Raw genomic sequence first — 72,089 nt, 5'->3', positions numbered from 1 at the left:
AGGAATTTTAAAAACCAATTTAAAACAGTATTTTTATTCAGTTCAAGCTGGACGAAATTCGCGTGGAATAACGTTTTATTACGCACATTTTAAGCATTTTTAAATACATTTTATTACTGTTATTGGACATTGCCATCATTTTTCATTAGTCATTTTTCATGAGCCGTCATTGGTTTAGTGGTTAGTACCCCTGACTGCGAAACCCCGGATGAGACAAACATCGATGTGATGAGCATTTTGGTGTTGTGCTTAGGTCTTAGGTGTTTAAATATGTATTTATATGTGTTAGGTCTATCTATGTATAATATGTATGTATATCCTTTGCCTAGTACCCATAACACAAGCTTCACCAGCTTTCAGCAATCGTAGTCATCGAGCGACTTTTCGACACATCTCCAAAAGTACTAGATCTAAATAAAAAGGTAATATATTAAACCAACAAAGCCTTATGATAGATAGAGTAGAATTATCTATGTGATCTGTCATTTCTGCCAAAGAAAAATCTTTTAACATTTAAAGGAACATAATGGAATTAATATCTTACTACCATTATATATATTTTAGATATAAAGTATTACCTAAATAATGTAAAAAAACATAAACAATCAATTATATTTGATAGCGTTTGTCTGAAACAGTTCAAAATTTAGTCGTATTTTACAGTAAGAATATATTTATTTTTCCTACTATAAGTGTTAATTTCGCACATTAGTGCACAACTTTCAAGAATCGGCGAAGCAGAACAATTTTCACTATTAGTTTCAATTTAAGACGAGCCACGCGATTTGTTTATTTATTAACACTTCGTTGTTAATGTAAAAAATGAACATAATTAAATAAAAAGGAAAACTCGGCCGTATCGCTTTCGAGCGATCTCTTCCAGGCACCACTGTGAGAAAAGAAAAGAATATTGTTAGGATTTACCTTATCTATGGTATGTATGATACGACATCGGATTCCGCGAAATATTCAATATGTTTTTGTAAATACAACGGGAAATTATTATCCAGGCTTTAGTAAATGATTTATATAAGTCGAATTTCGTTATAAAACGTCTAAATCAGAAAAAATATAAAAGGTCTCAAAAGCCTTTCATGCTATACAGAATTATAGACTCAGAAATCAACATCACCTTCTTATTCCGATCCCTTATCTGTGATTCAAATGACAGTATAAGTTTCCCTTTATGCAGTTTGTATTTTACCATTTTTTATCCAGCTGCCCTAACGATTACGTTGGAAAAGTAAAAATGTTAACTGAATAAAACGCCTTTAAAGTGGGACTTTTGTCTGTATTTTTCAAAATATGTGATAGAAATTTTCCACATTTTCAGCGTGTGAAAATATTTTTTCTATTCTCGTTAATTCATATATCGCACAAGCAAGTTTAAAGCGGCGTTAACGAACCCAGTGAGTAATAAATGGGACACATGCCGGCACTTTTTTCCCTCGCCCTAGAGAATTAATTAATTATCTTACCCGCATAATTTCACGTTTACGTGTCAAAAGTTCGCTTTCCTATCCCTTGTGAATTTGGTTGTTCATTTACTTAATTATTTATAAAAATTTAACGATTTAGTAGATTATACGATAACGAGAAGTAGATTATAGGCACATAATATATATTTTTATAAATTATTTATTTTCGTTCGTTTTTAAAGACTTGTTAGCAATTAGCAATACTTTTTGCAACACTATGTTCAAGAGGGACTGGTGACTTGTAATAACATGTTTTCCTAACCTTTTTCAAGCACCAGTCTCTCAGTATAATACATAGCTTTAAGCTTATTGTCAAGTTTATTATTATTCTTATTAATTAAGTTAAAGTTAATTAAAGTAAGTTTAAGTTAAAGTAAGTTTATCATAAAGCAATGTATGTATAAGATAAATAAATTCTCATTCTCTCATAATACAAAATGAGCCGTGTTTACATAAGCGTGCGATCTCAAGACAGGGTTCGTTCAAGGAAAAGTTCGCCGTTTGTTAAGAAAAGTAATGCCTATACGTCTGGAATCCATATTCATATTAGTGTATAAGAATAATGACCACTTATTGACGATTCAATAGCTTAAGCATTTGAAAGCCATTCTATAGTAAACTTAGCTAGAACAAAAATGTTTGCCGTGCCTCTAGAATATGAGTAATTTAAAACGACTTTGACGACTCATTGATCTAGTGGTTAGTACGCCTGACTGCGAATCCATGGGTCCCGGGTTCGATCCCTGGCTGAGACAAACATCGATGTGATGAGTATTTGGTATTGTGCTTAGGTCTTGGGTGTTTAAATATGTATTTATATGTCTATCTATCTATAATATGTATGTATATCCGTTGCCTAGTACCCATAACACAAGCTTCACCAGCTTAGCATGGTACTAGGTCAATTGGTGTGAATTGTCTTTATAAAAAAAAAAACTGAAATTTCAATCTTTAGCATAATACCCAGCTGTACCGGAAGTAGACCTGTCACAACTTGGTCCGTGCTCATCGCTATCCGTTTCCGCTTAAAATCCCGCCAGCCGCTATCTTCGCGACCGACGCCTTCGAACGCAGAATATAAAATATCCTTTGAATTTCCCAACTGAATTGTGATATGGGTTTGGGTTGGGTTAAAAATTTATTTTTATTCTCTCGTTTATATGTAATATTCACACAAGCACGTAATTGAGTTGTTAATTGGTGTTTTCGAATTCAGAGTATCAGGTTTACATACATTTCACGAATGTTTAGAAAATTAGATTGATTATAATATTTAATACTACTACATATGTTAAAAAGCTTTATGGATTTTATGACTAAACAGTTTTAAGGATTAGTGACACATGCCGTGTAGCAGGTTCGATAATGCGATGAGATAATTGTTATGAACTTGAAAGGACCAAGAGGAATAAGGAGAAGAGGGCGGATAGAAGATATAGAAGCATTAAGAAGCGAAGGGAAAAAGAAAGCCATAGATTCAGGTATTTGGAAAAAGCTGGAAGAGGCCTTTAGCCGTGAAGGGGTTCCGATCAATGGTACTGAAGGCAGTTTGAATATTAGGATAAATAGAAAGGAGAAATATACGGGCATTATTATTATTAATAGGCTTGAGTTTTCCCTTTAAGGCTTTATAAGGGACGGTAAGGGACCTTTAACGTGTGGAAATGTCTTTGTTATTTATATGTTCTATAATCGATGTCGTGTGAAATTTGTAACATCATATATTCTTGTATTTTTAGGCATACTGCTATAAATAAATAAAAGTGGAACAAGAAAGTACTAAACTGGTGCCCAAGTTACTACCCAAGATACTATAAACGAAAAAGAGGAACTTAGAAGATGAATAGACTATATTATGGAAACAGCAGGTGATACACAGCAGAGAGTGGCACAGTGACGAGATTTGGAGAGGTCTTTGCCAAAAAAGGCACACAGATACATAAAAAGAATGAGATAGAACTATAAATGTGTTTAAGTGGAAAATATCTGAAATAAAAGGCTATTGTAACATTTTTGTACAGTACTCGGCCATATATAAGTCGCATCGTGCTTTAGAAAGAGATACTCCTCTAGCTCCGGTTTCGTATAGCGCCGTCTCTGTCTCCTAATAGATATCGGACTTTTAGTGTTTCGTGTGACAGATATGACTCTCAACAAAGCGAGCATCTCTTTCTAAAGCACGATGCGACTTATAAATGGCCTGGTACTGTTCGTAGTCTTCTGTACCTTCCTAATGGTTTTTTCTTGTTACAATCATACTCTCAAAGATCTAAAATTTATAATTAAAATACAAGTCTTACCGTAGTATTCCATGAGCTGGTATCATCTTATCCTTTAACCTTTTGCCCTATTTAAAAATAGTTTCAAAAACAGTTTAAAAGCTTTTAACGACAGTTTGCGTGAACCCCAAGTAGACTTAAAAGTACTTTAGCCTTTAAAAGTTGGAAATTTTACATTATTGTTTCAAGAAATACAATTTCTGTATAAGACGGCAAGTTATTCTGAGGTTTCATCGCAGCGTTGAGATAACGGCGCCTACAATTGCCTATAAAAATGCTAATGATATGAAGGTGATGTTTGAAAAGAAAGGAAAATTTTGCGAACTCGTTATACTTACCTTTACGCAGGTAACCAACTGATATATCCTGATTAATCCTTTGACCCTGAGGTCATGAAGCTCTATCGACCATTACTATTACCGATTATTACCATGCCCATTAAACGCTTTTTACGAGAAAAGAAAACATTGATTGACATTTTAGACATAAAAGGCCTAAGGAATACAAAATACCATCCGTATCACCTGGAAGTCCGTCGTTCCACAACTGCCCTGCGATTCTGTAACTCACTTTTCGAACTCATACAGCGGTTTTCGCATCGGCGGTCGCTCTCAAATCAGTCGTGAAGCAGTCATTTTATGATTTGGCATTCTGATAAACAATAAACTACAAGCTCCCACCTTTTCGGAATGCCAAATCATAAATGACTGCTTCACGACTGATTTGAGAGTGACCGCCGATGCGAAAACCGCTGTGTGAGTTCGAAAAGTGAGTTACAGAATCGCAAGGCTGGGCGTTTCTTAAGGCAATTTCTGTACCGCACCACCATTATTTGGAACCAGCCCACTGTAGTGTTTCCGAACCAATTCGACTCAGGGTTTTCAAGAAAAGAGCGTAACAATTCTTAAAAGGCCGGCAACGCATTTGCGAGCCTGGCAGTGCGAGTGTCGATGGGCGGTTTCACCTAACATCCTCCTTTAACATTAAAAAAAGGCTTCTTGGATGGCTTATAAATGAAACAGATGACCCATCAAAGGTTTGTATAAAAAAATATCCGAGGGAAAATTACAACAAAGGTGGGAAAATTATTTTCAATTTTAAACGTACGTTGCCACAATATACGTAAACGGTTGGACGAAAATCCACATTGATTTCAGACAATAAAATAAATGGGTCGAAGCCAAGTTGAAGCGTTTAAAAAATCATTCAGAGTGAATTCAATTTGCGTAGCCAACTGGAAATGTGAGATAAGACGGAATTGTCACGCACCTCGTCGTGTAGTTCTACAAAGGGAATGCGAACTCGTTATAAAAGAATTCTTTGAGTATAATACTTTGAGGAAACGAAATCTGTATTAAATGCAATATAATTTATTACATTCTGGGTTCATACATACTAATTCTAATAAATGGTATCTTGTTTTGAGAGTAGACAACAGATTATTCTTAACTGATTTAACTTAAAGAAATAAAATAGTTAGATGAAATTATATATAATTTTAGCTGCCTCCGCGAACTTCGCTTCTCCTTAATATGATTTTACTTAGCCTAACTTTTTAAGTTTTTCAGTGATTTTTCGCTATATAAAGCTCAGAGGTAGGGGATTAGAAGAATAGGTAGAAGTAGAAAAATAGATAGAATAGGGATTGATCGTAGAGAGTATATGAAAATTAAGGGTTATATATGTATTTTTGTATGCTGTATCATAAAAAAATAAAAACAAACAATTTTGTCAAAAAAATAAAAAAAATTTTAGGGGTCCCTTATTTAAGGGTTTGAAGATAGAAAGTAGCCTATTCTCAGACTTACTGAACATGCATAAAAAATTAATAATATGAAATAATAATATGAAATATTGTATGACATTGGCAAACTCATGCTTGTATATGAACTATATATGTTTTAAAATACGAAACCAATGCTCAGTGTACTTCACTAGCGTAATCTCTCGTTGGAATGGTTCCATATAAAATATAAACAATACAAAGTAATAAACATTTCACAAACAATTACCCTCCGTCAGCACATTTGTTCCGTAAAGGACATAAACAGGTAAAATAATATTTTATATTTTCTGGGACAAAAAATTGTTCTACGAAAAATAAACACCGGCCCACTTCGTAGCTCATAACAATGATTAACTGGACTGTGTCAACAAAATAAAGGAAAATGTGATTTTTCAACAAACTTTCGTAGATGAACGGAACTTTTCTTACAATATTTTACTGGATGATATTCAGTGAATTGTCATACCATGGAGAGAATATTGAAAATTGCTGTTCACAGTGACTTTCTGTTTTGCTTACAGCTTAACGGTCTTCATACAGTGGAATGTTTTGTCCTCATCTATATATATAAAAATGAAACCCGTTTTTCGTTGTCACGACATAACATGAAAACGGCTTGACCGATTTGTCTGATTCTTTTTTTATAATATTCCTTGAAGTACGAGGATGGTTCTTACGGAGAAAAAAATTAAAAAAAAATGAGTGAAAAAGTCTAAAAACAACACTTTTCTATATTCCCATACAAAATATTCGTAATAATACTTAAAAGTCAATTTGAACTTTAATACCATATCATAAAGTTCAAGTGTTAGTGGAGGGGTTCCGGGAAGGTAATTTTTTATTTTTTTACATAATGTATTTGTTGTATTATCAACTTTCTTTTTTTTATCTTACTAGCTAGACCGGTGTCCCGAATAGCAGAATAAGTATTAAAAAAAATAAAGAATCGACTGTTAGGCGGTACGATGTTCGCCAGGCCAGCTAGTTACTTATAAATAAATAAACGTGACACAAACTCAAACTCAAAATATCTTTATTCATGTAGGTAAACAAGTTCACTTATGAATTGTCAGAAAGAAGTTAAATTAATTGTAAATTTACATTTACTACCAGTTCGCAAGTCAAGGGCGTAGAGCGGGTAAGAAGAACTGGCAAGAACTGGCAACAACTATATCTGTTTCCAGTATGACGAATAACATCGTTACACTATAATTAATATTTATTTTCGTATATTCTGTCAAATTATGATTACGCTGTGATAAAGGAAACTTCAGTTAAAACGGTACAATAATTTATTTGTTTAAAAAAGGTTTGCCAACGGACATTAGAGTAATAGCTTAAATTTGTAACACACAAAAACGAATTGTACAGTGTACACCCTCTAACACATTTAGGGTCTGTTTCACAATGTATGGATAAAGTACTAAATAGCTATGCAACACAAATTATTTTGAAGATAAATTGTGCTATTTGACACTTCATCGGACTCATAGCTTATGATGGACTTTATGTGACGAATAGCGCTATCTGACAGTCGTGAAACACAACAATAGTGTTTATCCTACCAATAAGAAATAAATAACTAATTTGGAACTTATGTAGAACCTATCCGTACATTGTGAAACAGACCCTTAAAGAAACACAATGATATTATAATATTTTGGTAAGGATACCAGTGAGTAAGAGAGGTGCAAGGGATCAATTTCGTGCGAAAATTTATTAAGTAATATAGCTTTAGAACCTAGGAAGGTTGTGCGGAATGGCAAAATGTTTAGTAGGAAAACGACGGAGAAATCATGGAATTCTTAAGTTTATTTTTGGGAACAAAAGATGGCTTCAATGTCGCTTTCGATTATTTTAAAGTGTCCAATCCTTTTTTGATAAGACCCTCTAAGCAGTGTAGGAGCTAAAATGTAATGTATAATGATCAGTAAGATACTATAAGAAATCAAAAAGTGTTAACATTTGTGCAGGAAGTTTTATCTCAACAACAATTAAAGATGTTAAAGAATAATTTTCACACCTTTCCATATATCTGTTATAAACAAATAAAACCAGTAGCGCTACAACCTTTTTAGGTATAGAAAATAGACGCGTTCAAGCTCTCAAAAATATATTGTTATGGTATACGAATACTAGACATATTATCGATTAAAAAAAAATCAGTGACGAATCAACCTTTTGAGGTCTAGGCCTTAGATTTCTGAAACAAATTTCATCATCATTGGTCAACCATTTAGGCAAGTAGGTGATCAGTCTCTTGTGCCTGACACACGCCGTCGATTTTTTGGGTCTAAGGAAAGCCGGTTTCCTCACGATGGTTTCCTTTACCGTTCGAGCGAATATTAAATGCGCAAATAAAAAGAAAGTCCATTGGTTCAGGTGGGGATCGAACCTACGACCTCTCGTATGAGAATCACGCAGCTAAAGCAACTAGGACTGTTATAGCCATTAATATACTAAAAAAACCTACATTTGAACAACTTATATCTAACACAAGTGCAAAAGTTTTCCACTTAAATATTCTGTCGCTTTATCAGAACAATTCACGCTAAAGAGTAATATGAAGTTCCATTCAGCTTATGCTAAACACAATATCTACTTCACCTGAAGTTGGCTGAAGATTGAAGTTGTTGCGATATACATTTATTTTGTCACGTTTAGGGAACTTATATAGTTTCAGAGAACAGGGCAAAAGTTGACAGAAAACTCAGTATTTACTTTGTTTCTCTCCAAGGCTTATCTAGCTTTTCCAAATTACACAATTGTTGTTCCCAAAGTTTAATAAAACTCGGTGAAGTTGTATTAAGTTTTCTAAGTGCAGACACATTTCTGCGTGTCATCGCTTATGTTTCTCTGTGTGTGATTAGTCATTTGGTTATTTAATAGTCGCACGAAGAAGACCTGCCGTGCGATTCTGTTAATCCGTGATTTCACCTCGCACTAACAGCGCTCCCTTCGTCACTCACGTCATTTTTGGAATCTCATGGTATTCTGTTTAGCAATTTCACATTACGTCTTGACAAGCGGAGGTAGCTTGTAGTTATTGTTTATCAGAATGCCAAATCGTAAAATGACTGCTTCACGACTGATTTGAGCGCGACCGCCGCTGCGAAAACCGATGTGAGAGTTCGACAAGTGAGTTACAGAATCACAAGGCAGTTTTAAGAAGAAAATAACCACGGTAAATATAATTATTGGCCTCGTTAATAGATGCGGACGGCGTGCATAAACACAATGATTAACACGTGCTATCTATAAGTATATATAGAAATGAAACTCGAAAAAGACACGAAACTGGCTGGACCGATTTGGCTAGTTTTGATCTTGAAATATTTGTGATTGTACAGGGAAGATTTGAATGATGAGAAACATGTATAAATATAATAATAAAAACAATAAAAGATACATGTTCCAATATAATTAGTTTCATGCTTCAAAACATTTGATGTCTTTTGTTCTTTTGTAAAGGTTCACTTGGTTGGTTGTATTTTTGGTTCGTACAAAAACTTGTCTGTGACATTAGCTATCGTATGAGGTCCGAACCCTTTAATCTGTTTTGAAAGCAGAATTTTGACGTTACATCGTGTACGTCAAACTTTTACAGAAATATAAGTATAATATGTAGCTGATACGAAGTTCACCCGGTCATCTAGTAATATAATAATTTTATAATTTTTAATTTTATTACTGCTCATTGGTCTAGTGGTTCGATCCCCGGCTGAGACAAACATCGATGTGATGAGCATTTGGTGTTGTGCTTAGGTTTTGGGTGTTTAAATATGTATTTATATGTCTATCTATCTATAATATGTATGTATATCCGTTGCCTAGTACCCATAACACAAGCTTCACCAGCTTAGCAACTAGGTCAATTGGTGTGAATTGTCCAATAAAAAAAAATATAAACGAAAATTTTCAAAAAATAGCAATATAAGTTTATGCGTTAAACCCTAGGTTACCATAGGTTAGGTAATAAAAAATATCTCTCAAGAAATGTTTAATTAAGTAAGTAAGAGTCCAGCGTATGGTGCTTAAAACTTTTCAAATTTTGGACTAATAAGCTCAACAGTTTTCTTTTACCGCGCGAGTAATATTAATTGCTCATAGATAAATCCATTTGTGCACAGCAGGCTTCAAACTCATGACCTTCAGGTTTGGAATTCTACGCTTAACATTGCTAACGTAGCTTGTTAGTTAATACCTTCTTAGAAATATATCACCCTATTTCGGATTTAAGGTATTAAAACATCTTTAGAGAGAAAACCAAGACTCATGCCATAAAATATCTTCCACAACAAAGAAATGATTTATCAGCATCATAAAAATACAATCTTTCAGTGGTTTCGTATTATAGAGGTCGGATGAACCCAAAGGAGTGAAAATAAAATGAAGGATAATAAAAGAAGAACGTGTATCCTGAGACTTACAACATTTACTTGATGCTTGGGTACTTTATGAGTCATCATGAGTGGCTATATTTATCAGCGGAAATAAATATTTATTATCTGTGGCACAGACAATATCTGCATTTTAAATATCGAATTTACCACAGATACAAAAGTTGTTAGACGTGATCTGTGTAAAATTCGAGGCATAGATAGTCTGACGTAGTTATTAAGATTAATGAAGTATGATTCTTCATTGGGCGTCCAATTTGTTTCAATTGGGCAAGCTTTGGGAAAAGTTGTTTCAAACATTACTGCCTTTATTACATTTGTAATAGACAAGTCACCTTTCTGTACCTGTTAAGCTCAAACAGACAATTTTTCCGAGTACAACTCGGAAAAATAGCTTAAGCGAGCAATCAAATATATAGTGCTTTTCATGAAAGAAGTCCCGCGGTGATTTTTGGAACTAAATTTGACAGGTCGGCAATGTTGTCATTCGTCGATGTTATCAAGTTCGTTTGTTGTGGTAGATTTTTGTGAATTTTTAACTAGCTTAGTGAATTTTAAAGATTGTTGACAATGCCAAAAGTTGTAAAAAGTTCGGCTCGAGAAATTATATTGAAGGTGAAAGATCTCTGTGAAGCGGGACAAAAGAATCAAGGTGTTTTAATACCACTAAACAATGTTCAGAAGAGAGTCAGAGTAGCCGCCATAACAGGTACTTTTTAGAGTTGCCACATAATAATTTTTTGTTGTATTGATGGGACTTTTATGATATAAATTCGTTTTTGCGACAAAATTGAACAAATACATAACGTGATGAAACTAATAATTTCCTCATAAACGTAAAGTTACTATTATTTTTAACTGTTCATAATTTAATTGCAGGTGTGTCAAAGAAAACTGTAACAAGAATTACAAACGAAGGTATAACAGCGGCGTGTATTTCGAAAAAAAATTGCATTATGCATTAAAACTCTGAATAAAAATTGTATTGCTTTTCTTTACCCTATTTTCTCATCTTTTCCCTGTAAGTAGGTAGAACACCGCTAATATAAGTAAATAAAAATATAATTTTTACATAACATAAATATTGTTTCACCGAAGTATGCAGAAAATAGTATTATTTGATAAATTACATCTGCTAAATGTAAATAAAATAGGTAAATTTTTTACTCATAAATGGCAACATTACGTCGTGCGATTGCAGCGCCGCGTCTGGGGGACTTCTTTCATGAAAAGGACTATACAATAACTACATTTTTAAATATGGAATTCAGTACAGATAATATAAAGAATCACAAAACTAGGACAGGAAATCAAAGTGATATAGGAATGTTATAGAACATAAAATGACATCATCATAGCTATAATGTTCAATTGATTTTAGTTTTATTGCTGTTTCGGTTTAGTTGTGAAGTTTGGTAATGGCATGACATTGCCAAAACAATTTTTAATTGCGGAAATTAAAATTCAAAGAGAGCTTCGTATGAGATATTTTTTTTGGTAATTATCTAAAGAACGGTCCAACTAAGTTACGAAATATAATTACTGACGGGCAGTGAAATACTGTTTAGATTTCGATTTAGAAATATAATTTTAATGAACTACTCTGAGTACGGTAATAATATGGTACATCAACCTACAGGTATTTCTATTACACATAGTTAGCATTTTCAAAACGACGTTAACTATTCAAAAACTGTGTAGGCGTCGAATGTCGCTATAAATTGTTGGATTTTCTATGCATAGATGTTTTATTGAAAACCATTCAGGTAAATTCAGAAAGCAATCCGGTTAAAAGTGCAAATCACAAATCGTTTCACAGTCGCATTGCATTTTTGTTGATACATTTTAAACTTACATTTATACACATTTCTCCTATCAATCAATTTAGACTAGAATATAATTCTTCTTATAGTTCCATCTTCGAAGGTTGTCTATAATCATGGCTGAAAAAATACTCTACACATGCCATCTTAAGTAATAAATAATAATAAAATAAATTAAAAACAAAGTTTTTTTTCTCTATCAGCAGGAAGCATGGTGAAATAGTAGCACGCACTTACATTCTCGTGGGAACAATACGCAATCATTGACTTACCTGTCAATTCTGGACTACATTAATATATAAATGTAACAAATACATAATCTTTTCAAAAAGCTTCCGTAATCAATATAATATATAATAAGAAATAATCTCAGTTGAGTGAACGATCAGCTGATAATATTCGCAGAGAAACCTCTTATGTCATCTCTCGGAATTTCAAGGTTTGGTGCAGCATCTTGAGCACTCAAGAACGGGGTCGCCGCTCTTATCTCAAATCAACCTCCACTAATTAAAATCTAGGTATAAATTAATTGCATTTTAATTATCTACGGTTTTATTAAATCCTCAAATATTTAACGTTATTTCTAGTGATTGTCACTTATTCTCTGCTTAATAAACACTAAATCATTCAGGTTACATACCTGATTTTTTTATATGCATGTCTTTGTAGAAGGTGTGTAACGATGTGTGAATAAATAAATAAATCAATCAACCTAATGTTACCTCTTGAAAATACTATTTTGTCTCTTACTGTCAAATTGTCTTTATGCTTGATGAAAACAGACAAGAGAACTCTAAACGGTGCAATGAGACTGATTTAGTTTTTTAAGAATTAGGAGGTATCTACCTGCCATTTCGAATAATATTTGTGGCAATTGAACGATACATTTTTGAATAAGACCAAAAATTTTGACTTAATACTGTTTTAATAACTTTGAGTTGAGATTTTTGTATCAAAAAGCTCTCAAATGTGCTTTCCATAGAAATATGCAGGATGCATGTTTTATTATGAATATATTGAAATGTATTTTTTTCACATGTAGAAATTATTTTAATAAACAAAATTATTATTATTATTAAAATTATTTTAATAGCAATTTAGATTTAAACACTAATAAAGCTCTGATAATCTTAATATAATATATAAATTACGTGTCACGTTGTTTGTCCGCTATGGACTCCTAAACTACTTAACCGATATCAATCAAATTTGCACCGTGTGCAGTTTTAGCAGCAACTTAAAAGATAGGATAGCTTACATCTCAATTTATACCCGCAATATTATTTCATTGCCAATATTGGTTTATTATTTGATACAATTCTAACAGATGGCGCTGTGTTAAAAGTACCTTTCACATAAGTTATCCTACCGATTCCCTTGAATAGTTTACTACTATGTAATATAACAAAAACCTTAGCCACAGCAATGCTTGGCCGGTCTGCTAGTAGCTTTATATATAATGGTTAAATATACACGGAAACAAATAAATTAACTAGTACTATTTTTAATAGGTTATTCAAGTATAATGTATGTATAAGATTTCACTCAACTAATGTTTCACTCAGTCGAACCCTCCGCATTAGTAAAGTTCATGTGCGGAATTTCTAAGTTTTAACAAAAGCTTGTTAAGCCATCGTTAGCATAGTAATAAACAAGGGAATTGTTCGAGCCCTTATTGTACGCTTGGCACTCATTTTTGGTGCGACATTCTTCTGTAGCACATATTTAGATGTGTTCCCATGCCAAGAATTAAAATTAAACGTTCTTCAGAGAAACCCAAATTTAAATGTTTAAAAATTTATATAATTTTAATGAAATTAAGTGATTAATAAAATCTTATGTTCTAATAATCTGTTTGATATGCAAATGTTTTTATTAAATTGATGTATAATTTAGTATATTTAATCTAAAATACTTCGTGTTAAATAAATTACATATTTTTCGAAATAATATTCACACTTTTCAATGTATTTTTTCTCTTTATAGTTCTTTACTATAACAATTTGTTAGAATTTATATAAATGTGGCCAATAAAATAAGTGGCGCTACAACCTTTTTAGGTCTGGGCATCAGATTTCTGTATCTGTTTCATGATCTGATTGATTTTGGGTCTAAGGTATGCCGGTTTCCTCACGATGTTCCTTCATCGTTCGAGCGAATGTTAAATGCGCACATAGAAAGAAAGTCCATTGGTGCAAAGCCGGGGATCGAACCTACGACCTCAGGGATGAGAGACGCACGCCGAAGCCACTAGGCCAACACTGTCAAATGTGGCCAATACCGCAATGAAAACAATTTTATTCACATATTACACCCATTTAATCCCGCAGCCTGCCACTTTCATTGCTATTCCCTTTGCGTATTTTTATTCATCTCGGGGTGACCCCATAATACATACACATATAATGTTATATATGTTAATTCTGATTCACATTTAAGTCCTTTAGCCTGTGCACATAGTTTAAATTCTCGATGTTTCTGCTTGTGTTCCGCTTCCAATGTTAAATTAACTAACACTTGCTTAATTTATATAATTAGTATTTTCAGGACTGCTTTTTGACACTTGTATACGAAGTAATAATAATAATAAAGCCCGTTTTATTTCCAATAATGACAAAAAAACAAATTATTATACACAGCTAAGATTATTTTACATTTTTATACATTTTATTTTCTTTGGCTTGTTATTCTATATCCTAGCTTCCTTCAGTACCGTCGATCGGAATCCCTTCGCGGGTAAAGGCCTCCAGCTTTTTCCAACTGACTCTGTCTATGGCTCTCTTTCTCCATTCGTTTCCTGCTACCGCTTCTATTTCTTCTATCCACTTTTTTTTGGCCGACCTCTTCTCCTTCTTCCTCTTGGTCTTTTCCATACAGTTGTCTTTAAGATCTGTGTATCTTGCTATATATACGTATATATATAGTATACGTGTTAAAGGTACATTTAAATTGTGTGTTAAAAGAAGTTAAGTACCAAAAATCTAGTAGTTGTTTATATTATTGTTCAATGTTCAATCAGCTCAGTTCAATTGTTTATATTATATTATTGTTCAATGAATTATGAATATGACCAGAAAAGGCCATGCTGTATACTCAAAGAGATAGCAATATCGAGTTTTCGTACCACGTGTTATGATATCAACGTAAAGAATATTAAAGGCACTTGCGCTTTCGTTATTGGGTACGTTATTTAGATTTTTTTTCTGAGAGTTCTGAGTGAATTGATAACTAAGAGCCGCCTATCCAAGTCCCAGGCGTAGTGTCCCTCATAACCCCTGGATTAGCACTTGAACACTTATTTATTAAGCCTCATTTATTCCTTTGAAATTATTATTAAATATTTACAATAGATACACACTTACTTAATTTATACTAAACAATGTTCTTTCAAGAACTCTTAAAAAGTATAGGTTTCATCCAACCGGCTCCATAAAGCATCTGATAATCTTTCCCACCAACTCGTCAGGCTACCGTGCAAGAGAGTGACTTCTCTTTCTTCTCCCTTTCAATCATTTTATACGAGCGGCGCTACCTGCCCATTCCACTTAGGTTTTGTTTGCATTGGGTTAGTACATCAATAATTTTCTTATTTTTCTCTTATTTCTGTCCTGTGATCTTGTCCTTTAGTTTAGTAAATTGAGTTCCATTCCTAGTTGATAGGTTGTAATTTTATGCTTGTGTTCGAATCATATATCTTTTATTGGCTACCGTAAGAAAGACATAGCATACACATCTAATATTTTAAAGATACAAATATTTAAACTTATATATATGGATTACTATGATGATATACGTAGAAATGTTTATGATAATTCAACTCTTACAGTGACAACAAACAAATATGTATAGTTAGTAACAAAATTATCCGTTACTCGTACACTAAAAGGTGAGCGAAAAACAATTTCCAATATAGATTTTCCGCAAAAGAGCGTTGTCTACTTTGCAATAAGCATTTCCCTCGGTTCATTTGAAGTTTATTAAGTGGAAATACATCTGAGTAGCGAAATGTACCGGCACTTAAGATCTGTCGACTCGATCTATCAATTAAAACCTTTGTTTGCTTCAATATTGCTGATAACCATAATTATACCTCATGTGTCCTGGTTTCAGATACTGGTTCATTGCATATTTATACTCTCCCGCATCTTTGCCTAAATGGAATCAGAACATGGCTATGACCTCTACCTAAACTTAATTTTATTCGTTATGCTCACGGTCTAGTAAAATAGGTGTTTCGCGTAATATTTTTTTTATTATCGGCGCAAAACGAGCCTATGAAACAGCTATAACAGGCAGCTGCCCATGGGCACCAATGTTAGTGGGTGCGTTGCCGCGGTAAGTCAAAAGTTTTAGATGTACCGCACGCACAATCCAAGTTGGTGTCCATACTAACACGATTACAGGTAAAAAGTCGTGTTTCGATTCTTTGTTACCAACGCATCCTTTTTTTGGATATGTAACACGCATCCAGAAACTCTTGAAATTAAAGTCTTTGTTAATCTTTTAATACTTTAATTATTAGACATTAAATTAATGTCTTGATTTAATGTCTAATCTCCTAAATGTTATATTCTATTAATCTAACCGACCCGCCGTAATACAAAGCTTTTGAATAAACATGATAATAAAATGATCCCACATATCTTTCCAGATTACGCACAGAGGCGTCAAAATGAATTATTAGCAAAATAAATTCATATTATTTTCGTATTTCTTTAATAGAATGCGTGGGCGAAATGATTCGCAATAAGAAAAAACAGCTGCAACAAAAATGATCGTAAAATTGCTGTTATACAGTGGACATTGGAAGCATGCCATTTTCAGCAGGGCTTCGTATCTTAGTTGACCACTATTTATTACTATATAAAGTTTGATTTAAAATACATATTTGTTCTGTTTTATCTTGACAGACGCGGTCACGGCTTTGAAAAAGGAAAAAACTCACAATCAAGTCGTGCTATCTTAGTTTTTGTCGTATTTTTCTGTATCTGCCCTGCGATTCTGTAACTCACCTTTCGAACTCACACAGCGGTTTTCGCATCGGCGGTCGCTCTCAAATCAGTCGTGAAGCAGTCATTTTATGATTTGGCATTCTGATAAACAATAAACTACAAGCTCCCACCTTTTCAGAATGCCAAATGATAAAATGACTGCTTCACGACTGATTTGAGAGCGACCGCCGATGCGAAAACCGCTGTGTGAGTTCGAAAAGTGAGTTACAGAATCGCAAGGCTATTATTTTATTTCTTTATAGGCAAGTAGATGATCAGACAACTCTTCGAACTTTTGGTCCAAGATATGCCATGTCCCTCACGATGCTTTTGTGTGTTAAATTCATATATATTTTACACTCCAATACGTAATCTGATTAGCACGGGTTTCTAATTAATACAGTACTACGATAAGCACAATACCAATCCTACATATTTCTATTTCTCATAATCAACGTACATTGAATATCCCTGCTGTCTCGCCTTCCATTTTAATCAGATTTGCTACTTTGAAACGTCAACGCAAAGATAAAACCCGTTTGTTATTATTTGAAAATATTTGTGGCCTAGATTCGTGCATTACTATGATTATTGCGTTTACTCATCGCTTTGAAATGTTTCAAATCATTTTGCGTTGGTTTTAATCGGTTTTATAAATACTGCCAATCATAATATATGAATAGACAAGACATACCAAACGGTATTGTACTCTGACATAGTTTTGGATGACCAGGGTTCTGCATAATTTTAAATATAGCAAGTATAAGGGTCTTTTTCAAAATGTATGGATAAAGTACCAAATAGCCATGCAACAAAATAAATTTGGCGTTGCGTAGAGATGTGGGGTCACTCTGCATCTTCTACCGCATTTACCATGGAGAGTGTTCAGAGGAGTTGTTCGGATTTATACCTGCAGCTGAATTTCATCATCGGACGTCGAGACAGAATACGAAATTCCACCCGTATCACCTCGACGTCCGTTGTTCCACAACTGAGCGTTTTTCAAGGCAGTTTTTGCCGCGCACCACCACTTTGTGGAACCAGCTGCCCACTGAAGTATTTCCGAACCAATTCGACTTAGGGTCCTTCAAGAAAAGAGCGTACCAATTCTCGAAAGGCCGGCAACGCACTCGCGAGCCCTCTGGCATTGGGAGTGTCCGTGGGCGGCGGTATGACTTAACATCAGGTGAGCCTCCTGCACGTTTCCCCCTGTTCTATAAAAAAAAAAATTGGAAGATAAATTGTGCTGTTTGACACTTCATCGGACTCATAACTTATGATGGACTTTATGTGACGAATATCGCTATCTGACAGTCGTGAAACGCAACAATAGTGTTTATCCTACCAATAAGTAATAAATAGCTAATTTGGAACTTATGTAGAACTTATCCGTACATTGTGAAACAGACCCTAAGCATCTGTAATTACAGTAAAAATATCAAGTAGCATTATACAGATTTTGGCAATATTTCTTTCTATATATAGTGTTGAATTGTTGTTATATAATTATATTAGTATAGTACGATAACCACAGTTAAAGTTACGGCTCTATTAAACTAACGTAAGTCTTGAAAAGATGTCATGATGTGTACCTATGATCACAAAGGTAAACGATCAAAGAATGAACACAAATTATCTTGTCCCTTCATAAAATATTTTACACACATAAATCCTACTTTAACAGTGTAATGAACGCGAAACATCTGTAATATAAATCAATTATATTTAATCCCATTGAATGAAACGCGTACACGTTATAAATAGCAATTATTTAGATTAGATGTTTTCCGCCTGTCATGCAAATAATAATTAATATATGCAAATAGTACAATGTTATATCTCGGATGACACATAAGTGGGGTTTTGAATCTTCAAACGTGACAGCGGCCTACGCCTAACCCAGAATAATGTTTTTGTAACATCTGATTAGTAATAATAATACCAGTCAAATATAAAACGTTCACAGTATTGAAATTATTTTTGGGTAGACGCTACGTCATTGAATTGTTTTAAACGTAACGGCCTTTTAAGGTCTGCCTTGCGATTCTGTAACTCACATATTAGTAAAATGACTGCTTTACGACTGATTTGAGCGCGACCGTCGCTGTTAAAACCGCTGTGTGAGTTCGAAAAGTGAGTTACAGAATCGCAAGGCTGGGCTTGAAATTGGACCTGTTTGGTAATCATTGACATTGTAGTGACTACTATAATCTGTACTGGGAGAAGTATGTGTATACTCCATATAATGAAGTATTTCCGAACCAATTCGACTTAGGGTCCTTCAAGAAAAGAGCGTACCAATTCCTAAAAGGCCGGCAACGCACTCACGAGCCCTCTGGCATTGAGAGTGTCAGGTGAGCGTCCTGCCCGTTTGCCTCTTGTTCTCTAAAAAAATACCTATATGTATATTCATCTTATTTGTTTTCAGCATGACATAACAGATCAAGTTTCAGTCCGTATTAATCACAATAATCTTCTTCGTACAACAAATCAATAACATAGGGAAGCAATATGATGGGAGATACTGATACCGTGCGACCGTACTCACGAACAAAAAGTTCATTGGTGCCGGGATTGGACTAACATTTCATTGAATTATTACTGTACAGTTAAAAATAATAGTTTGAAAAAACTAAAAAACACGCTTTTAAAGCACATCAAACTAAAAAGTGAAGCGTGGGGCGCTCTGTGCCATATTTTTCGTCTATCGAGCAACCCACGCTTTTTCACAATAATACCAGTATTTTTTGTTCATTACCTTTTTCAGCCTAAATTAGGAATTATTTTTCACTTTTTAGTGTGATGTGCTTTAAAAGCGTGTTTTTTAGTTTTTTCAAACTATTATTTATTTATTTTATTTTTTTCATTTTTTTTTTGGATTATTGCATTGTCATCGATCTTTGACAGGTGCGCAAAGTTTGAATTAAATCTGTCCGTTAAAAGTGGGTCAAAATCGAGTCCGAAGGAGTCGGTTACATACATACATACAGGTGAAGCTAATATAAAGCGTGTAAAAAAATATGCTTTAAATATTTAATACAAATAATATCGTCTTTGGATTACTAAACTTGTTTATAAAGTGATAATTCATACTAATTGTTCGTAGACATTTTTTTTATTAATTTTGTTTCAAACATTCTTTTTTTTGTTCCAATGCTTTATTAGACGTTCTTGTTCTAATTGGTTTCATACTTGCCATTTGATTTTATTATTGATTACGGGCTCAATATTATTTCGTGTTGTATGTTACTTTTTGTTGGTACTGATTAGCAAAGTATATAATATTACAGTCTAAACATTATCCCTGTATATAATTACTACTACTATTGACAATTGTGTGCCTTTTTCGTACATTAAGTGAAATGAGGTAGAAATTGTGTATGCCAACAGTTCTTTAGTACAGACATAATTAGACTTTAGTTAACAAAGTGAATTGTGAAAATATAAAATAAATTGTAATCGGTCAACGCGTAATTACGATTTTGTATGCAATGAATAATTGGAGTGTTTTTCAATGAGCGTAAACTCGGAAAATTCGATTACAGTTAATTCACGAACACATTTTATATATGGCTTTTTTATATAAAACGAGTGGGCTCGTCTTATGTAACGTGATACTGCCCACGGACACTCATATTGCCGTAAGACTCGTAAGTTGCTGGCCTTTTTAAATAGGTACGCAGTTTTTAGAAGGACCCTTAGAATTGGTTTGGAAATAATTAGGTAGGTTCCTCCGAAGCCTTTGTAACGTGGTTTTAGTGGATATAATATTTTTGAATAGCATTACGGTCGTATCGAACCCCGGCTATTCACGATTTTCTCTTAATATACAAATAAAAGTGAGTCAAAGGAAACCTTCGCGATATAAGGCTTGGAAACTGTGACGTTTTTTATTAACCAGGGAGTGGTCTTGGGATCTAGATCTCAGTGTATATTTAGTTCCAATTTGACAGTTAAATTTTTATCAGATTTTACTTGGCTTGACCATGGGACTAGGCCAGGCTCCATTGAATTTGGTCGTTTGGAAGATTCTTGTTTTACCTCGCTTTATGCCTATCCTTTTCGCATAATCTGCAAGTGTCTGTCCAAGTTTGTTCGGGATGACCACGGTTCCTCTGAATATTAAATATTTGAGCGTTTCTATAATTACCCCAAACACCTTTTTGAAGTTATACTTCTTTAGGCGCGTTATGAAAAATTTATGAGAGTGAAATTTTACGATGCGCGCGCACCATTACACAAAATTATCAGTATGAAGTTAGCGGCGCATGTTGGCACGCACACCGCCTCTGTTCACTGTGTATTTATAATATGTATTTATCAACATGCTTTGAGTTTCTACATTTAAAACACGTGTTTTCATTATACAACTGCGAATTTTATATGTGCGTCTGAATTATAATCAGAAGTGATTTAAATGGAATATTTAAATCAATACTAATTAATATTAGAAAATAATAATAAATATAATATTAATAAATATTTATTTCTTTAATTTTTCAAATGTAAACTGACCTTTATTGACTATAATGACTCCTTTTCCAGTCTTTGATTATTTAATTGTAATTAATTATTTGCATGCAATCAAAAACTATTTTTAATTATGCCAAAGAAGTATAACTTCTTACGCGCGTACATAAGTACACGCACCCTTTTGTATATAGGAATAACTTCTGATATAGCACCAGACTTACACTGTTAGACTGTTTCCTTCTAACAACTAATTACGTTGGCAAACAAATGAATATAGTCCTTCATCAATTAGTTAACGATACGCGAGATATCGTGCTTCTTCGTTAACATAGTTGAGAGCGGAACTTGTAAGGAAATGTAAATTATGGTTATTTAATTAAAACTTGTTTCGTTTCTCATATTTTACCTACACAACTTCTATTAATATTACTGAATGGCGGAATACATTCTTATTTCAAAAAATGACTAAGAAAATTATGTAGGCTATATTATAACTTTGTCTAAATTTATTTTAATGCAGAACCTAATTGAATTTCGAATACACTTTTAGTACTGACTTACATTACAATTTCCTTGAAATAAATTGATTCCGTTTTCGTTTAAAAAACGAACTAAGAAACACGGAACCGTAACAATCTTTCTAGACTCAACACAGTTTCGATTTTTAAATAATTCGTAGTTCATTTATTTATCTCAAACCAGCCAGTAGTTTTTATGTAAGAAGTTTATATATCCTCAGTAAAAATTACAATTCATTTTTGACCATCTATTTGTTCCCAAGATCTTCATCAGAGTCTTCTAAACCTGTAGATTTTATCCGAAACGAATTAAAAACAAAATCGACAAAAGATTTTATTTTAATTTTTCGTATTATTTTTTTATTTTAAAAATTCGTTTAATTTTATATTTATTTATTTACACTTCGTTGCAATAAAAATAAAAGAAACAATACATACAAATTATAAGGGATGCAACGGGCGGTCTTATCGCTAATAAGCGATCTCTTCCAGGCAACCCTAGTTAAAGAGATAAACTAAAAAAAAAAAAAAATGATGAGTGCGAGAAGAGCAGAACCAAATGTTATATAAAAAAAAATATATATAGAACCTTAATCTAAAGTAATACAAAAAAGATAAGCGTATAGTAACGAAAGATTTAAACTAAAATGGTGTCGCGGTAGTGATATACATATTTTATGTAAAACATCGAAGCGTGCAGTGATGCGGAGCCGATAGATTTTATGAAAGCATATGCAGCGTGATAAGGAATATATTGGAAAGTTTAATATTGATCGAGCAAATATGAATATGCAACGAGTTTTTAAAATTTCTTTCTCTAGTAACGAACGTTCATATTTATTTATTAAAATCTATGCCAATATTGGCCCTGATGTGTTGGCTAGATTTTGGTTGCTGAGAGAAAGTTTGTTTTTAATACGACTACAGCATTTTGATTCTTATTTATTGTCCTTGTTTTTCCTATGCACTATCCCTTGAACTAAAGCGAAATAAAATGAAATGAAAAATCTTGTAAAATTATTCGTTAGTAATTTATAAGATAAATAAATAAGTGGCGCTACAACCTTTTTAGTCCTGGGCCTCAGATTTCTGTATCTGTTTCATGATCATTTGTTAATCTAATAGGCAAGTAGGTGATCAGCCTCCTGTGCATGATCCACGCCGTCGACTTGTCAAGGCAAGCCGGTTTCTTCACGATGATATCCTTCACCGTTCGAGCGAATGTTAAATGGGCACATAGAAAGAAAATTCATTGGTGCACAGCCGAGGATCGAACCTGCTACCTTAGGGATGAGAATCGCACGCTGAAGTGACTAGGCCAACACTGCTCTTGTAGTCATTTAGATACTATATTATAAAACATGCCCTGTAATAGGCATGTTTAAGAACTAGATGAATATAGAATAAGTTATGAGATACGTATATCATGTCGACAATAGTATATTCCATTTACTTTTTATTCTATTCTTATAATATAATTTTATTATGTAAATCTTATCCATCTTAATATTGAAATACACAAACAGTGTATCTGATAACATACAGAAACTGGGAGTCAAGTCATTATAATAAATATGGCGTATGTATAAATATCGTCACAGACAAAAGGAGTATAAAGAATTTTCTGTACAAAAACATCTTCACGGATATATACGCGATCTAATTACGATATTTCACAACTCGGCCTCGGTAAGTGATACTCGCGAGGCGAGGAGTTGCTGGATAGTACTCGTAACGTTCACTTTTCAATTATAATCAATTCAAATATCATCTTCTTTTTAATCGTGCACTCTTTTCAGAGTGGTCGTGGTCTCTAGTCCACATCGTTGTTTCGTCGTACGAAATACGCTGAGGATATCATCTGCAGCTTGACAGTACTTTTGAGAGTGGAGCCAGTAGTTGCACTAATTAATTCGGCCCAGCGCGGCGCGTCGGAGATCGTCGGAAAACGTGGCCCGGATGACAAGAGTCTCTAAAAAAACGTGTGTGTACTACACGAGGTAGAAGTTATACTTCTTTGGCGAAACAAGATAAAAACCTTTTCAAAAATGTTATTCTTCGTTTGTAGAAAAAACTAAAATGTGTTAGTTTTTTGGGACGGAATGCTCTTTTTTTTATGTAATAGGAGGCAAACGGGCAGGAGGCTTACCTGATGTTAAGTGATACCGCCGCCCATGGACACTCACAATGCCTGAAGGCTCGCAAGTACGTTGCCGGCCTTTTAAGAATTGGTACGCTCAAAAAAGTGCGCGCGCATCCTGGAAATTTACAGTCATCATTTTTCCCTAACGCGCCAAAAGATGTATGACTTCAAAAATTCCTTAAGAACTTCAACATATGTATCAGTACAAGCGACGAAAGTCTTTCAGTATTTGAAGTTCTTTGAAGATGAAATTATTAGTCCGTCTCCAACACCACATCTCCAGCGCATCAATTCGGTCTCCTAATTTTAGCGACCAAGTTTCCGCGCCATAGAAAAGACAAGACTACGTTAAGGGAGCATTTTTCTTCTTGGTTATTCGATTGTCTTTCTAAACTTTACCCAAGGGCTCAACTGAACATTACCTCTCTGTATTTCGTTCTCACATCCTTTGTTTGAGAGAGTAGGAAGGTTTATTTTAATATACCAATTTATTCTCAAGGTAATAATGAAGCATGGACAAGGCGTGCTAACCACGCCTACTATTTACATTGTCCTAATCCGAAATGATATCTATTCAATTTGAGATATGATTGTCACAAAATAACGGGTTATTTAATAAGCTAACATGTTTATTCTATTCATAAGGCGTGTCTTTATAACGTGATACTAACATCTTAAAGTGTACGAATCACTAGAACTTAACGTTCGTTTCGGTATTGGTGTATTTTAAACAATAATTCTTTTCATATCGACGCCTGGCGTTGCACAACAAAGCGCTGTTTGGGGAACTTTCTGTCGCACACCATCTATTTGGAAGAACAGCTGCCAGTAGAGATGTTTCCGAACCTATACGACTTAGTTTTTCAGGAAAAGTGCGTACCCTCAAAGATTGGCAACGCACTCCCTCACTCACTAGCCAGGAAAATTCTATATAATCCTCAGAGTTAAAGTCATAAGATTTTAATTAACAAATAAAAAAATAGGGGTTGATCGTAGAGGGGTGAAAATCATAAAAAAATTGAAACAAAAATTTTGTCGAAAAAATAAAAATATTTTTTTGGGGTGGACACTTCTTATCACTTAGAGGTTTGAAAAATAGATAGTAGCAGATTCTCAGACTTATAAATATGCATAAAAATGTCATAAGAATCGGTCGAGCCGTTTCGGAGGAGTATGGGAACGAACATTGTGAATTTTATATATATAGAGATTCTAATATTTATTATTATAATGTAAGTTTGCTCAACTTGTAATCATGTTATTCTAATTTAAACTTTTATTGCCATACATCTGTTGTATCTATCAGAATCTGGAGTAGCAATAAACGTAATTAATTTTAATAAAACAAAGTTATGAGCCATCAAGATCCCTTGCCCTACATGTTGTTTCATAATCGTAAATCGTGATCGAAATATTAATGCTATTGTAATAAATTATTCTGGAACACTATAAATCGTAACTATAATGAATTAATCTTGTGGTTTGCGTAAAAAACAGTTGCGCTACCCTTTAGGGCCTCAGATTTCTGTGTCCGTTTTGTAATCATTTACAGAAACACATACAACCCTTAATTTTCACCCCTCTACGATCAACCCCTATCTTTTATTATAGTAGATAGTTATTTTTATTGAACTAAAAAATGTTTCCTAGAAATAATATACATGGCAAAACAACCTTTGCCAGCTAGTATTATTATATATATGTAAGGAAAACATATTTTCCTATACAAACTCTTTTTATATTTTAGTTTTCTTCTTTGCCGTCTGATCGACGAATTTTAATTTGTCACTTGACATAATAGATGTAAGATGTTTTAATTTTTTCTTTAAATATTATCTACTTTATAAAACCTAGAATATATATATAATATTTGTAATATTTTAACTTCGTAATATTAAATTAATCATGATATTGTAAGCGAGCGTAATCCCGTGAGATTAGGAATGGATATTTTATACCTTTCAGCAAAAAGCATATTTATGGAGTTTAATATTCCTGGGAAAATTTAATTACTTAGTTCCCTTTATGACTGGATTTTTAATATTCATTCGAAAACTCAGCACCGCTATTAAGGATCGCTTAGGTTTATGATATCATAAATATATGGGTCATTCGTTAATGTACAGTCCAATTTATTATTTAAAAAAAAAGTGCATGCGTAACTTCTTTGTAAATTAATTATTTAGAAATTCAGCTGCCCAAATCCCGTAATTTAATTTTGCCAATCTTTCTATATTAATGAATGATACTAAGCCTAATTAAAAACCAGAACTAAAATTAGATGTTGTTATGTATATAGAAATACCAAATAATATAACAAATTCATTATTATCATAATTGCTAACTTATGTCCACATTTTATAAAATAGCCAACTGGGTCTAAGCAAAAAGGGTTCTGTGCCCTTATAAAAAAACGACGGGTTGCCGGCAGAAGTGAAAACTTAAAATTAGCGTTGTGCATTTAAGATATTTTAGAATGGTTAGGGAATAATTTTGCAGGAATTGCTGTAATTATCAGTATAAAAGTACTATTATTTATGTGGTAGAATACAATATTTATTTATTGCGCTATCGTACACAAACACAACAATTTATATTACATTAAATACGCCGCGCCAGCTGTCTACTCTCCATCCGTCTTTTCGATCAGGTCACGTGTCCTTACGCGAGTTTAACATTTTTTACCCATTCCAAAAAAAGTGTACAACGCCGCTAAAGAAGTTTTCACTTCAAAAACAAAACCAACAAAAAGAAATGGTAATTTAATATAATGTATATTTCTGTTATATTTTTGAAGTGAAACTTCAAATAAAAAATATGTTTAAAAAAATGTTTGCAGCTTAAAAAGTTATACAAACAAATAACGTATACGTATTACGTACACACAGCAAACAAAACAAATAAATCAAGATAGGAACGATTTTCCTTGTAATTTATTTCAGAACGATGAACGTAATTTTGCATGCAAAACAGCAGTGTTGGCCTAGAGGCTTCGGTGTGTGAATCTCAGGCCTGAGTCGTAGGTGTGGTCTACGGCTGTGTACCAGTAGCCTTTCTCCAATAGACCATTTAACACTCACACTTAGATGGACTAAAAAAATATTGGTTGTTTGTAAAGTAGGTTTACGATCGAGATGTTTACGTGATAACGTCTTATTGGTGATATAAGTTTTTGGGAAGTAAGGAATTAATGAAGATAACAATTTTTTCAAATTTTAAATTACATCTATCGTTTTATTCACACTTTTGATGATAAATTTCGGGTGTAAAATGACAAGTTTACTTATTCGACTATGATATACATTTTTCTTCATACATTCACGGAATGACTGGCAGCGCTCGAGATGAGACGGGAGATCGGTCCGTCTCTCTCTCGTTATACCTGCGATCGCGCTCGTGAGGTTTTGGTGTGACACAAGTTTCTGAACATGTCACCCGACTAAAACGATTTTAAAGACGTTATCACGTCAAAAATGTATTTATTTATATCCTATTTTTACTTAATACAAAAGGAAACTTATTAATATAAAAATTAAACTAAAAATAATATAAACAAACAAGAAAACATAAAACCTAAACCATTTTGATGTTGTACTTCTTTTGGCGCGTTAGGGAAAAATTATGAGAGTAAATTTAACGCGCACTCCGTCACAAAAAACCGACACCCGCACACTGTCGTTAGCATAGTAAACATTTAAAAAAAAAACTCGATTTCTTTAATTATGTAGAAATCTAGATAATGCGGTATAATAAAACTTTCAATTAAATACCTTTTTTCTATTGTTAGTGTCGTTCTTTCTATAAACGTAGAATAAGGCGAAAGATAAAATTTTTAAAATGATTTTTATCTTGTAACGCCAAAGAGGTATAACTTCTAACGCGTGTACATAAGTATGTACACACATGTTTTTTGTAACTAATTATAAACAATGCTATTCTTGTGAATTCAGCCAGTGTGCAACTAAATATATCCGTCTTGCAATAATATTTAGGGTGCGCAAGACACGCGTAAATGGCGCTTCTCTGAGTAAATTTGTACGCGCCCGAGGCACTGCAAGCAATTGCGAAAGTTTGTACGCTAAGATAGAAAAAAACTTTTTTTTGTAACATTTGTTTTACCATTACCATTTTTATAGTATGATGTGTGTTACGTATCTTTGAATGATTACATTGTGAGCTACTCATCTTGCTTAAATCGACATTATGGGCTGATCACATAGTTGCCTAGAAAAAACAAATGATCACGAAAGAGTTTTTATATATTATAAAATGCGCTTTAGAAAAATCTATATAATTATTTACGTTTTTAAATTGTCTTGTCATCTGTCAACATCCAATGACAAGAGAGTTCGCCATGTCTGTGACTCGTCAAGAAAGACTACAAGACCCATTAGTTTCATAGAAAAACAAAGCTATTATTAGCTAACCATTATTGGTTAGAAAAAGTACGTGTAAATCTGTCTGGCTAATTATCAAAGTAGAGTAGTTACGCCATCACTCACGACTCGAGTCTTCGCTGTCACTCGCCTGAGTTATAGAACAGATAAATTAACTACCACGTGTCCAGATAGACCTGAAGGTATGTTTGATTTACGAGGTGGTATTGTAATTATTTACTTACAAGAGCTTGCCAACGCTCGGCACACTGATACATGGAACATGAAAAAAAAATACAAGATTTAATGTAACAAGCACTATAGGCGTTTGCTTTCAAACACTTTTTAATTTTATTTATTTCAACAACACTTAGAACCTAATAATGATACAGTTTGCTAGAATAAAATTTTCTAGCAAACTGTAAATGGAAAAATTGTATTTTTGAAGTTATACTTCTTTAGGCGCGTTATGAAAAATTGATGAGAGTGAAATTTTATGATGCGCGCGCACCGTTACACAAAATTAACAGAATGAAGTTGCCCACGGAAGATGCTACGGAATTGGATATAATTTAAAAACATAATTCGAATAATAATAGAATTTATGTTACACTTAATGTAAGAGAATAATAATAAATATTTATTTATTTAATTTTTCAAATGTAAACTGAACTTTATTGACTATAATGACTCCTTTTCCAGTCTTTGATTATTTAATTGTAATTAATTATTTGCTGCATCAAAAACTATTTTTAATAATGCCAAAGAATTATAACTTCTTACGCGCGTACATGCACGCACCCTTTTTTTATATCGTCATTATTTAATTTAGGTTAAGGTATAATAAATTGTATTAAATTAAACAAAATGACTTTATTTTAAGAAATTAAAACCACTTTTGCTAGGATATTTTATATATAATCTGTAACTTCAATTGTTTAGCTACAATACAAGTAACCAATATGGTAAACGTTAATATCCTCTTATCGTGCGGTGCACGTATTAAAATGGCCCCGTGTGTCACAAACAGGTGTTTCAGAAGCAATAAGCCGACAATGTATCGCCATTAGCCGCAATTTTGCGTTAAAAGCCTAAATAACGCTATAACATTAGCTATAAGTTATAACAAAATCATGAAAGCTTAACGATCGTCACAGAGACAATGAAACCTCTTTTCTTCAAGTCTATACTTCAAATTGTAAATGATTAATCTGGCCACTTTTATTGTGAAAGAAAAATCTTTAAAACGTTCTTATTTTAAAATGTAGAAAAACCTTTATGTTGGCATTACCGACACAACAGCAGATATTTATCTTTTTAAAATCATGTTATTTCCAATTAAAAATTATCCTTGTAGAGAAATAATGTATTTTAAATTTGGAACTTCATGTTGGTTTTTAAAATTACTTATATTTGTGGACTCATTGCTGGCAAAGTTCATGGCCATAAAAAACATTAAAAAGAAGTGTTCTTAATTTAAAATGCGCGGGTAAACCAATTTTAGCGTGCAAATTTTCTTTCACGTTAGCATTCACTCCAAAATATATCTATGTATTTGATCTTATAGTTCTGCTAAATAATGCCAGTGCAATTATATACTAGGGTATATGTATGATCGTTTTAAATAATTTTATTTTATATATTGCAATCGTAGACGCCGTCAAAATTACGTTCACAGAGCAAGAGACAGATCGGCATCTAAATGTTACATTTGATTTAATATTGGGTCGGATTTGAAACCACGTTTATTCTCGCTCTAATATAATGTATGCCTTGTCATGTCTAGTGCTGACACTGAACGTTGTTTTTCTTTTCATTTTACGTTATTGGGAGTACGGTGCAACAGCGTACTTGCAACTCCTTACAAGTATCTTGTATAATGAAATAGTTGGTAATCAAAAAGAAACTAAACTTACTAAACAGACACGGCAAACGCTAAATTATTAATTTAAAAAAAATCAGTGGCGCTACAACCTTTTTAGGACTGGGCCTCAAATTTCTGTATCTGTTTCATGATCATTTGTTAATAGGTAAGCAGGTGATCAGCCTCCGTTGCCTGACGTACGCCGTCGACTTTTTGGATCTATGGTAAGCCGGTTTCGTTTGATGTTTTCTTTCACCGATCGAGCGAATGTTAAATGCGCACACAGAAAGAAAGTCCATTGGTGTACAGCCGGGGTTCGAACCTACGACCTCAGGGGTCTAGGCCAACACTGCTCAAATTATTAATTACAATTATTAAATAATTGTTTCAGTTCTACTATGTTACGGACATCACTGTTGGTTAGGTGAAAGTAGTGAGATGTCAGCCATGTCCGCGATGCATATGTGACCATGCGGGCAGTGTGACGCAGTTCGAATGCGTCGCGGGAGTGTGTATAGCGTGAGCGAAGGCGTGGAGCGGTGCACTTGTGCCAGGTAAGTTATAAAATACATATAAACCTTATCCAGAAGAAAACCGGCGTGGTAGTTATGTTAATAATTACACTAGCGAAACTCATACAGACATTTACAGGTAACACACAACAAATCAAGTCAAGTCAAATCATTTGTTTCAATATAAATAATAAAGAAGATTCTAGTTGCCCCTTCCAAAACGTAGTTTCGTGTGGAGAAGAATGGGCAAGAAAGAAAACTTACTCTTTTAAAATAGGTTTAAAATATTTTGTTTACATTAGTTAAATAATTATATGTGAGGACAATGTACTCTTAGAATAAAACTACTTTACTAAAAAAGTTAGTATACATGTTCCTATGTATAAAACTCCACATGCATTACAGTACATTTAAAGGAAATCATTTCAATAATTGAAATACATATAATTATTATAAAAGAGAAAAGATACAATAAAAATGTCAAATTAAATTAAGAATTACAAATATTAAATTTCAAAATGCAATTATTTCTTCATTGGTAACGGAACAATGGCTGCAGCATCGTACCCCTGAAGACATGGATTTAATCACTAAAAGTGTATTAATAATCATGTGTCAAGTCTGTTAAACTACAATGACGTCACAAAAGAAGATAAAAGCAGCGACCTCAAATCCCACTACCGCACACTGTATGTCGTAATGTATACAGTTGCTTGATATGCCTGATTTAAGTTTCTCAGACCTCATCAAACACATTCACACACTCTGATCCTGTAGATTTAACAGTTCCTTTTGTTTTTTACCTTTCCATGAATGGAAAGACAAAATGTTGGCTATAACAAAAAATAAAGCAAAATCCTCGTGTATATTATTGTCTATGGTATGGGCTATTATAGTACATTTATGTTAGGTTTATCTTCTGAAATTATACAGGAAAATGATGTGAATTTTTTAAACTCTCAGGTTTCTCTTTTTTCAACATTAGAATGCTACACCGGAGGTAACATAGAGGACTAAATACAATATATTATTTCGAATGATGAGGCTTCTAATTATGTTTACATTAATGATAATACATTGGAATAGGTTAACTTCTAAGTAACGTTATGCGTCAGTAAATTGTGTTTTCTTAATTGTTGATAGGCTACTAAAATATTTACTGAGGAAAGCAGAAAGCTATCTTTATTCAAAGCCCGCTATTCATTCGCACCTTTAGTTTTATTAAATCTTTTATCTGCGGAAAGATACTGAAACCTGTTGCGAAATTACATTTAATTACCTTCATTTTATAAGTGAGAATTTTGTTGATAGATGGGGTTCACACTCATTTCTTATCTCTAATGTAGAGTTGTAATGCCTAATGAATTACGGACTTATAAAATTTTAAGCCAATACGATAATATCAAAAAAAAAATACTTAAAATACACAATATCGCTACTGTGAACTTAGTTTGCGCACATAATATAAAGATATCTCATCATCTGATTCTGGCCCTTGGCATTGACAAACATTTACGAGTTTAGGGCTTAAATACCCTTAATTAACATCTCTTTGTACTTATTTAATAAATCTTGTTACGAAGCTGGGTTGACTAAAATGTTTTTCGATAATAATAGTAGTAATATCGTGCCTTATTTTTCATTTTTTTTTTAACTTCAAGTAGTTAATGTTGTTTTTAGTGTTATGATTGTATTGTAATGAATGTCAAAGCTTTGATGGACGGAAAAATAATTAAATTTGCTACAATTTGTGTTCCACCGTCAAATAAATGTCTGTAGTTTTTTAATAAATAAATGTCACACCAATTTTTTCACCAGGAAAATCAAGAAAAGATGCTTCTTTTGTTTTCCTATATTCATAAATAACTTCTGCTTTCTCGTTGTAAGCCGCAAGCTACTGTAAGCAAATCTAAAAAGCGGTCAATATTTATAATTCTTTAAGGTAGGAAACTTGGAAAATGCGTTCATATTAACGTTATCATATTTATTTATTTCGTAATATATAGTATAAAGTCACTGTAGAATGATGACCTCGTATGTCAAAAAAACATTTTTTTTATTCTTAGACTCTTATGTCATTTAAATGGTATAACCATGAAGTAAGGACGTTATTTATGTTATTAATAAATAAGTCCTTTTTACCATCCAAAACTATGAATATTGAAAAATAAACCCTTGAAGAAATGAACATTGATTGTAATGTTTGGTTCTCAGAACATACTGTTATCATTGTAGAGCGACGATAAGTTTTTGTTTAATAAGAGTTCAAATAAGTGTACATTCCAGTGTAGTATGAAAACTCACTGAAATTAATATTCTTTGTTCGAACTCTAAAACACCAAAGAATTCTAAAACCGTGAAAGTTATTCTCTCATAACAAATTCTTGCTCTTTTTAGAGGCCTTTGTCTCTTGATAACTGATATTAAAAAGTATATTGTTTTCAGTATGCGCTATTAGTATTTAGGTTAAAAAATGTGGGTTAATATTTCATTCGCTTTTGTACTTGAATTTCTATTGAAAGAAAAAATCCTCCATTACCATAATTCATACTAACAACAAGAGGTGGTTTATCATTTTAATTCAGGAATAACTTTTATTACCTCATATGTCGTTTAATTAAACTGTTTTTCGTAACCTGAAAAAGTAACTGGATGTAAAAAGGAGCTGGATTTGCATAGTAATTTCATTATGACTCTGACTTAATATTGATCAGAATTCAATTGTCATTATAATACACTATAGCTTTGACGATTGTTAGGGAAAAGTTGTCTTTGACTGTTGTGGTAGATTAAGAACTGAAAAAAAATTTGGTAAAAAACTAAATTTTAAATACCACTTAAACGTACGTACCATACAAATTTCGAAAAATGAATTTAAAATTATTGGTAATTTAACAACGTTTAAATTTTATCGTGGTTATTATTTTTAAATCTTTTATTTTGGTTCTAAGGCGAAAAAGTTCTTAAAAAAGACATTCTTACTGCAGTTAGTCCAGCAAAAATCTCACTTTTAAACAAGATTAATCTATGTCTAATGAACTCATTGTAACATGCCAAGTTTACAGTGTTAAATCAAGCAAGGCTACTGTACCGATACCGATTTTAAATGACTATTGAATCAGTAATATAAATTTTCCATAATTGGTACTCTCTAACAAAATGCCGATTATCATAATGATGACGTTATGTAACGATAAACCCATTATCATTACTCATTTATTATCACAAGCTAACAATTACCAATTTGGAGTTACGTGATCTGATATAGAAACGGAATTAGCACGGTATGTAACTTAAATAGTAATTAAGATGTGGAATGAATAATCAGTATAGCTCATGTTAGATCTACTTGATAAATAAAGAATTGTTTATAGGTAGCGCGGGCGCGGGTGCGGGTGCCGGCATGTGCGGGGAATGGAGGGCGGATGGTCTCCTTCTTCAGCGTCGCCGCCGCCGCCGCCCCGCGCCGCGCCCCGCTGCCGCTGCCGATGCGCGCTTTCCACCAGCTACAACTGCCTGCCACACTATGGTAAGTGTTACACATACACTTTTGAAAGTAAAAAGTAACAATTCGCATGTTTATAGATACATATCAACTTTTTCTTATAGAGCAGGGGGCAAACGGGCAGGAGGCTCATCTGATGTTAAGTGATACCGCCGCCCATGGACACTCTCAATGCCAGAGGGCTCGCGAGTGCGTTGCCGGCCTTTTAAGAATTGGTACGCACTTTTCTTGAAGGACCCTAAGTCGAATTGGTTCGGAAATACTTCAGTGGGCAGCTGGTTCCACATAGTGATGGTTCGCGGCAAAAACTGCCTTGAAAAACGCTCAGTTGTGGAACGGCGAACGTCGAAGTGATACGGGTGGAATTTCGTATTCTGCCCTATTTATGATTAATCGGCATATTGCTTACTGACTTGACTTAAAGTCAGTCAAGTTCAGATCTCATTTGAACATTGACCAACTGTTGAGAGAGCTCACTTGGTTGTTCTATATTTAAACAGCTGAAGATGCTCGATACATGCTCACAAGAATAACATTATGTATGTGTGAATAGGTGTAAGTAGTATTTAATATATAGTTTTATAACAAGAAATCAGATTTGAATATTGCGCTGTGTTATTCATTTCTCGCTTCCTCTCAAAGTGGCAAAGACTTCTTTAACTATCCTGGCGAGCCTGCTCGATAGCTTTGAGATAATCTCACCATCTTGAACCTTTGATCCAACCCGTAGGGTACTTTAGGTCTCTTATTTTTATAGAACGGGGGGTAAACGACCCCTACTTATTTATATATTCACTATTTATGTGTTACGTCTTATGGTGGCTGTACACACTCGTCGAGACACCCCGAGACAGGCAAGTGCGAGAGTGTACAGTAGAGCTCTCGTCTCACCTCGCTTCCTCGCAGTTGGTCTCGCCTCTCTCGGTCGCCTGTCGGTTTTTTGCGCACGAGTCAAAGGGTCTCGCGAGTAAAACGAGAGCGACCTGTACACACTCGTTCAATCATTAAATTTTTGATAATATTAAAACTTTATGATCCTAATTACCAATTTCTGTTGCGGTGTATAGTGACCATCTTCTTCTTCGCCATGGCTTCGTATTTTTTTTAATGGTTAACGTGAAGAAAATTATAATAACTCATTGCACAAAGACAAACAGCAGCAGCGGTTGCCACGTCCATTATCAACGGTGTTTTAAATACAATTAACGTAACGAGTGTGTACAGGCTGCGCTCTTCTCTCGGTCCTCTCGGTCGAGACTCCCGGCGAGAAGCTCTCGCCGAGTGTGTACAGCCACCATTACATTTCACCCTCTCATATATTTAGTTATCTGGTGCAGCCTGCTTATACATACACTACATATACTATACAGGTACTCCTGGCATTTATCTTTATATTTTTCTTGTATTCGAACATTTAATTCTATTAAATATAATAAAATTCAATATATTAATTATATTATGTACTTTAATAGATATACACCACACATTACACTTTCCACTGGAAGCTGTACGGTATCTCTTGCGACATAGCGGGAAATGGAGATACGCTCTGGTTTATAAACACGGCAACGTTTTGCTTTGTTAACTTTCCCAATCTCCGATATATTCAAGAATTATGCGCGTTTTCTAACTGAATACAAATTACTCACAAAAAGTTATTAAAAAACTGACTGCACCGCAAATAAGCAGTCAATAACTTAACAGTACAATTTAATTAAGCTAGTACCTATAAATAACTTAGAATAAATTCAAGAAAGAATTTCGCTTGCCGCCGTCTGATAATTAGACGTCACTTTCACGCCTCGTAATTAATATACCCGTAAGTCGTAGGCTTCTCGTAGACACGTAGCAATATTTTGTTGCTTTGCTACGTAACTCAAGAAGCCTATAAATCTAGACTAATAATAAAAATATCCTTAAGTTCCATTTCCAAATGTTAGAAGTGTTGATATAATTTACTTATAGCTAAATGTTGAATAAAAGAAAACTTTATTATACTCAATATTCAAGATATTTAGATAAAGTCAAGTGCACTGGCCCCTACACTAGGATTCCCTGTGTTGTGGGCAGCCAGTCTCTTCCGTTTAACAAGTAAACAGTATTTTAAAAATTATATTAATGATTTTTACACATTATATTTAAACTATTTTTGCACAATAAGAATATTTTCAGTATCAGAAAAGCCAGGTTAACAAGATATTGTTTGAGATGTTTAGTAAATGTATGTAATGTGATTTTTGTAATGTTAGTGCTAATTCTGTTTTTAATGAAGTGGTTAAAGATGAAAGGGCCTCGAAAGGAGAAAACGCGTTGGACGAAGAAAGTGCGAGTTTTGGGCTGCTTATATAATATATGGTGTTAAAAGTAATATGTCAGTCGCTTGTGGATATGGACGCCTCTTGGGTAAAGACCTCTGTCTATGTATTAACATGACGTAGACTAAAATAAATTCAAACTATATTGACGCAGCTCACAGAGTATAGAATGAAAAATGTAATCGAAAGATTAACAAAATTTTTTTTCTGTGGCGGAATGAAAATCTAATAAAAAAAATGCAGAGAAAAATCTACCATTTTATTTAATGCTATCCAAATCTATTTTCTTTTCTTTAGATACATTAAAAACGTAATTTTTAATATCCTTAACCGTATTATTATTTTTCAAATAAAATAAAATTATACCATATTTTTTCACAATGCTTCACTTTTGGTCCACACTATGGGGTTATAAAAACGGGGTACGCCCTTGTGTTTGGTTATCTAAAAATAAAAGCTACACCCTTCGAAAACCACAACACTGCCTACATTAATTACTTTCTTTACCGGCTTTGAAAATAAAACCAGAATATGAAAATTAAACTTATTAAAACTTTAGCCCGCAAACATTGCAGTATCGCACGCGATTATGAGTTTTAGCTTAACTTTGGAGTTCGATTAGTGTATATAACTTTGTTCCGTTGTCAAGGGAGTGTTTGGTTATGAAGTCAGTGAATGGAAAATTAATAGGAAGAATAACGAGCGCATTTATTTTCATTTGACATGTATCGTATATTTGTCGTTGAATTATTTAATAGTTACATTCTTTTTTATTCAGTCATTTGTATATAAATAAAAATTTATCGCAAAATATGTTGCTAAACGCCAAACTCGAAGACGGCTGGACCAATTCGAGTAGTATTTTTTCTTGAACTCTGAGGAAGGTTTTTTGCGGAAAAGCGAACAGTTACTATGGCATATAATAATCCATATGGTATGAAGATATCAAGAAAAAAGTTCGCGGGGGCAGCTAAAATAAAATCCGGCACAAACACTTTAGCTTAACGAAATAATACAGTTTTTCCTATACCATATAATACTTTGAAATATTATTGTAAACAATCAGTGCAGTTTCAAAAACCTATTTTACTACTACGACTTTATTTTTTAGTAGTATGTGTTACGACCAAGCGACGATAATTAAAATATTATAAACAATAACTGAATTTCAATCTTGAGCTAACAAACGAAACAAACACGTAGCTGCCAACTCTATATATTTTATTAAATAAAGCTCGAGAACAAATTTTTAAAGTAAATATCCGCGAAAGTATATTTGAGTTGGGTGTAATATCGAAAACCATGTTAGTTGGGTACCGACAATTTATTTTTGTAAGAGAAATGACTTATTTGTAAAATTCACACCAATTGACCTAGTCCCATGCTAAGCTGGTGAAGCTTGTGTTATGAGTACTAGGCAACGTATATACATACATATTATACATAGGTAGATCTAACACATATAAATACATAATATAAATTTAAACACCCAAGACCTAAGCACAACACCAAATGCTCATCACATCGATGCTTGTCTCAGCCGGAGATCGAACCCGGGACCCATGAATTCGCAGTCAGGGGTACTCTAACCACTAGACCAATGACCAATAAATTTTGTAAGTATATGTCCAGATAAATTTACATATGAAGAACATGCGCACAAATTTCAAGCCAAACATCACTTCGTGAAGATACAATGTATGACGCCCATGTTTTAGATTTAAGCTCCCGTAGCTTAAATGGAAAACATGGGCGATGATGTTAGAATTCTTACCGACATAGACGAAATTACGAATAGGTGATGATCGTATTGTAACTGAAAATATTATATCTATAATTGAGCGTTGTATGGAACCCTATATACTTGAATTGGAAATTAAAGATGCATTTAGAAAGCTTTAACCAACAAATCAGCTGATAAGAGATCAAGGGATCAAAGTTATGCAAGAAATAGATTTTAACTGTCAGGCTAACCATATCTGGTCTAGGTTTCATCACTGTCGGCGGCATAAAGTTTTCTAATCTAAGATATGAAAACGTCACACTTTTTGCGAAATCAGAATCCGTATTGGCAGAATTATTCCATGTTTGAAAGCAGACTAGTTGGACTCCCATCAATAAGTCTAAAACAAAGGTGGTGGATATTCCTCTACGGATCGGAGTCATGGACGATTCGAGCGCAATATAGGAAAAGGAATGTACTGGAAACGTGATGTCGATAAAAGATGCTTCCGCATGGACCGCTGAAAACTAACCAATCAATCTTGGATCAAAGTTCATATGAGACTATCAACAACATGCTATAACGAACCAGATAATCTGGTAGTAGGCAAAGTGGATGGCAACCCGCTGGTGTGACCACATCACGATTCTCACAGGTCTCCCCATAACAGCTGCGCTAAAGAAAGCTATACACCAAACAAAGTGGAGAGATATCACTAGCAGGCACCATACAATGACGCGCGCGACCTTCTGTATTTAACTGACTGATAAGAATGAAGAATACATTTTTATACAAATTACATTTTGGTAGATCATCAGGACTCGAACGCTTTACATAACCACTAGACTATATTGTTGATATTGTGACATCTTGTAATTTAAGTCATTTGACGTTTTGAAAATATGTTTATATTGCAGTAGGTATTAGCTTAAGATTGAATTAGATTGCTGGAAGCAAAAGGAGTTTTATCTTTTGGCATGATTTTTGCTTGTGAAACTTATTGTCTAGATTATTTAAAAGTATTATCGGCACTGCAATGCACCAAACATTTCATGCTGTATATAATTAATAAATTACACACTAGTACAGGGTTTTTGACGTGATAACGTCTTTAAAATCGTTTTAGTCGGGTGACATGTTCAGAAACTTGGGTCACACCAAAATCTCACGAGCGCGATCGCAGGTATAACGAGAGAGAGACGGACCGATCTCCCGTCTCATCTCGAGCGCTGCCAGTCATTCCGTGAATGTATGAAGAAAAATGTATATCATAGTCGAATAAGTAAACTTGTCATTTTACACCCGAAATTTATCATCAAAAGTGTGAATAAAACGATAGATGTAATTTAAAATTTGAAAAAATTGTTATCTTCATTAATTCCTTACTTCCCAAAAACTTATATCACCAATAAGACGTTATCACGTAAACATCTCGATCGTAAACCTACTTTACAAACAACCAATATTTTTTATATTAAATTGTACCTACATAATGTCCTATAGCCCCTAGATGGGGCAGAGGGCGTCCACAGTGATTCTCAATCGCGTTCGGTATTGAGCCTCGTATTTTACCTCGCTCCAAGTCTTTCCGGCTCTCTTCGCCTCATCTGCAACTGTACGACGAGGTTTGCTTGGGGCGGCCAAGCTCCCGCTTTCCTTGTGGGTTAAGCGCCATGTGGATATGATTGGAATCTCTTCGGAATGTATGGCCTATCCATTTCCACTTGCCTAATTAAATTATACCTTACCACTAATCAGCTTGTCTCCCGACAAAGGCTTCCTCGAAAAGAGTTGTAACTATAGTTTAAAATTTACAAAATGTGGTTTCAATTATAGGTCTCTAAGATCCATATTCTATTTCGCATCTCAAGTCGTAATCTCGTCCTGAGCGCTATCCAATATGTCAACCTTCATACAGATGGTTTGATAGCTCTTAAGACTAAATTTAATTTTGATTAACGTTCTAGAACACAAGTCGAAATACAGAAGCTGTTTACCATTTAATCTGAATAAGAATTTACATATTTACTTAGCATAAACGTTGTACTTTCGATAATTAGTATTTGTACCAAGCATCCTATACAAATACCAATACGGGTTAAGAAGAGGTCGGAAACGGCCGGCAACGCACTTGCAAGCCCTCTAACAGTGGGTGCACTTCACATCAGCCTCCTGTCCGTTTGTTCGATAAAAAAACGTACCGACGTAATAGTGTAATTGGCAGCACTAACACAACACCATGAGCCGTATGAGCAAGTTTTAATAGAATAAACACAATATAAAATCAATAAAAAAAATAGAATTGTGAATATCGTGCATATCTTTTAGTTGGGAATTCGACCCAGGCCAGCCCTTCACAACTTTGTTTTTTCTGTTACCTAATTGGATTGTACTATTGTTCGTGGAACCTTACACTGTTGAACTTCCCATGAAAAGTCCTAACAGTTGTAAACTAAATTGTTTTCAGCTTTCTGCGAAGAAGTACTCCGCAGATATAAATGCGGTATCTAAAGATTGATTTTTGAGTAATTTTCAGTCATAATCTCTATACACAAAACCTAACTCCTTGCCCTTTCCATCTTCCCTAGATAGATTAATATGGGTTCAATAAAGCGGCGGTTAAACAGGCATCTCCTGAACAGGCGTGAACAGGGATCTCACTTAATATCAGATGGGATTGTGCTTCCTTTAGCCTGCATATATCTAACCCCACGCTATCTCCAATAACAATGGATAGTTTTTCTATAACTCTTTATATCAACAGATGGATGGCCAGACCTTGAAGACGAGTCGACAGGTGGAGCCCTCCGAGAACGCGAACTCCGTTCACTTCATCGCACCGTGCCTGCGCTACGGAGAAGGGAACTCGACACACGTGCCATCAAACACCACTTCTACCCGGAAGGAGGATGGGGGTAAGATTTAAGACGGCTTACAAGTCATACACTGTTTAACCGTTTAGTAATTACCATTAGATTTAATAATAATAATAAAAACTTTATTTATGACAAAAGGGTTGTGACAGAATTCATATATCGCTAGTCCCCACACTAAGGAGGCCCTGTGTTGTGGGTAACTAGAAAACAATTATCACGTGGTACATGTTTAAAACAGTTAACAAAAAGATAATAATAAAAAATAATAAATGTAGTGATACAAATTAAGTGAATGAGTGAGTGTGTGAATGGGTGTGTATGCGCATGTATTTGAGAGTGTAGCTGAAAGTTTTTATGATCGTGCACTGTGTCTGTGTTAGTATTATAACCTTAAAGTCATACCAAGATATATAGTAATGCCTCTGTAGATTCGAAATCCAATTTGGCTAGTGTAATTTCTATGTGACTTGCGAGTTTATATCTGGATAATACTGGATAATTTAACTTGAATGTGCATTTATTTATTACAAGAGGTCAGCCAATATCGACTTGAGTTACCTCTGTGTTCCAAAATCTTGCTCCACTAGCTTAAGGCCCTATCCCAGCACGAATTGCTGTGTTAGTTGTCTCGGGGTGGACTGCGGTGCGCAGTGGTGAGCTGAACTGGGGCTCGCCGGCCAGTAATAACAATTAGTTATGTAAACATTAAATTAATGTACTTTTATCAATTTTATTTTCTGAAATCTACTTGGCTTGCGATAAAATATATCGTGTAAATTTCAAAACCATGTTCTATATACATTTTCGTCATGAAATGAATTCAAAGTGTCAAAAATTGGCTATGTTTGGATTTTTTTTCTAACGAGCGAAGTTATTTAAATCGTGTATCGATATTTCAAAATGGATACATAAACTACTCAACTCCAATATATATTTTTTCCATTCGCCCCACTTCAAGAAACGATGACGAAAAATGGAAAGAAACAATGTACTTTTTTGGAGTTTGGCGATCGGATAGGTCCTTAAGACGCGTCATCTCCGAGGGTAAGAATATATAACGCAAATAGTTCGTTATGTGTCAAACGGAAATTATTGCATGTCTTTATTGAGTGTCGACCAAATGTGACACACAGTTTCGTCTTTTGTTTTATTCCAACATTCTTACAGCCTCACTGGTGGTGGTTGTGATTTATTATAATATGCAATGTTAGTTAAAACAATTTTGCTCTATAAATAAGACAGTATGGCTCTTGGTCGCTTATTCTGAATTGTTCCTAGCTAGATGGGGCGACTGTCAATAGCAGCCTCTTAGAAGGACTCGATACCTAGATTAAACTTAGCTAAGCTGTCTATTTGTTTCAGTTAATTAGAAATAGATGCTATTATTTTTGCCAAATAAATAAAAAGTATATACGGAGCGAAAAAGATTTTCAGTTTTAATCTATTTCCAAATGATTTCAACGTAATAAGGTAATAATTAAACAGTGTAGAGATTACGGTAATAGAAAAATTATAACCAAAATTAATAATTCATATCATACATTAAAAATATTGCGTAAATACAATGTAATTAAACGGATTCCAGCTAACATCAATAACATTCGCATGACATGCCATTTATGATATAAATAGGCACATTAAATAAAAAATTACGTCTATAAATAATTATAGTAATATCACGAATATCACATCTCAAACATAACCAATAAAGTGCTTGGAGAGTATTTCTTCCACCACAACACAACACACGACTACAAGAAATAATAATAATACAAAAAAGGGAACGTGAGTACATTTTCCTTGAGGGTTTCAAGAGGGGCACTAACGATGAACCGTCTGTGCAGGCTTTAATCAAGTAATTAAAATCCAGTTCTGAATTATAATCTACTAGCTTTGTCTCGCTTTCAGTTGCGTAACGTTGGATGTAGCCAATAGCGTCTCTCGTTAAAGGGACTGTCCAACACAACAATTATACAATTCCCAGCAAGTTGCCGTAGGTTAGCGCATTCAAAATAATTTCCTAATCATATTTGTATAGATATTATTAAACATGTATCATCTAGACGTCCGTTGTTCCACAAATGAGCGTTTTTTAAAGCAGTTTTTGCCGCGCACCACCCGTATGTAGGTCAAGTTCAAGTTAGGGTCCATCAAGAGAACATACCAACTCTTAAAAGGCCGACAACGTGAGTCACTCAGATGAGCCTACTGCCCCTGTTATAAAAAAAAAAAAAAAAAAAGTGCGTGCGTACAAAGTACACATTTCAGAAGTGAAACTTCTTTGGTTAACTAAGTTCATATTTATACAAATCTAAAACTTTAGATTTCCGAGACTTAGAGGGAGGGAAAAAGGAAGAAATGTTAGGAATTTAATTGTCATTAAAATATTAAAAATGTGGCATTTTAATTTACAATTCGTCATTTGAGATTTCAATAAAATTATTTTGCATAAATAATAATTATATCTTATAAATTCTCTTTACGAAATATTTATTTTAAAAACAGAATATCTATATGCTAAATCAGTCACTCTCTCTCAATCGGTCTCAATCGCTCTCTCCCTTTTCTTGCAGCGTTTTCTCTTTTCCAATCAAAGACTGGAAAAGGAGTCATTATAGTCAATAAAGTTCAGTTTACATTTGAAAAATTAAATAAATAAATATTTATTATTATTCTCTTACATTAAGTGTAACATAAATTCTATTATTATTCGAATGTTGTTTTTAAATAATATGTCCTTATTGTCCAATGCCGTAGCATCTTCCGTGGGCAACTTCAATCTTTCAAAGGACAAATTCAGTCTTCATCGTAAAATTTCACTCACATCAATTTTTCATAACGCGCCTAAAGAAGTATAACTTCAATAAATATAATTGCATTAATAAAATAAAAAATGCTATGCAATAGCTTTACCGCGGCAGTCCCCGAGTGCCCCACGTTTTTTTATTAACTTTGTTGATAATTTGATTAAGAAGACAAGACTTCTACGCAATATTTGGTGAAATTTGCAAAGATTAAAGTTCAAATTAATCGAGCTCACAAATTGCTATTCAGCAACTTCCAAGTAACCCGTTAATTGCTAACACTTATAACGGGATTAAACGTTCTTAATTATAAAATCTATTCTGCTTAGTTATCTGCGACCAATTAAGCGGGAAATTTTGGGTTATTTGACAGCATGAAAAAGTGTTAATGAGAGTAATCTGTATAAACTTGGCTTTAAAAATAACTTGTAAATAATCATTAATGTATCAAAAAATCCATACTTAAAAATATTGGTTTTCGTACGTCAATCAAAGAATACAAAACGATAACAGATTACTAGTAGTCGAATGTTAATTATATGTTGTCGTCTGTCTAATCCTAATAAATAAATAATTCTGTCATGGAGTTGACTTTCGTTAGACTGATTTTGATTGTTATTCATGTCATGTCAGTCATTCTTAAATAAAACATACAAATCTCAATAGTCCAAGATCCCAGGGCCGCCAGACGTCACGTATTTTCTGACGGATGAAATATGGACGATTGAGTAGAGTTAGTATGTACTATGATCGTATGCCTACCTGCTAGCTTGGTCAAACGGCCAATTTCCAGGTATCAGGTAATCAAGGTACACAAAAACATTACTAACTTCACGTAAATTCTCATGGCTGATTTTTATATATGTTTTCGAGTGTATAGTTAAAAATAAATTGTCAATACTCCCAGACACTTTCCGTCGGCCATATTGCTTGACAGACGCTTTAAGGGTCTTAAAATAATTAGTCAACTTCACGTAAATTCTGACGCTCCATTTTTATATATGTTCATCCGACAACTATTTTAAAAGCTTTGACAAGAAGACAGACCGATCCAAGGGGCCAATCATCCCCTAAACTAAATTTTAATATCTCTGTGAGTGGGAGAGCATTATCTACGCGCATGAGACTGAGTGAGACCGACTGCGCTATTAAGGCCATGAAAATTACTTGAACAGATATTTTATAATTTTTAGAACTTTTGCTGACAAGTAAATTATAGCAAAAAAAATTGACATATAATAAATAATACTAAAGTTAGCCGACATTTTTAATTAGAACTAAAAATATTTTTTAAAAATACCACTTATATTTAAATAGCAGCATTTTTTTAAATTAATTATTTATTGGAAATTTGGAAACAAACTGGAAAAATATTAATTCTTCAATATTTCTTAACAGTGGCTTTTAATCTTCATTATCATCATCGTTGAAATTATAAAATTCATCATCCAGCCAATCTTGAAATTGAATATCTAAATCGTGATCGTCATCATCAGCATTATCCTTATTTTCTTCCTCTGTAAAAAACAAGTTAAACAATGAAGGTCTGAAAAAACTAAAAAGATACAAATAATATGAGAAACGAAAATAATTTACCTGATTGTTCTTCCAGCGACTCACTGACAAAACCCGGTAATTGATTTCCATCGAACCAATGAAAATCATATTTACCTTCTTGTAGTGTCCAGCCATTGTTTTCGGGGTTGAAAATATTTATCATCTTCATACTTGCATTGTTCCAAAGACTAGCGATATAGCTAGCCCGTCAAAACTTTTGCCAAAGCTAACTTTTACAAGTTGGTAAGTTAATGGCATCGAAGTTTCTTAAATTCTTTCGATTGAATTCTTCATTTATATCAGATACCATGTATGTATTAATATACAACTGTAGTCTGGCAGCATCTACTATGGCCCCTTGGATCGGTCTGTCTTCTTGTCAAAGCTTTTAAAATAGTTGTCGGATGAACATATATAAAAATGGAGCGTCAGAATTTACGTGAAGTTGACTAATTATTTTAAGACCCTTAAAGCGTCTGTCAAGCAATATGGCCGACGGAAAGTGTCTGGGAGTATATATTGACAATTTATTTTTAACTATACACTCGAAAACATATATAAAAATCAGCCATGAGAATTTACGTGAAGTAAGTAATGTTTTTGTGTACTTTGATTACCTGATACCTGGAAATTGGCCGTTTGACCAAGCTAGCAGGTAGGCATACGATCATAGTACATACTAACACTACCCAATCGTCCACATTTCATCCGTCAGAAAATACGTGACGTCTGGCGGCCCTGGGATCTTGCTCTACAAAGTTTGTAGGTCATAGGGACTGGTGCGACGTCATCGTCCATAGAGAAGAGTTTTGGCGGGTGCCTGAAATTAAAAAAAAAAACACTTTTCAAAGTCACATGAATAATCTGAAATTATAATATACATAAGTATTTTCCGTTTCTGGATACTGATGTTGTTGTGTGAGTAAACCGTGAAAAATAATAATAAAACATGTAGCTGTAGAAAAATAATAATAGACCATCCAAACTTTACGGTTGTATTGTCTTAGAATATTGTCATGTATTTGCGTACGTCAATAGGATAATGTCAGATTTGACAGCTCAAAACGCACAGACTATACATTTGGTTTAGTTCAATGTCAGACAGAGTACAATGTCATTATTAATAAACAAGTGGGGTAATAGAGCTAAGAATACTATGGTATTGAATAATTGTGTTCATTGGGTTGTGAAATCATAATGTTTAAACAACTGATTGAGAATACTTTCATAAATATCATTTATTTCTGATGACCGTGCTGATCAGCATTGTGGCTTGTGCCAGCGGAAATTAAATTGTCATTTCAACGTTTGTGTTACTCGGCGTCTCGATTGTAAAGATAAACGTTGTACGTTTTTTATTTCGTGCATGGTCTTGAACTGATTTCAACAACCTCAAAGACGGTTTCAGTTTGACATAAGATTTTGGACTCACTAACAAAGTAACGTATTATATTAAAATAAATTGTTGTGTGCTAAACATGTATAGCGCTCTGTGGACGTATTTTGAACTAAAATAAGACGCTAAAATACGCCTTTTAAATATACACGAATTATGTTTATGAAACATTGTGTAATTTCTTTAAAAAAAAACAGTGGCACTACAACCTCTTTTAGGTCTGGGCCTCAGATTTCTGAATCTGTTTCATGACCATTTTTTCAATCTAATAGGCAAGCAGGTGATCAGCCTCCTGTGCCTGACACACGCCGTCAACTTTTTGCGTCTAAGACATGTCGGTTTCCTCACGATGTTTTCCTTCACCTTTCGAGCGAATGTTATAATATAACATAGAAAGAAATTCCATTGGTGCACAGCCGGGGATCGAACCTACGACCTCAGGGATGAGAGTCGCACGCTTAAACACTAGACCAACACTGCTGCAAATTGTTAATTTCGTACATTCAATTAAATTGTGTCATATTTTTAACCAGTAACAAACCAGTCAGGCAAAAATACCTAAAAAATTACTTAAACTAATTTTGAAGCTACTGCAGACAATATCCCGTGTTTAATATATTCAAAAAGTTTTGTTATGTCTTAGCAAGTTATTAAAGAAAACTAAGTTCTAAGTGAATTAGAGTTGAAGTTGTATTATAAAGTTAAATTTATAAACGCAAAGTTTCGAGGCAATGATAACTTTGTTAGTTCTTATTTAATGACATCATTATGAAAACCCGAATATTCTAAAGCACGTCTCTTGTCTGTGATCCATTTTAAGATTGTTTATCTGTGCCTAACAAGCCGAAATAATTATTGTTTCGTCGGTAATATTAAAGTAAGAAGTCGTCTAGCTACGTAAAAGAAATTCAGTCTAAAATACGGTCCTAATTATTAAAACGAATAAATTAACATGATGCACTGTATGAGTATGTTGAAGCGCGTGTCCTTTTATTTAAATTTCCCGCCAATTGCCAAATCAGGCGGCGACCAATCAGAACGCTTTCCAGCGACGCGACGCCTAGATGACGAAATATTTATTATTGGGTGTCGGGTGATAGTTTTAAGTGTGCGAAAATCCTGGTGTCTATACGTATTGTGATTACCTTTAAATCATTTGTGAACATGGCGTGTTTATTTTAATTTGGATTAATATTGCACAGCTAGGTATGACTAATTAACCTACACTTCACATAAACAGTAAACTCAATCAGTCTATCAGTAACTAGTAATCAGGTTTAACTAGGGTACACTCATCTGTTCTTGTCATAACAGCAATTAATACATTTGACAAACAGCCTCGTATTTAACTTTAAAAAAGAACAATTAGTAATGACACTGATAAATTTTTATAAAAAAGGTATTTCTGTTAGATTTCATATACTAACTAATGTATACTTCGTCGATTAACATCTACTGGTATATAAAAATAAAATAATTATATTAAATTCTCTAACAATTCATTTGGGAAATGGCTCAATCTCGGAGAGGATAAACTGAAGATTCTTTCAACAAATTATCCGCCATGGGATTACCGACCCTCGGATCACGTTCTGACCTTATCGAATTTATATTTAGAAATATAAAGCCCGCAATAATTATTGCGTAGCTTAATCAAACAGCGATCAAATAGATGAGGTAGGGATTCTTATTATTTTCTTTGAAGGGATATTATGAAGCTCTCTTGTTATGTTAGAGAGGCCTTCGAGGATAATACACCTGCAAATATTTTAATTATATCTTCTATATATGAACTTATTTACTTGCCTTAGCTGACATAATAAATAAAAGATGTCTTGCCTAGACGTTCTTTGTTCAATTACCAGGGAAACAATTATTTTGGACTTCTACAGATGACACGACGAAACGCAATTTACACTTTCAATATGCGTAGCGCTAATGATCAAACGTGGAATTACGTGGTAGGAAAACTCATTGAAATCGGGATTGGTATTCACAATGCCTATTGGAAGGTTCTAGTAGACACAAGTTTGACAAAAACTTAGTACAGTGCAACCTTAATATAACGTACCTCAATATAACGACTTCCTCGATTTAACAAATTCTTCGTAATCCCCTTGAATTGTCCATAAGAGTCAATATAAAATATACCTTTCCATTGCGAACATTCTTTGCGTACAACCTCTTTATAACCAATTTTCAACTATCAAGAAAAAGTATTCATACCTCTAATTAACGAATTTTGCCAACCCAAAACCTTTATATAAAGTTTCCACCAATAATATAACTCTTAATCTTATAATGTGATTCATGTCTCGACATGTTTCGACACGCTTTTGTTTGTAAAGTAATCACTAATCATTGTTGTTTTGATGGAAAGTAATGTAAACACCTCTGCTCGTCACTATTGTTAAAGATTTAAGTTAAAATGGCTCAGAAACGTAAAAGGTGTTCTAAAAACTATTCTTTTACCTCTTTATAACGAATTTTAGACCAATCTAACCTCAACATAACAAACCTCAGTTCAACGAATTACTTGATATTACGAATATTTTCTTGTTCCCCTCCGATTTGTTATATCGAGGTTGCACTGTATAAATATTTTAGCTCTAGAAGGTTGATACAAACTTGTCTCATTATTTCTGAAAACAACGCAATTGAAATTCACGTAGACAACCAATAATTAGGAAAAAAAATTGTCGTTAATAATGAAATTCTTCTACTCGTGAATACAAACTGCTGAAAATAAATTTTGTCATCCCACTTCTTAAGGACATTTAGGCCTGACGCTTGCTTAATTTCCGGAGAGTAGTCAGTTTCGAACTAGACAAAATTATTAATGGAATAGATATTTCCGTGGCAGTTTAATCACATCATTATTAAAAATTCTAATTAAAATCCCTTTATTTTGTAGAATAACTCCCCCTCTTTAGGTTTTCTTATCTATTTAGTATCTTAAGCTCATCTTTTGATTTGTTTTTGGTAATTTAGTAGGTAGTTATATAGTACTGGCCTGTGTTAATAAAATAAAATGTTTTGTTCCTTTCATTTATTTGCAAAGTTGGACGAAAGTGATTAGGATCAATTAGTGTTGTAGCCTAAATTCTGTTTACAGATTAATAGTACCCTCAGAAATTTCGGCAGATTAGATTCCTACTCCTGCTTGAAACAAATCGCTTGTTAGTGACCAAGCTGCTAGCCTATGTTTAAAATCATACTTCTTGTGATAAAACAATACTTTACCAATATAAAGACAATTTATGTATGAAGATTTTTGATGTGAAACATCTATAGCCGCACGTAAAACCGATTTATGGCGTGGCGACGCGTCGCCACGCTATATTATGGTGTATATACAGTCTATATGCAGTGGTGTGTGTATTTCGCAGTCACTGATGAAACGAATTAAGTAGTCACGATTTGAAATAAATTCGTAAATTTTTGTATTTAATGAAAATAAATGTTTATTCAATAAATAGTCATCGTTATCTGGAAAAAAATTGTAATATTTTATTATATCATTATGACATAATTAGTTCCTATCACAATCTGTTCCTATCACAATCTGTTCTTTTCTGCATATTACTTTTACAAAATAATGTCGAAGTTTCACTTCGGCCAGGCATCCCGTGACGGCTAATATTTTTTTAAATTATCGTATTTGAACAGTCGTGGTCAAGGATGTGTATCTGAGATTTTGAATTTGTTTATTAATAAAATTCATTTTTGTAAACTCAAAAACCACATCTGCTCGAAGCACTATAATAAATGAACATCAATAAAAACTTCAATAAACAACCTATTTTCGCTCATCCATAAATCATAGAGACGATTTATAACGCTCATGACAAGTGTTTTATTGGGTTTAATGTTTGGGAGATAATAAATCGCGTACATTTCATACGCGTCCTAAAACTTTTAAAATCAAGTGTTTAAAACATAAGCGATCAATGTTTTTAGGTGTGATCAAGGCATAATTATACACATGACGTATTTTTCCTTTTTCCGTAATAAGAGGGGGGAATGACTTTCTGTAAGCTCCCTTTTTGAGAATCAAAGCGTGTCACACGAGTCATAATTAGTACGACTGTTGTTTCATAAAAACGTCGAATATACAACATTTATAGTTGTTTTGCTAAAAGTTGCGATTTTCTTTCTTTCCCTATTTCTGGGCCTGCCTTGCGATTCTGTAACTCACTTTTCGAATCTCTTTCGATTTGGCATTCTGATAAACAATAAACTACAAGCTCCCTCCTTATTAGAATGCCAAATCATAAAATGACTGCTTCACGACTGATTTGAACGCGACCGCCGCTGTGAAAACCGCTGTGTGAGTTCGAAAAGTGAGTTACAGAATCGCAAGGCTGCACAGTTTGTGCGTCAGCCATGGAAATCACTTCTTAATACTCAATACTTATTAGACATTTTTCAATTTTCTGTTTCTCAATTTCGCGTTAACACTTAAATCTCTGTAATTTTAAAATATTAATAAGGATTATGGTGATTTTTTTTAAGAAATGTAGTGTCACTCGTCAGCCATTTTTCATTAACTCATCAAATGGAGATTTTATAAAACAGCTCCATATAATCATAACGTGGTAATACGATTTATATTTAAGGTGGATCGTGTGTGGAGCAGCTTTCTTGGCTCATTTGCTGTCGACTGGACTTCAGTTAGCGTATGGAGCGCTGCACGTCTACGCTTTACGTCACCTGGGACCAGCTGCTGACCACGCAGGTTGGTTATATTTATTTTATTGATTTACACTTCGTTGCAAATAAAAGAAACACAATACATAAAAATTATAAGGGATGCAACGGGCGGCCTTATCGCTAATAAGCGATCTCTTCCAGGCAACCCTAGTTAAAGAGAAAAACTAAAAAAAAAAAGAAACATGATTCGTGCGAGAAGTGCAGAACCAAATGTTATATAAAAAAATATATATATACAGGGTGGCCAAAAAGTCGTGTATCAAACGCAAATAGGGGATAGACGAGGTCATCAGCTGCAAAAAATTGTTCTACGGGAGGTCTCCAAGCTCAACCCCCGCAGAGCTACAACCCACTCTGCGCTTTATAAGAAAATTGGTTATTTTTGAAGTTATACTTTAGGCGCATTAGGTAAAAATTATGAGAGTAAATTTTTACGATGCCCGCGCATACCGTCACAAAAAACCGACACCCTGAAGTTATAGTCAACATTTTAGTTTTTTTATACAACTATTGATGCATGGTTTGTACGATATTGAGACAATGGTACTGAACTCCAACCAATGGACATAAATTAAATAGTAAATATCAATATGTATATTGTATAAGGGAGCGTTCATGTATTACGTAACGCAATTTTTGGAGATTATTGACCCCCCCCCCCCATGTAACTCGCCGTAACGTTTTTCAGTACCCAAGTACAGTACTCTACTCGAGTATAGTAAAACGTTTCGTGACTACCTAGTGACTCTTTAGTTACTATTATGTGTTGTAAGTCGAAAATAATATTAACAATAACGCGTAACGTTCCCGCCCCGCATCGTAACGTTTTACAAAAGGACCCCCCCCCCTCCCAAAACTCGTTACGTAATACTTGAACGCTCCCTAGGTTGCTTACGTTACTTTGTTTATTTTCTGGACTTCTCTGTGTTATTCTCAGCTCTCTTTTAGCACGGGTTGCCTGAAAAGAGATTTAAAAGTGATAAGGCCGTCCCTTTTTTTGTTGTATTATGTTTATTGTTTTCTTACTCAATATTCATGACCTATTAATTATAGTCATGAAAAATATGATCGAAAATAAATCTGAAAAAACTTGTTTCAAATCCTTACAAAGGCACTTTTCGATAAATACTTCTCTAATGTCTTCTCCTAACTGATAATCTTTGTTTTACGTTACACCTCATCTAAGCTTATATATTAGTATATCTCATATAACATTTCTTATATTCAATAATATGATACACTTCCAAGTCGGGAAATATCAATACGATGGAAAACCCATATTTCTGGTAATATTTTCTCGGATAAAAGCTGTCAACGTTGTATCGATACAATCAGATGTCAATACAAGCAATATTCCAAGCGCGGTCAGCGAATTTTCTTATCTTGTTACAATTTGTATCTTTTGCTAAAGATATTTTTATAAATGTATTGAAATGCAGAAATGAAAATTCTATTTTATCTTGCGAAGGTACTTGATATGCTTAGCTTTTTACTTAAGCAGTGTTACTAGTGGCTTCAGAGCGACTCTCATCCCTGAGGTCGTAGGTTCGAGTCGTTCACCAATGGACTTTCTAAGAAACTGGCATGTCTCAAATCAAAAAAATCTATGACATGTGTCAGAGAGGCTGATCGTGCCTATGAAATAAAAATTATCAATTAAACGGATGGAATCAAAGCAAGACCCATATAGGGTTATAACTGGATAGTAACTTGGTTTAGTGAGCCCCAACAGATCGTGCATTCGATCCTCGGTTGTTCAGGATCCATTTTAAAATAAAAAAATCAGTGGCACTACAACCTCTTTTAGGTCTGGGCCTCAGTTTTCTGAATCTGTTTTATGATCATTTTTTAATCTAATAAGCAAGTAGGTGATCAGCCTCCAGTGCCTGAACACGCCGTCGACTTTTTAAGACGTGTCGGTTTCCTCACGATGTTTTCCTTCACCGTTCGAGCGAATTTTAAATGCGCACATAGAAAGATAATCCATTGGTGCACTGCCGGGGATCGAACCTCAGGTATGAGAGACGCACGCTGAAGCCACTAGGCCAATACTGCTCCGCACTGTTCAGGACCTATTTTACACCTCTTGTACGACTTTTTTTTTCTCCTTTTTTATCTGCTTAAACACTTCCTGCAACTAAATTTAAAAATTAATAGTGGCTTTGTTCATTAAAATATGGCGTATAAAAAATATATATTCGCAATATAAAACAAAGTGTGTTCAGAAATTTCACGCACTTAAATAAAAACTAAAGAATCACAAGGCTTTAAATTTCTCACCGCTTCTAAAAAAACAGGCTGCTACAACATCTAAATCTTGGCTGATTTATATATCCGTGATAATTCTTAACAGAAAAGTAGGTAGGATCAGGCATTTGTGCCTGACACACGCCATCTTTTGAGTAAGAGGCCGGTTTCCTTAAGATGTTTTCCTCCACACGTTTCGCCTCTAAACGTAGCAAAAACAACTACTTTATTTAGGTCCTAATAAAATCGCTGTTACGTTAAAACCAAGTTGCTCATGTCAATGTATGGGACATTCGCGTTATACGACATGTGCATGTGTGTGTAATGTGTATGCAATAATAAAACTACAAATAGGGCTTTAGGTTAATATAGACTTCAATTTAGAAATATCAGTCCTAATTCATGACGACTCATTTGTCTAGTGGTTAGTAACCCTGACTGCGAAGCCATGGGTCCCGGGTTCGATCCCCGGCTGAGACGAACATCGATGTGATGAGCATTTGGTGTTGTGCTTAGGTCTTGGGTGTTTAAATATGTATTTATATGTCTATCTATCTATAATATGTATGTATATCCGTTGCCTAGTACCCATAACACAATCTTCACCAGCTTAGCATGGGACTAGTTCAATGGGTGTGAATTGTCTTAAAAAAAAAAAAAAATCGGTATTAAAAGTTCCATTTCACACCAATATTATATATTTCTTTATTTGTCTGCGTATCTTTATCAAACACAAAAGGGATTGTTGATTACCATGACTAAATATTTCATTTAGAAATCCATTTCGAACGCCCGAAGCTTCAAGACGTAATCTGCCAATAGGACCCAGAGGAAATAAACAAACGTTATCTCGATACTGAGGAATTTAACTACCTTAAGTAAATACTTTTTGAATTGGTTGAGATAATACTTTTATTGCTAATTAAGGTTATACATTTATCTGTGTCAATGCCTTTGTCTTATTTTGTAATATTTCGTGGGAAATATATAATAAAAGAACAGACAATATGTACAATGTTACTGTACCAATAATAGCTAGATTTTTATAGGAATATCTACTAGCTGATCCGGCAAACGTCGTTTTGCCATGTTTATCATTTATAATAAAAAATAGGGGTTGATCGTAGAGGGGTGAAAATTAGGGGTTGTATGTATTTTTTAATGCTGTATCTTAAAAAACTAAAAATTAAAAATTTATCTTAAAATTAAAAAAAAAATATTAGGGGGACTACCCTTAACATTTAGGGGGGTGTAAAATAGATATTGTCCGATTTTCAGACATACCCAATATGCACAAAAAATTTCATGAGAATCGGTCAAGCCGTTTCGGAGGAGTTTAACCACAAACACCGCGACACGAGAATTTTATATATTACATTATGTTTTAAAAGCATTTTGATTTCTTGTTGGTTAATGAAATTTATTTATTTATTTAACAGTTCATTGATAAAAGTTATATAATAGATAATTTTTACAATTTGAAATAAAAAAATATAGATGACAGATTACACCATAACGAACAACAAACACAATTATCTAATAATTTATTAATTAAGGTATGTGTGGGGGAATGTGTAAAGTGTGTGCGTTTTTATGTGATTTTAAAAATCCATACGATTTTCTTATCTCCATCGAAGACGCGGAGATAATATGGAAAACGTCGAAGCTCGCATTATAGTTTTAAAATACGTCTAAGTATATTATTTCTAGAATGGTTATTTACCAAGTTAGGAGATAGTAAATAGCTCCGTTATAGAACTCCCGATTATAGAATCGGTAAATGAAAACATAATTTGTCTTTAGTGTACGCGAGTACATTACTTAGATAAAACCTTTCTTGCCTTTATTCGAGGCATTACTAGCAAAGGCTGTACAGTTTTGTAAGGATGGCGATTAGCTAAATCGTCGTAGTTACGCCTCGACAAAATAGACGCAGGCACTCTCTTCAGCTTTATAAGCATTTTGTTTATTTAACATTAATTTATTCCTTTTTACACGCTTTATATTAGCTTCACCTGTATGCATGTATGTAACCGACTCCTTCGGACTCGATTTTGACCCACTTTTAACGGACAGATTTAATTCAAACTTTGCGCACCTGTCAAAGATCGATGACAATGCAATAATCCGAAAAAAAAATTAAAAAAATTAAAAATAAATAATAGTTTAAAAAAACTAAAAAACACGCTTTTAAAGCAAATCAAACTAAAAAGTGAAAAATAATTCCTAATTTAGGCTGAAAATGGTAATGAACAAAAAATACTGGTATTATTGTGAAAAAGCGTGGGTTGCTCGATAGACGAAAAATATGGCACAAAGCGCCCCACGCTTTTTCACAATAATACCAGTATTTTTTGTTCATTACCATTTTCAGCCTAAATTAGAAATTATTTGTACCTTAAATTAACAAATATAGAGTGAAAATAATATCCTCTATTGTGTAAAACATCCCATTGAACCGTACAGTTTATTTTAAAACCAATCAATTATTTGTAACTAAATTGCTTTCAAGACCGTTGTAACTGGATGAATAACGAAATTGGAATTTCAAGAAATTAGTACCGAGGACCTGAGACAAACCAAATTACGATAAGCGACATCTTAAATTACATTTAAACAAAGTTTTCAGTAACCGTTATTTGTGGTTGGGGTGATTTATTAAATTAATTTTCCGAGATTCACGACCTGGTTTGAATATTAAGAGGTGGAAGTAATTCCGTTTATAGCGGTCTTTGTCAGCAAGGCGGATACGGAACCATTACTCATAGCTTGCCTTTGAATCAAAACTTCGACTAATGAGTTAAGCTGTGAGCGCCGTTAGGTCAAGCCTTTGGGTTTCAAATTTAAGGTCAAAATTATATCATTAGGATTTTATCGATGTAATTTGAGGTATTGGAATAGTTTGGCTGTGTAACACATGTTTTTACATATTTTTTGACGGGACATTGCTATGTATTACATATAAATTAAAATTCTTTCGATTATAATCGCGGATAGTGCTATGCAAATATTATAGACGCGAGTTTACACAACTAAAAACAATGGTTACACAAAAAACTAAAAGATTTCAAAATTAATTTTATATGTAACACTCAAAACAACTGGGCCGATTTAAAAAGTTGAACGTGCCAACGTCATAAGAAAATACTGATGGAATGGTTGCATTTTTCAAAAGAAAATTTTAATTTTATTTGTTTGATAGTTATGTCAATTTTTTGTGCCTCTTTCTCGCTCGTTCCGTGCTCTCGCTTGCACTTCAAACCTAAATGGAACGCCTCAGAGGTAACGTCGCATGAGTCATGTTTTTTCGTGCGTGCAGCCGGCTCCATCGAATGACACGCACGACGTTGTCACGTCAAAAACAACATTAACCCGAGTTAGACTATATTTATTTATGAAATATTGAAATAAATAGAAGTGCCGGCGGGACAACCTGCTGAATATTAGTTTTTGTTGAAATCCTGTATGAGTAAAGAATAATTGAACAAGACAACTGAACAGCTTTTGTTAAAACTTAATTGCTCTTTTGGTTTTTGAAGTGAAACTTCTTTATCGGGGTTGGAAAAAAAATTTGTGTAACATTTTTTCGTTACGCGTCACATTTTTCGGTTACGCGTCACATGTTTCGGTTACGCGTCACATTTGACCGTTACGCGCGTCTTTTTCTTGTCCCTACCAGGGTTGATTCAAAGAGATTCTAAACCATTAATAACAAAAATGTATTATAACGATAACAATAATACTAAAAATTCTATTACAATTTATGAAATTCTGTAATAATCTTAGTGGTAATAAGGTAAAATGAAATAATTGTATTATTTGTATTCAAGTCTGTGATAGTAAAAGCCTTTTGTTAAACTTTATCTAATTTAACTTTATTTAACCAATTTCTGTAAAGTTGCATATAGATAAATTTCGAAAAGTAAGGTCATAAAGAAGTTTCACTTCTAACGTGTGTACACTAGTACACGCACATTTTAGTTTTTTTTTTTTACATAATTGGGCAGAAGGCTCTGCTGATGTTAAGTGATATAGACACTCACATAGCCAGAAGGCACGCAAGTGCGTTGCTGGCCTTTTAAGAATTGGAACGCTCTCTTGAAGGACAAACGAATCGCAAGACATCAACTAAATCTAGATTGTATACTTGTAAAACCTTTTCAAATTCAAAATACGTATGTACACCTATATACTGACAAACTCGAAAGATTTCTTGAAAATGAGAGAATTTCCCTCAAGGAGGTTGTGCGAACCTTCGCATAATACTAAACATTCATCAAGAAGGGGTCCGAAGGTTTTTATTAAATTAAGTAAGGGAAAAATGTGCGCTTTCATTAAAATTTGGCTTATCCAGATATTCAAAACGTCGTAGCCATTTCACGGCACTCGACTTTGATGAGATTTTTTGCCGAAATTTCAAACCCAACTTATTTGTTAATTATCTCAAAACCATTGTTATTACATTGTTGAGTGTACGACCAACCAGGCTCCAGAAGATAAACCACTCCTTATATGGAAATTGTATTCGTTTTTACAACAAACTCCCAAGCGAAATTAGAGAATTATCACTAAATAAATTCAAAGCCCTCGTTAAATGAAAATTAATCAACAAAGCTTTTTATAAATTTGAGGACTACTTAAATGATCCTAATCCTTGGGATTGATTTGCTCCAGTTCAAACAATTTGTATGACAATACTTGGCGATTAAAAAGAGTGGCGGAAAGTTTCTTGCCAGTTCTTCTTACCCGCTCTACGTCCTTGACTTGCGAACTGGTAGTAAATGTAAATTTACGATTAATTTAACTTGACGATTCAAAAGTGTACTTGGTTACCCACTTGAATAAAGATATTTTGAGTTTGAGTTTGAATAATTGCAATTATATTTATTCTATGATCAACGATATTCCTTTAGTTTATTAGACCTAATAGTACAATAAATTTACCAAACTTGGCTATATCATTAGTATAATTATTATATATATATATTTTAGTTAGATGTAGGAGTACGAAATAATTAATTAAAATATGAATTCACTAAAAATACTGTGTGAAAATGAATATATCGAGATTGAAACAGCTCGCTAACACACAACTTGCTAATTAAATTGCGTAGACTACAATGAACGCATTAAGCGGCACAATGTGGATTTATTTTACATTCGGAATAAGGATTTACTTAAATAGACAGTGATTACCTCAACAAAACGAGATATTTGAAAGCTTAACGCTCCCTAGATAATTCTACTAAGTGTCTAACGTCATTAAAATGATGCGCGGCTCTATTACCGATCTTTTGAGAGCGCAACTGAACAATTATTATGTATTAAATTAAAGTATAGCTTTCAGACACACAAAGCAAGTAATGATCAAGTGTATAGGCCTTACAGTTATTGTTAAACGACGACTACACAAATGAGTACACGGTCCATTAGGTTTCTTCCAGTGAGCTTGTGAGATACCCAAATGTCGAGTTGTTTTGTGTACCCAGTTTTTTTCAAATGCGCCAAAACTATTTTGTGATCAATTCCCAGTTCTTCAGTTACGTCATAACTACTGATATGTTGATCTTGCTCCACTTTTTCAAAAATGGGATCCATTCTATCCGTAGAGCGACCAGAGCGACGCGCATCTTTGACATCAAAATTTCCAGATTGAAAACGCTTAAACCAAATTTGTGTTACTCTCACAAACACTGGTTCCATAAACATTGCAATTTTTTGCGGCTTGTGTTGCACTTTTACTTTTTTTGTAGTAAAATTTTAAAATGTATCGAATTACTTCAATAGATTCACTCATCTTGACAGAACGAAAAATAAATAAAAATCACACATTTTCCTAATTTGAATTTGGAATTATCTTTAAAATTTAAACTTTTAATGATACCAAAACATGCCAAATACAATAAGTATAGCCAAAGAGATTTTATTTCAAGTTCATACATACTATACGAAAAGACTTTTTCCCTAACCTATTATATTGGGGGTACCTACAAGTTAATATAGCTTCCGTGGCATTGGCGTGGTGTAGTAATGACTTAGACATACAATGCCAAAGAATTAATTTGTATCATTATAGCCCGGATCTTACAATAATAGTAATCGTAACTATAAGCGAATGCACGACTCCGTAATAAGCCTGCAGGCCTTTATTAACGAGCAACAGCTAAAAAAGTTAGTGTGCCTGGCGTTAATGGAGAGACCGTTTTGCGATTTATGTGGTACATTTCCCTGAAGTGTTTTTACCTTACTGCTAATGTTTGTGTACCAATACATGTGTAACTGAGACTCCATTTTAAGACACAATTGTACCGTTGTGTAGTGGTAAAGAATTATACATGGAACTATTTCTGTACAGCAATTTATATATGTAACTTTATCCGGATCTGTCAAACAATGGAACTTTGCAATTCATAATTAGAGTGTGTGTGTTAGAGTGTGAGTGGAAGTTTCATCTTATTTATCTGTCTCGCTGACTATGATTCCTAAAATACTTGAAATATAAAGTAAATAATTTAATAAATTCTAAATTAATTTAAGATTTGTATAGCAATACCATAATTTTTTTTTTATTATACAACAGATTTTTAGAAACATTACCCCACTTAAAGGGCAATACGTCCAAGGCTCGGTTAAGTCTGATGCTGTCTAAAGGTGATATTCACAAAAGAGTAAATCTCGTTGTGAATATCACCAGCGCTAAAGCGGGCCATACCGCATGTTGCAGTCAAGACCGACTGCAATATGCGGTTTGCTCAGGAACTGCTCGAGCGGTCCGTGTATTGCGGATATGAATTTAGTATGGAAACTGCAGGTCCGCAGTATGGACCGCATATTGCAGTCAAGACCGACTGCAATATGCGGTCGCCGCGCCGTCCGTCCATGGCCCGCTTAAGAGTGACTCTCTTACATCAACCTACTAAATTTTGACGTGAGTTGTCGTATTTTATAGAATCGTTTCATACTTACACCCCTTACAGGTGTGTGCATGTTTGCCCTTTGTTCCAATAAAGTAAGCTACTGTTATCAGGGAGCGTTCAAGTATTACGTAACGTATTTCCTTTTGTAAAACGTTACGATGCGGGGGGGGGGGGGGGATTAAATTACGCGTTATTGTTAATATTTTTTTCGACTTACACCACATAATGGTAACTAAAGAGTCACTAGGTGGTCACGAAACGTTTTACTATACTTGGGTACAGTACTGTACTTGGGTACTGAAAAACGTTACGGCGAGTAACATGGGAGGGGGGGGTAAATAATCTCCAAAAATTGCGTTACGTAATACTTGAACGCTACCTCAATTACATTTAAAGGATTTTAAATTATTCCGTTTAGTTTTCAAATGAAACTTTTGTGTTCTGACAAGCATTGTGATATCTTTATCCTAAGTTAGATAAGAACACTAACGCGTCGTAACCCAAACTTTTTGTACTTATCAAACTTGTAATAAAACGGCTGACCTTGTGTATATAATTTTCCCCGTTGCATTATCTATACATTTCAAAGCGTATCTTAATTTGCTATTAATTTCTAAATTAAGTAATTTCTTCAGACCCAATTACTCTTCTGAGTTTTTACAAGAATTTGTTTTTCAAACAATAGACGACCCTCATTATTCAGATATTAATTTCAAACAAAAAGTTTTACAGAGATGTTTTAATTAGTATACATAGTGGTTCGTTTGATTTTCTTTCGAGATTAATTTTTTACTAGCAATTGTCTCAATAATCTCACATAAAACTCAACAGAAGCGAAGCGTGTCGAGTATGGGAGAACTATTCAGATGTAAAATTTTGTATGAGATTTGAGATTTTGATTTCCGGATTTTCGGCATGAGCTGTCACTCACTACAATGTTTCTCTATAAATCTGCCTTAGTTGCTTAATTGGTAATTCTCCTTCTTATAGTGCCATCTCCTTGCGAAGGTTGGCGATCATCATGGCTAGTTTAATTTTGGATGCCGCGCTTCTAAACAATGACATGGTGCTTTAACCAAACCATTGTCTCAAGTTTTTCAACCAAGACGTGCGTCTGCGGCCAGGTCTCCTTCTACCTGCCACTTTGCCTTGTATGATTAGTTGAAGGAGCTCGTATTTTTCGGAGTTACGTAAAACGTGTCCAAATACTTAAGTTTCTTTTCCTAAGCACTTCTTTGTTCTTCTGCATTCTGTCCAGCACGGTTGTATCGTATGCTGTCTGTCCAAGATATTTTAAGCATATATCGATAAACCCAGATCTCGAACGCTTCCAGTTTTTTGGACTTAGTCTCTGTCAGCATCCAAGATTCTACGCCGTAGAGCAGCACAGAGAAGACGTAACATCGCGCAATGCGAGTTCTTCTTAGTTGCTGTTCTTGGTTGGTAATACAGATGACATAGAGCTCAATAACATGAAGGTCCTCGCTCATTACATCGAAATAATAATTCTGTTTTGGTAGACACAGAAAACATATCTATTATTATTAAATAAATTATAAACGGTCCGATTGACGGACGTCCTACATAAGAACTATCAAATTTTTAATAATGTTCATCAAATAACTGACAGATACGAAGAAGATTAACTGCCAAAATTTATTCAATTTCTGGAATATCTTTTGTATTACATTGGAGCTTAAACTGTAATATATATTCATGAGAAGAAAGATTACGGTAATGATAATTTTGTAGCTTAGAGCATACTACACATTCTATCGATTATATAATGACTTGAAAAAGAGAAAACCTGAACTAAAATATGGGAACTCCAATAAAGGGGACATATAACAATTATTCAACTTATATTCTTGTCTACCGTACCTTTAGACTTTCTGACTGTACTCATACCCTTGGTAGAATGTGAAATAGATCCCAGGAGACATGACTATGCGGATGCACCCGAAAAGGTTTTAGTAAATTTTGCTTACCCTGCTCTATAAATAGCAGAGAGATCCCTAGTTACAAAATATTGATCAAATGGATATTTACAAATCTTACATCAACATATCTAATGAATTCTATTTTCCAGTTTGGGCAGGTGCGCTCTGCGTAGGAGTGTCACGTGCCGCCGGAGCCATAGTTACCGCTCGTCGAAGGTCACCACGGTTGGCAGCACTGCTGGGCGGAATTTTGCTTCCATTGGCCTGTCTCTTCACGTCATTCGCCACGCAGCTCCATCAAACACTTTTAAGTTACGGTAATAAGGGTTTCTAAATAATATACTAGCAGACACGCCAAGCGTTGCTGTGGCTAAGGTTTTTCTTATATTACATAGTAGCAAACTATTCAAGGGAAACGGTAGGAGAACACCAGTCATGGGGACCATCATGCTTTTTTGGTGGTTATGCCATTAAATTGTAGCTTATGTGAAACGTTGGTACTTTCAACACAGCGCCATCTGTTAGAATTGTGACTATCAAATAATAAACAAATATTTTGCAATAAAATAATATTGCGGGTATAAATTGAGATGTAAGCTCCTAATCCTATCTTTTAAGTTGGGTCTACACACGGTGTGCAAATTTTAATGAAATCGGTTCAGTACTTTAGGAGTCCATAGCGGACAAACAACGTGACACGTAATTTATATATATTAAGATATCAGACGTAGGATTTACACAGAGACAAAAGACAAATGGTTTAGTGTTGTTTTGATTGGTCAAATGGAACAAATTGTATCACGTGATTAGACTAGAGACACAGTTGACCAATGACAATAAAGCGACACAAGCTATCGTTTCATCGCTATTTCTAAACCTCGAGTTATGTTTTCATCAATATTCGAGTAACTGATAATAGAAAAAAAAGAAACGCACATTCGTTTGTTTTTCGTTCGTGAAACAATATTGGGACTGGTGGGCTAATCACACTGAAGCCGATACGACGTTTTCCTTTTTTAAAGAGCATTCTAATTGCTTCGGCTCCGGTATATCATTGAAGACTGTGGTTTTAATTTAAATTACCTCATAATCGCGAACCTTCAGAAGGCCGCGGCTCCGGCAGGTGTAATAGTAATCGTTGGAAAATGATTTTATGCAAATATTAAAGTAAGTAATCATAGCATTTCATTGAATTTAAATATTAAAACGATATTCTTATATATGAACAGTTGTGCACGAGTGTCTTGGTTTCAATAATAATTATATTAATATTATAATAGCGGATAAATGAACTACCCGGTCAGTTATCAGATAGCCTAATACTAACCAACATAAAAGTAAACTGAAGAACTATTTTTATATGCATTTTTCGAATGTAACATTCCATGATTTAGATTATATTATTCTGTAAAATAAATAAATTTAAAAAAAATAATAATATGAAATAATAACCCTTGTTATTAGATATAGATATTGTATATATATAGATATTGGCCCTGGCTCAGCATTATGCTGAGGAGCAGACTGTTCCACAGCGCTGGTCATTCTGCCAGAGACCACAGCAGCTAGTTTACGCCTTAGTCGCAATAAAAAAAAGACTATTATTTTAAGTCACTTTCGTTTATAGCGGTTATTTTATTGAAATTACAAATTCAAATTATTCAGTTTAAAAGCAATTTTCTGTCTTCTTTTGAGTCTTAATAAATAAAAGATGTACCAATTTTAGTAACAAAGATCCATCGTCACAAACTTTGGAGCTTATAATATTTTTTAAACTAAACTAACTTACAAAGTACATGATGTAATGTCGCTGCACAAAAAGTTTTAACAGCCAAGAATATGCAAATAAGAGACAATCAAATATGCAAGGAGTTTACGAAAATGGAACTTCTGAAGTGCCATATACGTTAAAGCATTTATTTAGTTGTTGAAATAATCTGACACTTTAAAATTTGACGATTTTGCTAAGACTAAAGTAAAATAAATTTTGGATGAAAATGTTTAATACATTAAAATATTTTTGAAGTGAAACTTCTTTAGGCGCATGAGGGTAAATTTTTTACGGATAAAACGCAATAATAATAATATTAGCGTCACGAAGATCTACAGCGTTTTTGTCGAAGTAAAGGGAGAGAGCGATTGAGACCGACTGAGAATTCATGAAATATTAGTATTTTATATTTTATGCAAAATAATTCATTGAAATTTCAACTGACGAATTGTTAATTAAAATGCCACGTGTTTTTATTATCGAAGATATATATTAAAAAAATTAAATTTATAATTTGTATTAATTTTCGACACTTGTAAAATTTTAATAACAATTAAATTCCTAGCATATCTTTCTTATTCCCTTCCTCTAAGTCTTGGAAATCTAAAGTTTTAGATTTGTATAAACAAGACTTAAAAATTAGTTTGCCAAAGAAGTTTCACTTCTGAGTACTTTGTACGCACGCACTTTTTTGTATAATTTTTATGTTACTGGTAATTTATTTTCAGGCAAATATCAAAATAGCTCGTTACACTATAAAAAATTATATCAATAGTCGAAGTTTTTCATGAAGAATGCATTTGAGACACGGAAAAATGAAATAGCTTGACAGTTGTAATACCGATAAAATGTATTTTCGTTTGAACTATTAATACTTAAACAAATAATACGGTTTTGCAGGTATAGTGTTAGGTATCGGATGTGGCTTAGTCCGGGAAGCGGCAGGCCTAGTACTGGGGACATACTTCAGAAAACGAAGGCAGTTTGTAGAATTGGTGGCTCACGCAGGGGGGGGAGTGGGCATTGCTCTATTCAGCGTCGCCTATAAGGAGGCTGTTGGGTGAGTAAATATTGTATTTATTATTTTTTCCACAGATACTCTAAAAGTGATCATATAAAACTTCCTACAGATTAGACGCCCACCAAGTATTACGTTAGCATTATAATTATCCTTTGATTTTCTTATTTGGTGATTACGTCAAGAGTAATTATTTACTTTTTTACACATATTACCCACACATTGTCTATGCTTGAAAACGAATTGCATTTTCGAGGATTCCTACAAAAAAATAATACCATTATGTACGATTATTTTTGAAAGCTTTGCTTACTTTTGCTGATAAGGGAGGGTAGGGGGTAAATAGCTTACTACATTTTTTACTATGCTTATTGCTTTGTAAGCTTTCTTTCTGAAAGCATGAACTTTACAATAGTCAAGAATATAAAACGATAATGTAAGCTTTTAACAGATCACAAACATATCTATTTCACGGCACGAATTCTATTGAAACTTCCGTTTAGTTTCACATAGACTTCTTTTCATAGTTAAATACTCAATTCGTAGTTTTGATTCATGTTAAGTGTTTAATTTACAGACAAAATAATAGGAATAAATATTGACAGTATTAAATTAAAGCAAGTATGTTTAAGCAATAAATTTTATCGAATAAATGTTTAACGTAAATAAACTTGTCTCTCTTGTACAAACAAGTACGATTTATTTATATTTTTTTTCAGAGATATCAAATAATTCATCTGGTTAAAAACTACCAGCAAATTCTTAATGAATTTAATTTACTAACTTACCTACACTAATACATAACTTATAATAAATCTCTCTCATATTAATAGTCGGCTTTAACTCTTTAGAAAACGGCGAACAAAGATTTTAAATTTTCACATTTTCAATATGAAAGCAAATAACCCTGTCAAAAACTGAAAATCGCCATTTATATCGTTTAGAGAGCTTAAATCACGAACTATTCAATCGTATACTTCGAAAGCTGTGCCGTGTATTGGGAACTGAAATTCAGCTCGTAGTGGTTTTCGATTCACACCCTCTCAAATGAAATTCTGACGTATAATATATTATGTAGCCGGTTTCGTTACTTCTATACAGTTATAGCGTTATATATGTATATTTTTTAATACAATGATTTAATACAATAACAAATTGTAGGATTAAAATTTTATGAAATTAATAATTGAAAATAATTCACCTATATATTTTGAGTAAGTCTAATTTAAAAGTTATATATTATAACTTATCACCTCGCCGTTTGAGGGAAAATCGTGAATAAATGTAGTATCACAAAAAAAAATTCAATTTGAAAAGTTCGTTTAGCAAGTAAAAAATCTGTGGCGCTACAACATCTTTAGGTCAGATCTCAGATTACTGAATCTGTTTCATGATCATTTTTAAATCTATTAGGCAAGTAGGTGATCAGCCTCCAGTGCCTGACACACGCCGTCGACTTTTTCGGTCTACAACATGTCGATTTCCTCACGATGTTTTCCTTCACCGTTCGAGCAAATGTTAAAAGCGCAAAACAAAAACATTCCATTGGTGCACAGCCGTGGATCATACCTACGACCTCAGGTATGCGAGTCGCACGCTGAAGCCACTAGGCCAACAATGCTCTTTTCAACACTCTTTAGCAAGTATACTTAAATATAAATCTAATACATTTTTATTTTACAGTTGATTTTTATGAAGGCGAATCAACGTTAAAATTAATTTTTCATTGTGTTCGTAACTATCCAGATTAATAATTGTATTAATCTCACCCTCGGAACAGCTTTTGTATGATTTTGTTATAAATACGAATTGAAATATATTTGCAGTAAACTAGGCTGGAGGCTAGGTCTACAGGCAATCACAGGATTCCTAATATTAGCCTTCTTCCTGAGTGCTGTGTACCGAAGTGCTTCACTCTATCATCCGCAACGAAGGGCCATTATGCATCTCAAAAACCAACGGAAAAAGGTTAGATATTTCTAATCAATTATTATCAATCTAATACCACTCAATAATGATATTATTCTATATCTAATTGGTTATTTCATACATTTTGTCTTTTAAGATTAGTATTTGTTCATTTACTTTGAAATTGAAATTACTTCTTTGTGATTTTAAATAAATATAGTTATTAAAATATTTCTTCTTTCCCATGTAAGATTCGTTAGTTCCTTGAAAATGCTTTTAATAAATATGGATAAGGGTAATTAAGAATTATAAACCAAAGAACAGTACAAGTAACATAAGTGATGATGTTTTTACGACATCAAAGTCACTCTATATATTTATTAAACATTTTTTTAATAAAAACTATAGTACAATCAGATTTAAATGTAATTTTATTAAATTATTCTAATTAGCAAGTAAAATATAAGAAATTAAACTAGAAAAATCAAAAGTCTGGAGGGTTTATTAATAACCACAGGTTTCACTTTGATAATAGGTAAAAGAAAAAATCCTGAAAAAGGCTCAGTTCATCGATCTGAGTCCGCTTGAATCCCGTCCCGCGAAAGTTTTGCTATTATCAGCCGGCTTGGCGGCATTTGGTCTATATACGCCTGTATTTTTCCTGGTAAGTAATATTATGTTAATTTTTTATGTCAATTCAAATCAATAAAACATGATTTCTTTTGCATGGGAATTGTTCTTCCAATTAGTATAAGTTTAGACCGATACCACGAAATATTAATATTTGATTTATTTTTCTACATCGAAAATAACGATGCACAATTTGTACAAATATTTTAAATTTGTGTGTGTGTAGGAATACTCCGATCAATATTTGATAGCTGCGTTGCGATGTGTAGGTTTTCTGCCACGGGTGAAATTATAATATTTTTATGGTGTATTTTTATGGTGTATTTTTATGGTGACATGTTCAGAAACTTGTGTCACACCAAAACCTCACGAGCGCGATCGCAGGTATAACGAGAGAGAGACGGACCGATCTCCCGTCTCATCTCGAGCGCTGCCAGTCATTCCGTGAATGTATGAAGAAAAATGTATATCATAGTCGAATAAGTAAACTTGTCATTTTACACCCGAAATTTATCATCAAAAGTGTGAATAAAACGATAGATGTAATTTAAAATTTGAAAAAATTGTTATCTTCATTAATTCCTTACTTCCCAAAAACTTATATCACCAATAAGACGTTATCACGTAAACATCTCGATCGTAAACCTACTTTACAAACAACCAATATTTTTTTAAAGTATATTTTTGATATTTTATAAAAATATAATGCTATTCCGTCTTAAATAGATAATAAGATTACAGATATAATATGATTATAGACAGATATCACACTTATCACTCAAAGTTATTACAAGTACAGCTTACATTTGTCACACGTTTTTCTTGATTTTTCTGACAAAACACTATTCGTCAGTTTCGTAGCTGTTTCTTTTTTTTTTAGTTTTTTTAATGGCTCTGGCACGATTTGTGCATTAGCCAGCGTCAAGTATAGGATTTTTTATAATTCGTGCTTGCCTTTAGAAATTCGACCGTGTCCTCCATCTACCGTTTAGGCACTCGAAAGCTGTTTCTAGAATGTCAATTTTCATCGGTATCGTCGGTGTTGCTTGACATTACACTAGTACGAGTACTTGACATGCTACTAAAGTTTTATCCAACAAAATATTACTCAAATTCGTATGTACGAAATAGCGCCAAAATAGAAAAAGTCTGTTATTGGTATTAGTAAAGCTCACCACAGATTATGTTTACTTAAATTGAATTGAAACCTCCTTGGTAGGGACACATTGTACTTTAATAATTAAAAAAAATATTTTAAAGCATTGTTTTGTTAAGAGAATAATGCTTTAATTTAATTTTCTTAAATAAAATATGCCAATAAAGATCTGTATTTCATTTCATAATATAATAATATTCTAAATATTACCGAATGAGATAATATAAAATATATTTTCGTATATATTCAAAACTTTCAGGCTCTCCAGGGCTTCCAAGAGGGATTAGAGGAGAGTGCGCTAGTATTATTGCAGACATTTCTTGGCTTCGCCGCTGTACTTGGCTGTGCGGGCTTTGGGCTCGTACTCGTCAGACCTTCTGCGCAGTGCCTTGTTTCCAAGCAATATCTATGTCAGTCGGCCATGTTAGGAATAGGTATACTATTTTATAATTACTTTGTTTATTTTTCGCCTCTTTCGATGATATAATCAGTTTCATCTAAACGCGATTGACTTCTTGAAAGTTACTTAATCAAGTCCTCGAAAGCTTTTTGGTTTAAATTATAGCAACTTCGATATTTTTCATAAACTTTATAGATTAGAACCAATAAAGGAAACACTTTTCGAAGGATTTTTGCATAGTCATTTTAACAGCTTTGAAAGAGGTAGCTGATACGACGATTAGATTAGACGCTAAATATTTTTAAGTTCATTTTTTGACGTGACAACGTCTTATAATTCGATGGAGCCGGCTGCACGCACGAAAACACATGACTCATGCGGCGTTACCTCTGAGGCGTTCCATTTAAGGCTTGAAGTGCAAGCGAGACCGCGGAACAAGCGACAAAGAGGCATTCTACATAATTGTATTTATGCGTACAAATAAATGTAACTTGATCAATTCAATTGTGATTTCCATTTACCTCCTTCTCTATATCCATACAAAATATCTATCAAACAAATTAAATTAAAATTTTCGTTTGAAAAATGCAACCATTCCATCAGTATTTTCTTATGACGTTGTCACGTTCAACTATCGTCCGTAAACCGACTTTACCGACAACCGATTTTTTAAATAAAACCAGGGACCAAACTTTTTAAATTTGTTTTAATTTTCTATTTATAAATTTAATTATCATTATTACTATGTATTATTATAACTAAAATTTATTTCAACAGGAATATCAATGCTGGCTCTAAGCAGCGTCGAAGGTTATCACGGCTACGTATTATTCGCGTGGATGTACGGACTCTGTTTGGGAGGTTTCCTTTATTCCATGAAAATGCTCACAATGGAGCGAGTTAGAGGTCGGCACTTCACCAAAGTTTGGAGTGAGTACTTAGTTCAAAAGTTCCCAATGTCTAGTTAAAACTTTCAAACTAAATCGGCCATTCTCTTAACAGGTTTCGTTCAGGGCGCGGAGGCGATTCCGGTAATCGTCGGAGTGCCCGTGACGGGTTACATAAACCAGCAAGTGCCTCGCGCTGGATTTTACTTCTCCACAGCGTCGACTCTATTAGGAGCCATTTTGTTGTTCTTCGTTGGGTTTTCTAAGCGGGAGCCCGATCCGCCATTGGCCCCGGCGGTTTCTGAGGCTTGTCTTTGTCTGACCCCGCCTCGCTGTGAACCAGCTTGGTGCGCTTGTAGCGTCGGTGGAGCGACGACTTATTGCGCGTGGACGGGGAACTCTTGTAGTATGTCCCGTCTTCCGAAGTCGTTGTCGTATGGGGCGCCCCTTAATAGGCCGTGTTGCGTGACGCCGTACCCGGAATGCTGTCGACGGGCTACCTTGCGGCCTTCGCGAAGTGTTCCCGAGGGGTTAGCCCGCCGTGGGGTCTGGAGCCGCAATGACTCCTGTCGGGCGTCTTGCCACCGCCGTGAACATCATTTAATAGAACAAATCACCACTTCTGTTTAATGTACATAGATTTTTTGTTTGAAATCGAATTGCCCTATTTGGAATATTCCTTGTTATATCCTCCGTATTCAAATGACGGATGTCTTAGATAAACAGGAAGACGGTCTTTCCGTCATTTTATTTGATTTGCTGCTCGTCTTATTTGAAGTACGAAGTTATGTAACTTATTATTTCCAAAAGACTGTTTCGATGTTTGAAATATGTTTCGTACAAATTTTTTATCTCCCATTCTTAAGAATTGCGGGACCTTTGATGTAGTAATATTTTGTATCTACCTTCGTAGTTAAAATCTATCGTAACTTTTATCGTTCAAAACTTGTAGTAAGATTATTGTGAATATAGTTAAAATAAACTTACCTATTAATTAAGGAACATTGTCAATTTAAAAGTTTGTTACAGAGGTATTGTAATATTTATTTGAATTATGTGATTGTTACCATATTAACTAATTATTAATTTTATAAGTATCAGGTTGAGAGTTTTATGATAATTGTTTTTCTACAATACTGTTCAAGTTATTATTTAAATATTAAAGTTTTAGAAAAAGGAATTTGTTTTACTTATACACTAGTTTTACCTACCGCTAGTGGTGGACGCAGATAACTTGGAAAGGAATCCCAAGGAAACTCTAAAAAAAATATGTCTATGGATCATAAATTTAAAGATTAACTAAAATGACGCGACATAGATAATTTTTTTTTCTTTCTGCTCCGCGGCAATCTGTTGAACACAATAATAAGCCACTACTTTGTCCGATACGAGTGTATCCGCTTAGGCTTTTTAGCGTGGTGAGACACTTCTACAGTAGGTGTCTCATTCCATACTGAGGAATCTATTTTTTTAGGGTTGGGACACTATGTCCCTTCAATCTTTTATGTTGAAGGCCTTGATCCACTGAGTTTGAGGGCAAGCTCATTTTTGTGGTTTACATAGATAATGACATAGGTTTACATAGATAATGAAACACTATTTAGAATTTTACGGAGACATATATATTACGGTACACTATCCATTTATTCAGCTTGAGCGTTTGACCACAAAATTTAGTGGGTA

General features: G+C 33.8%; 1 protein-coding gene across 1 annotated transcript; it reads left to right on the top strand.

Moving 5' to 3' along the window:
* The first annotated feature begins 30,528 nt into the window (after nt 1–30,528).
* LOC125061039 (monocarboxylate transporter 14-like) lies at nt 30,529–67,408 on the top strand. Its single transcript, XM_047666179.1, has 7 exons — nt 30,529–30,685; nt 34,018–34,172; nt 40,951–41,101; nt 51,439–51,557; nt 62,786–62,953; nt 65,308–65,467; nt 67,252–67,408. Exons 2-7 carry the CDS (start codon nt 34,058–34,060, stop codon nt 67,406–67,408), a joined length of 870 nt encoding a protein of 289 aa, XP_047522135.1. The 5' UTR covers nt 30,529–30,685; nt 34,018–34,057.
* The last annotated feature ends 4,681 nt before the right edge of the window (nt 67,409–72,089 follow it).

This window comes from Pieris napi, chromosome 22 (genome assembly GCF_905475465.1).
Source record: "Pieris napi chromosome 22, ilPieNapi1.2, whole genome shotgun sequence".
NCBI lineage: Eukaryota > Metazoa > Arthropoda > Insecta > Lepidoptera > Pieridae > Pieris > Pieris napi.
This window is presented reverse-complemented; position numbering and strand designations above follow the sequence as displayed.

Coding starts and splice junctions, on each gene's coding strand:
- LOC125061039 (XM_047666179.1), top strand. CDS start 34,058: ATGGAGGGCGGATGGTCTCCTTCTTCAGCGTCGCCGCCGCCGCCGCCC. Junction 34,173..40,950: donor CAACTGCCTGCCACACTATG/GTAAGTGTTACA, acceptor TTATATCAACAG/ATGGATGGCCAGACCTTGAA. Junction 65,468..67,251: donor GCCTATAAGGAGGCTGTTGG/GTGAGTAAATAT, acceptor ATATATTTGCAG/TAAACTAGGCTGGAGGCTAG.